Below are 58,247 nucleotides of genomic sequence, written 5' to 3' on the forward strand. Positions count from 1 at the left end.
AGGGGGCGCCCAGGTGGAGAGCAGGAGGGCAAGGGAACCCAGGAGGACTGCTCTGCCACCTGGCTTGCAGTCTCGGGTTTTACGGTGCTGTGAATAATTTCCGGGTTGTTCCTGGCCAATCACTCCGACTCAGGTTTCTTCCTGGTGGTGCAGGCGTGGCTCAGCCAAGATGGATTCCAGCGAGAAGGATTCTGGGAGGTGGTAGGACACATGGCGTCTCTTTCTGACTTTTCCCGAATTCTTCCAGTTGGTGGTAGCTTGTTAGTTCCGTGTTCCTTACTGTGTTCCTCCTGTCATAAAATAACTCATGAAAATGGTTAGGATGGTGCCTGGCAAGAGTGGGCAGTTTCAGTCACTGTTTCCTTGAACGAAAGGGGCGGTGAGGGGTGTGTCTCTCTGCTGGTTTCCCTGGTAACTAGTGAACTCTCCTGACCTCAATTCCCCTACAACTGGCAATCTCCCCTCCCTCTCAGGAGCAAAGACTGTCGCCACGTCCTGCCCGCCGTCCACTGCACGTGGGATGTTGCTCTAGGACCTTGCTTCAGACATGTAAGTTCCCTCATCCATTAAACCATGGATGTCTCTGTTGCTGACTCTGGGCTCTTGAAACTGGGGAAGCATGGGCCTTATTGGCCTGTGGAGAACAGTCCCAACAGGTGGCCATTTCCAGAACTTTCCAGAACCACAGAAAAGTGAGGGAAAGGGTGTGGAGAGGGATCCACTTATCTTCCTCTGCTTTCTCCCAGTCACAGCCTAGTGATGCAAAAGGTTAACTTGACTTTGAAGCAGAAAGTGCTCACCTTTACCATGTAGAATTGACATTTCACACAGAGAAAGCATGAGTTTTCCACAGTGTTCAGTCATGTTTCAGGGTTTGATGCTAATCTGTCAAATCTCAAGAGAAGCCACACAAACTCAGTGGTGTGGCTAGCGATTCCATCTCGCCAGCAGTACTCAGAGCTGACACTCTTATATAATTATAATTATAATAATTTATAATTATTTAAATATTGTACCTAAAGCTAGTCCATCTGGTTTTTGAAATATTCAGTGCTAAGACTGGTTTGAGACAGGGAATGTGAGACTGGGGTTCGTCTTTGGGGAGCACACACATATATACACACACATACTCCTTGCCTCGCCCTGAGAACTGACTGCACTTGAAAATTCTTTTGTTTTTAAGATTTTTTTGATGTGAAAGTGAAAGTGACTCACTCAGTCATGTCCTCTTTGTGACCCCATGGACTGTAGGCCACCAGGCTCCTCTGTCCATGGGATTCTCCAGGCAAGAATACTGGAGTGGATTGCCATTTCCTTCTCTGGGGATCTTCCCAACCCAAGGATCGAACCTAGGTTTCCCACATTGCAGGCAGACTACCGACTGAAGCACCAGGGAAATCATTTTTTGATGTGGACCATTTTAAAAGTCTTTATTGAATTTATTAAAACTCTGCTTATGTTTTCTGAGTTTGGGGCCACAAGGTACGTGGGGTCTTAGTTCCGTGACCAGGGATCAAAATCGCACCTCCTGCATTGGAAGGTGAAGCCTTAACCACTGGACAACCAGGGAAGTCCTGAGAATTCTTTGTCATTAGCCATCTACCTACAAGCTGAAAAGGTTTCTTTCTTTCATTTTAGCTGTGGCCACTCATGAGGGTATGTTTTTGCTCCAGGAAGAGACACATGAACATGGTTACCATTAGTCTTGCAGTTCTTGCTCCTGGTTGGATAAAATCAATACCTTTGCCTTGCTTTTTCAGAACCTTCCTTGGGGGTCTTTGGGCAGCAGATGATAAAAATCTTGCTGCCAAAACTAGAAATGGCTTTAAGAGGGCATTTACTATCTTGCATAACCTGAAGTTCAGATATTGAGTTCCCAGAACTTGCCAATGATGTAATTGAGCCCAGGTTCTTTCCATCTTTCCACTCAGCCATCCTTTACTGTGCTGGTTTGGCCTTGGCTTATCACCTCACAAAAGGGCTCAGCTACTCCAAACATTACATCCTTAGGCAAGAATTTCCAAAGTTCCTTTTTTTTTTTTTAATTGAGGTAAAATTTGCATGACTTAAAATCAACATGTTAAAATTGAGCAACTCAAAGATAAATGTCATATACTAATGCATGTATATGGGATCTAGAAAGATGGTACTGAAGAATTTATTTGCAGGGCAGCAATGGAGAAACAGACATAGAGAACAGACTTATGGACATGGGAGAGGGGAGGAGAGGGTGAGATGCTTGGAGAGAGTAACAGGGAAACTTACATTACCATATGTAAAATAAATAGCCAACGGGAATTTGCCCTATGTCTCAGGGAAGTCAAACAGGGGCTCTCTATCAGCCAAGAGAGGTGGGATGGGGAGGGAGGTTAAAGAAGGAGGGGAAATATGTATACCATGGCTGATTCATGCTGAGGTTTGACAGAAAACAACAAAATTCTGCAAAGCAATTATCCTTCAATTAAAAATAAGTAAATTTTTGAAAGAAAAATTAAGTGAGCAACTCAGTGGCATTTAATCCCTTCACAATGTTTGCAAGCTATCATCTCTATTGAGTTCCAAAATATTTGCATTACCCCCAAAATACTCACTAAACAGGGACTGACTACTTATTCCCTTCTCTCCAATTCCTGGGAAACTATTAATATTTCTGCCTCTAAGGATTTGCCTATTCTGGACATTTCACATAATTGGAATCATATAATATAGGGCCTTTTGTGTGGCTTTTTCCACTTAGTCTGGTGTGTTTGAGATCCATCCACACTGGAGCATGCATTAGCACTTCATTCCTTTTTCTGATAGTCCATTGCTTGAATATTCCATATTTTGTTTGTCCATTCAGCTGCTGGTGGCTATTTGGGTTGTTTCTGTCTTTTGGCAATTGTGAATAGTGCTGCCGTGAACATGCCTGTATGTGTATTTATTTGGGTAACTGAGCTTCAGTTCTTTGGGAAATATACCTAGGAATGGAGTTACTAGGAGATTTTCTTTTTTTGGGGGGGAGAGGGGGCACTGTGCGTAGCAAGTGGAATCTTAGTTCCCTGACCAGGGACGATGTCCCTGCACTGTGGAAGTGCATGGACTACCAGGGAAGTCCCTACAAGGAAATTTTCTGAAAACATCCCTAGACTTCCCCTCACATCCTAGAGATCAGAGCTGTGTTACATCTCCATGCCTACAGCAATGTCTTGGCAAGGAGAGTGAGACCACCACGACTGTCCAAAACTAACTGAGACTGACACCATGTAGCTGGGGTGGAACCCAGTCACCTCTGAAGGACAACATCACTTGGAAGAGGGCCATTTTCAGAAGGTGGTGATCTTGAGCATGAACACTGTGACACAGGTATGCAAATCCTCTGTCAGCCATCCCTCCCCATATTGTTAGAGCAATTTGCTTTGTGTTCAAGGGTGTGAACTTGACTTTTCTACCTGGCAAGCAGCCTTTCCTTTGGGGATTGTTCATCCTGCAAACATCTGCCTTAAGGAAGAAGTGTGGCAACTAGGGTCTTGATAAACCGTGTGTCAGACGATGAAACCTAGGTGAAATGGGAGCTCTTAGAAAACACTAGAGGAAGGACCCTGGTGGATGCAGGGTGTGCTTGCTTTGTAGAGACACTGGGAATGTGTTTCAAAGAACTTCCATTAATTATTTAATTTGTTTTTTTAATTGGAGTGTAATTGCTTTACAATGTTGTATTAGTGACTGTTGTACAACAATGGGAATCACCATAGGTAGATATATATCTCCTTCTTCTTGTGCCTCCCTCCCACCACCCCTACCCGCCCCTCTTCAGAGAACGCCCATGAATTTAATGTCATCGAGATTCTTCTTTATGTACCCAGATTTGCCTTTCCCTCCACTACCAAGCCATATGGAGTTCATTTTTCATCTATTCCACAAATATTCTTTGTGCATCTGCTAATGTGTCAGGCACTGGGAAAGACAGTGGAAAGAGTATGGTAAGGCAGAGAGCTTAGCTCCTGTCCTCATGGAGCTGTTAATAACAGTGTGGTAGAGGAGGCTGAGGTTAAATAAATAATTCTGCAGAATATTTTAAAAATCATTTGCCTGTCAGTAATTATTTTTTTTTAATTGAAGTATATTTGCTGTAAGTTACTAAAGGACGAAACAGACAGAGCTGGACTCCATCTCAGGCCAGGCTGCGAACCTTAGGCTACACGCATGGTCACCCTCCCAGTAGACTCTGAACTTTGTGCCCGGTGTCTATAGAAATGGCATACCAATGGGAAACCAGACCCCCCAGATAAGAGAGCCTCAGGACTTGTACTTGGACTCTCCATCGCCTAAAAGAATATGCTCATTATCTCTGTAACAGAACAAAGTGGTAGATTCCATTATGTTTATCGTGATATGACCACAGTCCTATTGATAAATGTCCACTATTTATCTAGTCTTGTGACACATGAATCATGGGTTAACTTTGATCATATCTCTCTTTCACCTTGTCCAGACTAGTTTCAAGGAATTTGGGGAAGTGGGTTTGAGCAAGTACACTTAGGGTATATAAGGTGTTCACGAACACTGGTTGGGGTCCTTGGCTAAGAGGAGACTCTGCCTTGGGCCCGCTGGTGTAAATAAACTGCACTCCATTATCTGCATTGTCCTTCTGAGTGAGTTTGTTTCCCAGAACGCGTGGCTACAACATTACAAGTGTACAGTATAGTGATTCACAATTTTTAAAGGTTATACTCCTTTTATAGTTATTATCAAATGTTGGCAATATTCCCTGTGATGTACAGTATATCCTTGTAGCTTATTTTATACCTAATGCATGTGTGCTCGGTTGCTTCAGTCATGTCCGACCCTTTGCAACCCTACGGACTGTAGCCCACCAGGCTCCTCTGTCCATGGGATTCTCCACGCAAGAATACTGGAGTGAGTTGCCACGCCCTCCTCCAGGAGATCTTCCCAACCCAGGAACTGAGCCGATGTCTCTGCGGCTCCTGCACTGCAGGCAGATTCTGTCCTGCTGAGCCACCGGGAAGCCCTTATACCTAATAGCTTGTATCTTCTGCTACCCTACCCCATATTTCCCCTCCCCCAGGTAACCTCTACTTTGTTCTCTGTATCTGTGGGTCTGCATTATTTTTGTTATATTCACGACTTTGTTGTATTTCTTAGATTTCACATTTAAGTGATATCATACAGTATTTTTCTCTGTCTGACTTATTTCACCTAGAGTAGTGCTGTTTAAGTCCATCCATGTGGCTGCAAATGGCAAAATATTGTTCTCTTTATGGCTGAGTAGTATTATACTGTATCTATTATATATATGTATATATATAAATATATTACATATGCATATATAAATATACAGTGTACAGACCATATCTTCTTTATCTATTCATATGTTGATGGTCACTTATGTTGCTTCCCTTTCTTTACAATTGTTAAGTAATGTTGCTATGAGCATTGAGATTATGCAAATTGTTTTAAAACTAATATTGTGATCAATGCGACAAAGAAATAAAAACACAGGGCACAGTGAAAGTGTGGAAGAGAGGAAGTGTTCTGATTAGACCCTCCCTGACAACAGACACAAGGGACGATTGCAGACTTCCTGTAATGAGTGGTTAAGGGAAAGCGGTGACTCCAGCCAATGTCACTGAGGTCCCTCAATTAGCCAGCAAGGCCAAGTGCAGGCTCCAGGGACACTACTTAGAGTACAATGGGGACTCATTTGTTTCCAACAGAATGTTCATGGGAAAAATAACACTAGGTTTGAAAATGAAGGATTGTTTAGACCCATAAAGGCCAGGCTGGGGATGTCTTCAAAACCGAAATGCAATTCCCGTGTCCCTCTGTGCTGTGCTGTGAGAGGAGCCGTGTCGTGTCACCATCCGGGCTTCAGTTGACTAGACCAGCCCGGAGGAGTCATCCATTGGGTGACTGACAGCTGTAACCTGGCCTGGTACATAAGCTTTGCTCAAAAAGGCACTCTTATACTGCATGTTAGTTTCTTGGGGCTGCTGTAACAAATTACCACCACACTTGGAGCTTTAAAACCATAGAAATTTATTCTCTGACAGAAATTACATCTCTGACAGATGTCTGACCAGACATCTAAAGTCAAGGTGTTGACAGGGCCACCTTCCCCATGAAGGCTCAAGGGAGGAACCTTTCTTGTGACTTGCAACTATGGGGGTCCCCAGTGTTCCTTGACCTGCGGCCACCTCACTCCATTCTCTTCTGTCTTCACATGGTTTTCTCCTCTCTGTGTGTCTCTTATAAGGAGACACACTTGTCACTGGATTTAGAGCTTATCCAGATAATCCAGGATGATCTTATGTTGGGATCCTAAATTTAATTATATCTGCGAAAGCCTTTTTCCATATAAGGTAACATTCACAAGTTAAGGTTCTGGGATTAAGCCATGGACATTGAATAGGTTGAGGATCACCATTCAACTCTCTCCCATAGGATAGTGACTGTTTAGACACAATCATATAGGGTAAGACGCTGGACAGTGACAGTCCAGATAGGTCCTCTCTTTATGGAAGTCTGAACATAAAATACGCAAGAAACAGACGCTTTTGTTGGAGTTGGGCACAAGACAAGAGACCCCAAAAGAGGACAGTCAGAAGTCAGAACAATGACCTACTGAGGCCACATCATAAGAATAGAGGTAATTCTAGAGCTTCTTTCTTCTGTCATACCATTTTCATTGATATAAGCTAAAATGTAGGGCTTCCCTGGTGGCTCAGTGGTAATGAACCCGCCTGCCAGTGCAGGAGACGTGGGTTCGATTTCTGGGTCAGGAAGATCCCCTGGAGAAGGAAGTGGCAACCCACTCCAGTGTTCTTGTCTGGGAAATCCTATGGACAGAGGAGCCTGGAGGGCAATAGTCCATGGCTTCACAAAAGAGCTGGGCACAACTTAGCAACTAAATAACAAGATAACAAGCTAAAATGTATCTTTTGTTTTTCTTCACATTTTGACCTCTTGGGATGTGCCTAACAATAGCTGGCATTGTTTCTATTTTGGCTACACCTGATCCCTGACCCCTGCTCAGTGATCGAACTTGCACCCCCTGCAATGGAAGGTGTAGTCTTAACCACTGGTGTCTTAGCTGTTGTGTTTGTGGAGGCAGCAGTCCTGAAGTGGTGGACATTGCCTGCCTGCAGGAAGGTGCGCACCAAGAGCAGGGGGATTGAAAGGCCCAAGAAGTGTGTCAATGCCTCTGGGAAACAGTGCAGCACTCTTCTCACTTCTGAGAGCCCAGGTGTTGGAGGAGGGGTGAGGCAAGAAGAGGATCAGACATGTTTAGCAACATTCCCATTGGAAGATTCAGAAGGAGGCTCCCTGCATGATCCCTAAGTTGGCAGTAGAGCCCAGTGCCAACTGTGGTTCAGTCTTTTAAGAAATGCTGCATCATCAGCATTCTTGAGTCATGGAGGATGATGCTCAGTGAAAAACACAGACCTCAGTGTGACTGTGTTGAAGAGTGATCAGAAGAGTCAGATTCTAAGTAGAAAGGCATTGTAGAAGTACCATAACCAGTTTATTTCCATTTTCCTTTTTATATATGCTCAAGAGTGACATAGGAAATTTAAAAACTGGGCATTAAAATAATATAAAAAAATCCAAGACTAAAAATATCAGTCGAACGTTTTCAAAATGATAACATTTTCAAAATTATTTTGCCACAGTGGGTGTACATTCATTTCCTGTCTTCATGGCACGTAATGATGTGTCTTCTATCAGATGGTATTTGGATGTAAGCTAAGACAGTATTATCTAGGGACTTCCCTGGCGGTCCAGAGGTTAAGACTTCACTTTCCAGTGCAGGGTGTGCCAGTTTGATCCATGGTCAGGGAGCTAAGATCCCGCGTGCCTCATGGCCAAAAACCCAAAGCATGAAACAAGAAACATTGTAACACATTCCATAAGGAGTTTGAAAATGGTCCACATCGAAAAAATAATCTTAAAAAAAAAAAAAAAAAGACAGTGTGGTCCCAGACCTCCACAAGACTTGACAGTTTCCCTAGCAAGCTCATTTCAGTTGCTTATATAACATTCATTACCTCAGGTAACCCAGAAGTTCCCAAGGAACACAGAGTCAGACAAAAGTTGAACAAGGAACGGTGGTTAAACTCAAAGCCTTGTGGGCTATTAAAGAACACACCCCAAATCCTGGATTAGAAAGAGAAAAGGAGGCTGGCTTACCTCAAGGATTTACAAGATCCCTCACTGTTTTATTTATTTATTTGGTTGTGCCAAGCAGCTTGTGGGATCTTAACTTCCTGTCCAGGGACTGAACCTGGGCTACAGTGTGAAAGTTTGGAGTCCTAACCACTGGACTGCAAGGGAGGCCCCTCTCACTGTTTTTTTTTGTGTGTTTTTTTTTTAAGGTGAATTGTTTAGGTTTTCCTTGAGGCTGATGATCTTTACTATGCTGAAGCACAGACTAGTCTCTATTTATTTATTTGGCTGTGCTGGGTCTTAGCTGTGGCATGCCAACTCTCAGTTGTGGCTGTGGGAGCTAGTTCCCTGACCAGGGATCAAACCCAAGCGCCCACATTGGGAGCGCAGAGTCTTAGCCACAGGACCACCAGGGAAGTTCCCATAGACTAGTCTTTATTCCAGTATTTCTCAACCCCTTTTCCTTTATTGCCCCTTCCCTGGTTACCTTTTCAGAGTTTTAAAAAATTTTTTACTAATAGTCCCTCTCTGTGAATTTTTTCTTATTGTGATAAAATATATGTATAACGTGTATGCAAGCTAAGTTGCTTCAGTTGTGTCCTATTCTTTGTGATCCTATGAACTGTAGCCTGCCAGGCTCCTTTGGCCATGGAATTCTCCAGGCAGGAATACTGGAGTGGGTGGCCATGCCCTTCTCCAGGGGATCTTCTCGACCCAGGGATCGAACCCATGTCTCTTATGTCTCCTGCATAGACAGGCAGGTTCTTTGCCACTAGCGCCACCTGGGAAGCCCATTTTAACTATCTTAAAATTGCATTAACTGCATTCACAATGTTGTTCAACCAATACCACGATCTCATTCCAGAATTTTTGCATTACCCCAAACAAAAACCCTAAACCCATTATTAAGCAGGCCTGTTTATTGGAAAAGACCCTGATGCTGGGAAAGATTGAAGGCAGGAGGAGAAGGGGACAACAGAGGATGAGATGGTTGGATGGCATCACTGGCTTGATGAACTTGAATTTGAGCAAGCTCTGGGAGTTGGTGATGGACAAGGAAGCCTGACCTGCTGCAGTCCGTGGGGTCACAAAGAGTCAGACATGACTGAGCGACTAAACTGAACTGATTCTCCCACAACTCCCTCCCCTACCCCCCAGGTCCCGGACACTACTAATCTACTTTCTGTCTCTATGGATTTGCCTTGAAATAAGTGGTCTTTTATGTCTGGCCTCTACCACTCATCATAATGTTTTCACTCATCATAACCTTTTAAAAAAATATTTTACCCATTTATTTTTGGCCATACTGGGTCTTGGCTGCTGGGTGTAGACTTCCTCTAGTTGTAGGGAGACGAGGCTACTCTCTAGTTGTGGTGCATGGGCTTCTCTTGTTTCAGAGCACAGGCTCTAGGGTGTGAGAGCTTCAGTAGTTGTGGTGTACCAGTTGCCCCACGGAAGGTGGGATCTTCCTGGACCAGGGATAGAACCTGTGTCCTCTGCAGTGGAAACAGAATCTTAACAACAGGACTGCCAGGGAAGTCCCACTTTATTCCTTTTTATGGCTGAAAAATATTTTATTGTATGTTCAGATGGATGGGACCACATTTGTTTATCCATTCATCTGCTGATGGACTTTTGAGTTGTTTTCACATTTTAGATACTGTGAATAGTGTTGCTACGACTATTTGTGTTCAAGTGTTTGTCTGAACACCCATTCAGTTCTTTTGGATATAGTCATAGGAGTGGAATTGCTGGGTTCCTATAGTAACTCTACATTTAACTTATCAAAGACCCACCAAACTGTTCTCCACAGTGGTAGCACCATTTTACATTCATACCAGAAATATATGAGGGCTCCAATTTCTCCACATCCTCACCAATACCTCCACCCTGGCTTCCCCCCTTAAAAGGGTAATACCTCACATATACCACATATTTGTGTACTGTGGCCCTTTCAAGGACAGACTTTGTGTCTAGTGAAAACATTTGCAAGGGGTCCTAGACTCAGAAGCCTGCAGGAATTTATAAAAACATTGCTGGCTCACCAAAAATACATCTGCCAAGCCTCGGGGCCTACAGGCTGCCAGGTTGCAGACACCGATCAATTTTATTACAATATATATAGGGTGAGTATAGCATCATTTATTCCATCATTTCCCTTTTCCTTTTGATGGACATTCATTTTGTGGCCAGTTTCCTACCACACACACAAACACACACACAAAAAAAAACAAAACAATGCTCTAATAAACATCCTTGTCCCTAAGTTTTGGTATTTTTATTTCTTTGGGATGGATTCCCATGAGTGGGATTAATGGGCCAAAGGGTTTAGTTTCCATTTTAACAGATGTTGCCAGATTGCTTTCCCAAATGGTCACAAAACTTTACATGTACCCTTTTCTCCATATTCCTGCCAGCACTTGAGAGCATTGCTGGTTTTAGTTACATCAATCAGTCTGATGGATGCACTGTTTCATTGCTTCTTTAATTTCCGTTCTTCTGACCACTGTGCAATTTAAAGAGCTTTATATTCATTTGTTGACCATTTGGTTTTGCTCCTCTATAAGTAATCTGTTCATAATCTAAAGTCCATTTCCATCTTTGTTTGTCTTGTTCAGGTCAATTTGTAAAAGCTCTTTTGAAAAAAATTAATCAATTTAATTTTTAGAGAATTGGCTTGCTTTCTTTTTGTGAGATGATGTATCAATGCAGGGGGTATGGATTTGATCCCCGGTCAGGGAAATAAGATCCCACACGCCTTTCCATCAAAAAACAAAACATAAAACAGAAGCAATATTGTAACAAATTCAATAAAGACTTAAAAAATGACCCATATTAAAAAAAAAAAAATCTCTGGAAAAAAAAAAAAAGATGATATGTCTAATAGGAGAAAGCAATGGGTATTTATTTATTTGGCTGCCCCAGGTCTTAGCTGAAGCACATGGGATCCTCTGTCTTTGTTGCAGCATGCGGGATGTTTAGTTGTGTCGTACAGGATCTAGTTTCCTGACCAGGGATCCAACCTCGGCCCCCTGCAGTGGAAGCCCAGATTCTTAACCACTGAACTACCAAGGAAGTCCCCATAAAAGCTTTTTAGACAGTATCCATTTGGCCTTTGGCTTCATTGCAGAGAAGTGATTAAGACCATCCTTCTCTGGGGCAGGCTGCCAAGGGTCACATCAGAACTTAGCCCCTGACTGGCTATGTGACCTCTGCAAGTCATTCAACCTTGTTACACCCCAGTTTTCTCATCTATAAAGTAGTGATCATCATCAATATTATAATTCCTACCTCCTACTGTTGTTCTACACACAAAGGAGTTAATACAGGTCAATAAGATGGTGCGTGGCACCCAGTAAGTTAGGCAACCATGGTTGGTGACTATTATTTGTATTACAAATATTTTTCCAGCTCCATCATTTGCACTGGCTTTATTTTTGGTATCCCTTGTCACATAAAACATTTTAATGTTTACATAGTCAAATACCCTTCTTTTCTTTCTTAGCTTCTGAGTTCCCAAGCTTGGTTAAGGAGAACTCCTCATTTCCTTCATGTGAATTTCCTTGATCTGATCATCAGAGGCATATAACTCACCATGTCCCACAATGAGGGAGGGGCATGGTCCTCCCAGCTCCTAAATCTGTTTTCTCTTCTCAGCCCTCCAGGATAAGACCTGTAGACCACTTCACTTCCTCTCTTTCCTTCTCTCCTTCCCCATGTTCCCCACTGAGACCCATGAAACACTTTTCCTCCCCACCCACCCCTATTCACCAATCTCTGAAATTTGGTTGAGATAATTTAGTATTTCTTAGAACTCCCTTGGGCTTCTGTGGTGGCTCAGTGGTAAAGAATCTGCCTGCCAACGTAGGAGCCACAGGAGATATGAGTTTGAATCCTGGATCAGGAAGATCCCCTAGAGAAGGAAATGGCAATCCACTCCAGGATTTTTGCCTGGGAAATCCCATGGACAAAGGAGCCTGGCAGGCTACAGTCCATGGGATTGAGAAGAGTTGGACATGACTTAGCAACTAAACAGAACCCATAAGGGATGTCCATTTGCTTTCAAGAGTCCTTTTCTGTTACACAAATCCCTCTCTGGATCCCCTTAAGCTTTTAAGTTTTTTTTTCTTTTTTTAACGTGGACCATTTTTTTTTTTTTTTTAATCTATAGAATTTGTTACAATATTGCTTCTGTTTTATGTTTATTTGTTTTTTTGGCTATGAAGCATATTGGATCTTAGCTCCCTGACCAAGGATCAATCCTTTACCCCCTGCATTAGAAGGTGAAGACTTTACCACTGGACCACCAGGGAAGTCCCTGGATCCACTTAGATGTAAGATATCTCATGCCTACATTCTTAATATTGTTTTCTCTCTCTTTTTTTTTTTCAATTTTCCTTTCAGGTTCAGTTGTAGTTTTGTTAGTCTTTTCTCAAGTTGTTTCCACAGACAGAGTCCTGGGAATTAGTCTCTGAATCCTTGACTATTCTCCTTTTGCCACATGGATGGAAAGTATTTTGGAAACTGGATAGAGGATTCTTGGGTTGACGTCCTTTCTCTCTCTTCTCTGTAGATACTGTCCCACTGTCATCCTTCCATAGCTTAGATGAAAATCCAATTTCAATCTGATTTTTTTCCTTCATGAATATCTTCTGCTTTCCACTTGACACTTATAAGATGTTTATCTTCAAGGTTTGGGAATTTTACCAGAATATGACCACATTGGACTTTTATCTCATCATACCAGTCCGGAACTCAGTGAACCCTTTTATAATTACTTTATTTATTATTTACTTATTTTGGCCATGCCATGCAGCGTATGGGATCTTAGTTCCTGCACCAGGGATCAAACCCAAGCCCCCTGAAGTGGATGGGCGGAGTGGTGGTGTTTGCACAAGTTTGTGAATATTCCAAAAAATGGCTGAACTATACTTTAACAGAATGAATTTATCATTTTGTGGCCTCTTGGCTAAGATCGAGTGCCAAAGTCTGTTTTTAGTTGACGTCCCTGGTTGAACTGTGGTTGAGGGCTGGAGGGCAGAGACCTCAGGGAGTTGCGTGTGTCTTGGTTGGGTGGCTGGGAATCCAGTCTGTGTCAGGAGCCAGCCTATGACCCAGGACACCATGGTCACCGCTGCCAGCATGCAGCCACTGCCGCGGCTGCCAGAATCAGCTGCAGACAGTCTCTCTTAGAAGTTTCTCAGGCTTCCCTCCACCAGCTGGTTGTTTCTCCTAAATTCCATTTTATTTCACTCTATCAGTAATAAAGGACTGATCACTACGCAGCTGAGGTAGGGGGGAAGTGCTGGCTTATTCCTCAATGGGAAAGATAGGTGAAGGGTCTGGACAGGAGCTTGAATCATGTGTTCTGGTTGTCCTGTCATTCTCGGGCCTTTTAGGTATGTATCTGAAAGAAAGTCTCTTGAATGTAAGAATATAAGAAAGTACACAAGCTACTCCACAAAATATTGGTGGTGGTTTAGTCACTCAGTCATGTCTCACTCTTGTGACCCTAAAAACTAACCTGCCAGGCTCCTCTGTCCATGAGATTTCCCAGGCAAGAACAGTGGAATGAATTGCCATTTCCTTAAATGACCTTAAAAAAGAAAAGATGAATTTTATAGCATGAGAAGTATATCTCAGTATAAAATATATCCGTATCTGTATGGGTCCTAGGCCCAGGACTTCTTTCATCCTCTCTGCATCCCTAACACCTAGCCAATGAGTGGGAAAGCTGGAATGTCAACCCAGGAGCATCTGATTCCAAAGGCTGTTCTCTTTCACCTCCACCTCCAACCTTGTTGTTACCAGGTTGCGTGGCAGCAAAGGCTGTGCTGAGTTGAAACTTTATACTTTTTTTTTTGGCTGTGCCAGGTCTTAGTTGTGGCACACAGGATCTTCATTGTGGCATGGGGGGATCTAGTTCCTTAACCGAGGATGGAACCCAGACCCCCTGAATTGAGAGTCTTTAACCACTGGATCACCAGAGAAGCCCCAAACTCTCTTCTTTTGATAACTGAAGATTTTTAAGGTAAGAAAAGAAGGATGATTCAGTTTTTGTTTTAGAAGGATAATTTTTGAGTTTTATGTGAGTACTCTGTTAGAAATAATAACAGTAGGTAAGACTATTCAGCAGTTTTTTTTCTGTGTGGATTATAATTATTTTAGTAGCTTTTTTTTTTTTAACTTTGTTTTTGAAATCATGAATGAAATGTCTGCTTTTATGGGAACCCTAGAGGACAGTGTGATTTTTTTCTCTCATTCATTTTTTAAAAAGCATGCATTTTAATGAATTTTGAGATTGGTTTCCATCATTAAACAAAAGATATGTATTAAGACAAAGCAGTTGGATCATGTTTGCCTATGAAAAGTCAACCTGTCTTTAACGCTATTGTTCTACTTTCTCTATAGTTGAATTTGTCTGCTTTGTAGCACAGTAGGTCTTAGGTGAAATCCTATTCAAATTAATAGGGGATAAGTGGTTTTAAATAATCACCTAAGGCATTCCAGCCAAACTCCAAAACCACTGGCTGACTGAGGCACAGGACAAAGATGATCAGATGCTATGAGTTTGTTTGGGCCACTATAAAACAAAGTTTTAAAAAAAAAATTTAGAAAAGTTTTTTTTTTTTTTTTTTTTTAATTTTTCTCACAGGTCTGATGGCCAGAAGTCCAAGGCATTGACAGGGTTATTTGTCTGAGGCCTCTCCCTAGCTTTGTAGATGACCATCTTTCCCCAGATGCTCACATGGTCTCCCTCTATGCATGTCTGTGTCATAATCTCTCTTTATTTTTTTTCATTTAAAATTTTTCCCCCTACTGGTTATTTATTTTATTTATTTTAAATATAGCAATGTGTGCATGTTAATCCCAAACTCTTTAACTATCCCTTCCCCCCATCCTTCCCGGCTGGTAACCATATGTTCATTCTTTAAGTCTGTGAGTCTGTTTCTGTTTTATAAATAAGTTCATTTGTATCTTTTTAGATTCTACAGAAGAAGTTGTGGTACTATGTATATACAATGGAATATTACTCAGCCATTAAAAAGAATGAAATAATGCCATTTGCAGCAACTTGGGTGGACCTATAGATGATCATACTATGTGAAGTCAGACAGAAAAAGAAATATGTGATATCTCTTAGATGTGGAATCTAAAAAAACAAAAACCTCCTCTTTTTATAAAGACACCAGTCCTGTCTGATTAGGGCCCCACCCCTAAAGATATAACTTTAATTACCACTTTGAAGACCCCTTGTTCAAATGCAGTCACATTATGAGACTAGGACTTCAACATGGGAATTTAAAGGGGACACAAATCAGCTCTTAATAGACATCAGAGTTTATGTGCTGTCTAATTTCCTCTTAAGCTTGCTTTGATTCCAGTGTGGTTCATTGAAGGACCTAAAACAAAACTGGCTGGGCTCTAGAAAGAGGTTGGGATAAGAACAGGTGGGAGACAGGAACTCCCCAGCCAGAGAAACCAGGATTCCCCAGAGATCAAGTTAGAAGCTGCTTGGGAGGCAATGGGACCACTGGGCTGTTTCTAGGGTGTGAGAATGTCAGCTCCCATCAGTGACAAAGAAAGATGAGGAAATAAAACATGTCCCCACCAAGCTCTCTGGAAGCCAGAGTCAGAAATTACTCAGTTTTCATTTCAAACACAAAAATGACTCAATTTTTCAAATATTCTTTTATAGTATCTCTGAGATCTTGTAAACAATAACTTCAATGTACAACCATTTTCAGTTTGTGGAAGAGACTTCATTTCAACCTGACAACCACCCCAGATGTTCTTCAAACAGCAGCTGGTGATCTTTCTCCACTGGGTTTTTAGAGTGAAGAAAATGTTTATATGAGAACTGCCCAGGCTACAGATGATAAGAAATCACAATGGATGCTGGCTCAGACCTAGTGTGTGTGTGTGTGTGTGTGTTAGCCACTCAGTCGTGTCCTATTCTTTGCAACCCCATGGACTGTAGTTCACCAGGCTCCTCTGTCCGTGGATTCTCCAGGCAAGAATACTGGAGTGAGTTGACATGCCCTTCTCCGGGGGATCTTCCTGACCCAGAGATCGAACCTGGGCCTCCCGCATTGCAGGCACACTCTACCATCTGAATCACCAGGGTTGCCCCTCAGACCTAGTATCCCACCCTAATTCCATTCTCAGACCACTGCCTCTGGAGTAGGGATCTTGCCTGACCCAGAAGAGGACTGGGGACAGAGAATGAAGGATGGGAGAAAGGGTGAACTAGAGAAAAGGGACAGTTGCTCTACAGATTTGCAGCAGTTCTTCTTCTTTTCTTTAATCACATGAAACTCATATAACATGAAATAAACCACTTTAAAGTGAACAGTTTAGTGGCGTTTAGTACATTTTCAGTGTTATACAACCTACACCTCTCTCTAATTCCCAAACATTTCATTGCCCGAAAAAGAAACTACAGGCTGTTTAGCCATTCCCACTTTGAAGGACATTTGCAGATTGTTCTTCTAAAAAAAAAATGTAAAAGCATTACAGAGACAATTGAGGCCTCCCATCCATCAAATTTCCCTCCTTCCTTCTACAGAGGTCATCTGTATCCTGCAGTTGCTATGCATCCTTCTCATCCATGATTTTTGTTTTATTACATATCAGTGCTTCCAAAATCCGTGTTATTTTGCTCAGCATGTCTTAAACATTTACAACAATGTCATCACATTGCATGAATCTTTTGACAGCTTGCTTTTGGCTCTAGATGTTATGCTCTAGGTTTAGCTCTGTTGATGAAAGTAACTCTTGTCCACTTTTTTCCTTCCCTGCTATGCAGTATTCCGATGGGCGCCTGTACTGGTGTCTATCTATTCCCCTCCTAATCGGCACTTAGGTTGTCTCCTGGTTTCCACTATTACAAACACTGTTGCACTGAACATCCTTGACCTGCCTCCTTGTGAGATGGTAGCTTTATTAGAAAGACAAGAAGAATCTTCAACAAGGAAGAAAGAATTCAATGACCCATTAGCTTTGGAAGAAGGGAAACTATCATTTATTGATCCCTTTAGTGCCTGGTACTGTGCCTGAAAGCTTAAGTACATGAGCTCAGTCTGGACCTGGGAGATCCCTCTTGGTAGGGCAACTTGAAAAGTTTCAGAAATATTGAGCCCTAATGGGTCAAAGTATTCACCCTACTTTTTACAGTTCATATTGTTCATCTCTCACTTTGTGTTTTTTCAGAACTTTTAAAGGCAAAGACTCTGAAGTCCGACTGCCTACATTTGTTCCCTCAAACACTGTGCCCTCACACATGCCTATGTTTGGCTCATCTCTTACAGGTTGTATGACCTTGGGCAAATTATTCAGATTCCCTGGGCCTCAGTTCCTTTATCTGTGAAATGAAATAGCACCTACCCTATGAAGTTATTGAAAGAATGAAATGAGATCATCCATGGAAAATAGAGTAGTGTCTGGCAGACAGCATGGAACAAATCTTAGATGTAGTAATTTATGGTGATCGAATGATGGTGAGTGGGGGATTTACTTGGTGGTCCAGTGGTAAAGGCTTCATGCTGCCAATGCAAGAGCTGTGGGTTTGATCCCTGGTCAGGGAACTAAAACCCCTCTCTGACTGAGTCTATCTTTGCCTTGTGTTCTTTGACTGAAATAAAAAATTGAATCAATACCATTTTCTTGACCGAAGCATTGTATTCCAAAGAAGGGATGTTCTGTAAGCTTGCTAAAAAGAAACCCTCTGTTTTTCAGTCTGTTAACATCGGTTCAGTTCAGTTCAGTTCAGTCGCTCAGTTATGTCTGACTGTTTGCCACCCCATGGACTGCAGCATGCCAGGCCTCCCTGTCCATCACCAACTCCCGGAGCTTGCTCAAACTCATGTCCATTGAGTCGGTGATGCCATCCAACCACCTCATCCTCTGTCGTCCCCTTCTCCTCCCGCCTTCAATCTTTCCCAGCATCAGGGTCTTTTCCAGTGAGTCACTTCTTCACACAGGTGGCCAAAGTATTGGAGTTCCAGCTTCAGCATCAGTCCTCCCAATGAATATTCAGGACTGATTTCCTTTAAGATGGACTGGTTGGATCTCCGTGCAGTCCAAGGGACTCTCAAGAGTCTTCTCCAACCATAGTTCAAAAGCATCAGTTCTTTGGCACTCAGCTTTCTTTATAGTCCAACTCTCACATCCAGACATGACTACTGGAAAAACCATAGCTTTGACTAGATGGACCTTTGTTGGCAAAGTAATGTCTCTGCTTTTTAATATGCTCTCTAGGTTGGTCATAACTTTTCTTCCAAGGAGCAAGCGTCTTTTAATTTCATGACTGTACTCACCATCTGCAGTGATTTTGGAACCTCCAAAAATAAAGTCTGTCAGTGTTTCCATTGTTTCCCCATCTATTTGCCATGAAGTAATGGGACCAGATGCCATGATCTTCATTTTCTGAAAGTTGAGCTTTAAGCCAACATTTTCACTCTCCTCTTTCACTTTCATCAAGAGGCTCTTTAGTTCTTCGCTTCCTGCCATAAGGGTAGTGTCATCTGCGTATCTGAGGTTATTGATATTTCTCCTGGCAATCTTGATTCCAGCTTGTGCTTAATCCAGCCCAGAGCTTCTCATGATGTTAACATTAGTAGGCAATTGTTTTCTCTTCTTTGCAGTTGCATTGGGAATGTCATGTACTGTTCCCAATTCACTCATGCCTATGAATCCCTCTCAGGGTGTGGCCAGAGCACCCAGTATATCAATATTTGTTAAGAACCTAGAAGTGCTTGCCTTTCATAGGACAGGGCCGTGAGATTGTGATCAGGCCTGATGTTTGCAATGCCACATGCAAACCTCTTCTCACTGAAGAGACAGAGAGTGACCAAGTCTTAAATTTGTGCCCCAAGAGAATCCAGCACTGGCTGCACAATAGCCACATTTCAGCTGTCATGGAAGATGCAAAACAGTAAACAGAGTGTCATGGCCAGGTATTCACCATAGCTAAGCCTGCCAAAGAATATTTCTTGAACTTGAGTTTATTAAGTAACATATAACGTTACAAAGATTTTAAAATCTCTGGGAAGGCCTTAGAGAGGCTCTAGAACTCATCTGGAGATCCACATCTGTTTGGGTTTGGGACAATGAGAACTGTTGTTTCTTCCTCAAGGCTGGCTAATTACCTCTGTATTCCCCAGAGTTTTGTAATGTGGCAGAAATTTTGGAAGCAAGAGAACCGAGATCAACTTTGCTGAAGGCACAAACATGCTTTTTAAATGAGTGACCTAGATGGTAGTCTGAAATGTTATTGCAGGAACAGTTGCCAAAAAGCATGTCTTAACATAAACAGTAGTTTTAAAATACCCCTTTGGGACTTCCCAGGTGGTCCATGCTCCCAAAGCAGGGGTCCTGGGTCCCATCCCTGGTCAAGGAACTAGGTCCTATATGTTTTATCTAAAAGTTCACACGCCACAACTAAAGATCCTGTGTGCTGCAGCTGGAACCTGGCGCAGCCAAATAAATAAATAAGAATATTTTTCAGAAATAATAGTAAATAAAAATACCCATTAGTGGTTACTAGAGGTAGGGGTGGGGATGGGGAAATTGGATGAAGATAGTCAAATGGTACAAACATCCAGTTATAAGATAAATAACTCCTAGGATGTGATGTACAACACCATAGGTATAATTAACACTGCTCTATGTTACAGATGAAAGTTGTTAAGGGGATAAATCCTAAGAGTTCTAATCACAGGAAACATTTTTTCCTATTTCTTTAGTTTTGTATCTATATGAGATGATGGATGTTCACTAAACTTATTGTGGTCATCATTTCATGATGTATGTAAGTCAGACCATTATGCTGTACACCTAAACTTCTGCAGTGCTGTGTGTCAATTATATCTGTGTAAAACTAGAAGAAGAAAAAAGTGACTCTACATAGCTGCTGCTGATGGTTGTCCTCCTGACTCTTTTATAAAGTGTGATTTGGGACCAATCAGATTCTCTCGAATGAGAATCTGACCTAAAAGACACAGGTATTGAGGGTTGACTCATGTTTATGGTTCAGAGCTGCAGTGAAGAGCTGTGAACTGGTCTCCTGGGTCTGCCCGTGCCTGATTTAATTCTCTGTTAGTTTCTGTGAGATACATCACTATATTTCTTCTCTTTCTCTTTTTCAAGTTAATATAAGTGTATCTTGGTTACTTCATCCATAAGTACCTGGAGTTAAACAATTACAGTAAGGCATCTTTCTATGCCATGAGAGAGTGGGAAAGGAATTTCCAGTAACACAAACAGCCCAGCTTCAAGCCCTGAAGAATTTCATCAAAAATTTCTTTCCAATTTGAAAAAGTCATCCATTTTAACTAAAAGATGGGGGAGCAGGAGTTGACCCATATCTCTGTTGATTTGTAAATGGTCAATTGCCAGTACTTAGTGGTTCGCCAAGGCAGTGTTAGTCAGCTAAAGACTGATTGCAGAAGCAAGCAGGGGAAGAGAGAAGTGAGCTGGGTCCCCAGCTGCTTGCTGTAAGTTCCAAAGACAATAGTTAGGAAGTGTTTTGAATATTAAACCAAAAGGCATGTTTATACCAGGTGCAGTTTAAATCCCCTCCCTTCATGCAAGGTGCCCTGGGGCAGGCAGGCTAATAAATTTGGAAAGGCAAAGGAGTTCACAAAGTCAGAAACAAACATGATTTTGTACCCCTGATTTTATGGTTCTGGACATAGGGGTAATTAATCTCCTGAAGCTTGGAAGACGTTGTTTGGGGGCAGCTAGCAGGAAGTCCAACAGAGAGTGAAACTCAGGGAACTCATGACCCCAAGAACTGGTATCCTTCAAAATAAAGAGAAATCAGTGAAAAAGAGATGCATAAATGATGATGACTGGCCCTTCCAATACATGTATAGCTACACAGACACACATACCTAGAGTTACACACACACAAACACTGTATCACACACAATTTGAGACTGAACAGACCACATCATTGGTTTAGCCCAGAACGTTATTGCTTGCTCTCATTTTTTTACTTTTAATTTTTTGCCTGAACTGTGCGGCCTGTAGGATCTTATTAATAGTTCTCCAACCAGAAACTGAACCCATGCCCTGGAGTGGAAGGGTAGAGTCTTTAACCACTGTACCACTAGGGAAGTTGTGCTTGCTCTCTGTTGGCATTCTCCTGGACAGGGAAACAGAATTTAATAGACCTCTCTCTCTCTCTCTTTTTTCAAATGGAAGTATGGTTGATTTACAATATTGTGTTAGTTTTGGGTATATACAACAAAGTGATTCAGTTATTTATATATATGTATATATATATATACATATTCTTTTCCATTATGGTTTATTACAAGATATTGAATATAGTTCCCTGTGCTATACAGTAGAACCTTGTTGTTTATCTACTTTATATATAGATAAACATAGTAAATAAGTAGTTTGTGTCTGATAATCCCGAATTCCTAATTTATCCCTCCCCCTCATCTGGAGATCCACATCTGTTTGGGTTTGGGACAATGTGAACTGTTGTTTCTTCCTCAAGGCTGGCTAATTACCTCTGTATTCCCCAGAGTTTTGTAATGTGGCAGAAACTTTGGAAGCAAGAGAACCGAGATCAACTTTGCTGAAGGCATTTGGTAACTATACATTTGTTTTCTATGTCTGTGAGTCTGTTTTTGTTTCATAAATAAGTTCATCTGTGTCATATTTCTGATTTCACATATGTTATCCACAGTATCTGTCTTTCTCTGTCTGACTTACTATACTTCATATAATAATCTCTAGGTCCATCCATGTTGCTGCAGATGGCATTAGTTCATTTTTTTATGGCTGAGTAATATTCTGTTGTATATAGCACACTGAATTGTATATTCATCTGTGGGCAGACACTGGATTGCTTCCATGTCTTGGCTATTGTGAATAGTGGTGCTGTGAACATTAGGGTGCATGTGTCTTTTCAAATTTGAGTTTCCTCCGATATATGCACAGGAGCGGGATTGCTGTATCACATGGTAACTCTATTTTTAGTTTCTTAAGGAATCCCCATACTGTTTTCCACAGTACCTGCACCTATTTACATTCCCACCAATGGTGTAGAAGGGTTCCCTTTAGGAGACTGCTCTCTTAATAACTATTGTTGATGATCAAGGAAGATGATAGGAAGATGATACTAAGGAAAAGTCAGATGGACAAGCAAAAATCGTCTCTAACCTCATCACCCAGGTAGAATCAAAGTTAAGGCTGCAATTTATGTTTTTCTAATCTGCTGTTCCAGGTATATATACATAGACAGACTTTCAAAGAGAACAAAGATCCTATCTTGTTTTTAACCTCTTTTTCCTTTAATATGGTATGATCTTTTTCTCAAATCTTTTGTTATTTTCACACAACAGGGTTCTTTACCTCACTGGGTAGAAGACTTCACACTCACTGTACCCAGTCATCTGACCTCACCTCTGTTCCTCACTGCAGTGGGTTGACTTGGCCCAAAAGCTATGTCCATCCAAGATCTCAGAATGTGACCTTATTTGGAACAAGGGTCTTTGCAGATGTAATCTTTGCAGATGTAATTAAGGGAAGGATGTCGAGCTGGGATCTTCCTGGGCTAGGGTGGTCCCTCAATCCTGTGGCAAGTGTTTGTATCAGAGACAGAAAAGGAGAAGACACAGAGACAAGGAGAAAAGAAGGCATGTTGAGACAGCTGGGGACCTGGGACCCTTTGCTGCAGTTCTCACACTTAGACAAATGTCTCCTCCAGCAACACAATACAAGAAGCTACAGGGGACTAAAAATAACTGTGTACATGTGCAGTTGGGACAAATTATGAACAAAAAGATACAAAAAGACCAAAACCCAACTGCCACTTATGAAGAGGTGGGATCAAAAGCAGGGTGATGTGCATGCCCCCTGCACACATCACCACGAAAGGGGTTGCAAACCATCTAAGCCACCCCTCTGGAATGACCCCTGAACACACCTTACCTTCACCCCATATAAGGAACAAGTTCACCCCTCTTCAAGGAGCAAGCCAGCAAGAGAACCTGTTACTTGCTCTCACTCCCCACCTTGCTGGCACAAGGGTCCTAATAAAGCCTTGCCTGAATTTCTTTTCTGGCCACTTATCAATTTCTATTGATTAAGGAGGCCAAGAATCCTGGTCCATAACAATGCGAAGATGGAGGCAGAGACTGGAGTGATGTGTCTGCAGGCCCAGGAATGTGATAACCCACAGAAGCTTGGAGTGAGGCATGAGGTGGATTCTCCTCAGAGCATCCAGAAGTAATCGATCCTGCTGACCCCCTGATTTGGACTCCCAGGCTCCAGAATTGTCTGAGAATACTATTTTGCCTTTTTTCCCCAAGTATTTATCTATTTTCATTTTCAGCTGTGTCAGATCTTGGTTGTGGTGCACGGACTTCTCTCTAGTTGCAAAGTGTGGGCTTAGTTGCCCTGTGGCACATGGGATCTTACTTTCCCAACCAGGAATTGAATCCTTCATGTCCCCTGAATTGGACGGCGGATTTTTAGCCACTGGACCACCAGGGAAATCCCAAATTTTTGTTTTTTTTAAGCCACCAACTTTGTGTTACTTTGTTATGACAGTCCTGGGAGATTAGCAGACTCACACGCCCGAGGGCCTCTGCATTTACCATCCCCTCTGCCTAGAATGCCCTTCCTCCAGATTCTCGCATTGTCTGCTCCATCTCGTCATTCATGGCTCAGCTCTCGGTCACATCCTAGTCAGCCCAGCACCACGCCTTTTTTAGCCTGTCATCCTGCTTTGTTGGCTTCATGGCCCTCACAGTCATCCCAGGCTTCCTTTCCGTTTATTTGTTTACCTCTTGTCTGGCCACCTCCCCAGTGTGAATGTAAGTTGTAGGAGAAGAGGGTCCCCGGGAACTTGTTCCTTGCTCTGTTTCCACCAACCACTCAGAATGCCACAGCACTGTTGGTGCTTAATACATAAAAACTTGATGCCAAGCAGGGCCCTGTGGGGCTCCTGGGCACAAAGACTTTCTGTGTCCCCCATTTCCTTGATTATAAAAAACAGCTTTCATTCAGCCTCCACAAACTTCCCTGAGTTCCGATGGGCAGACTCAAGCAGTTGTCAATTAGAGAAGGAAGGAGATGCGACACCAGGCAGAAACAGTCAAGAGCAGCCTTGGGGCAAGGTCCTGTTTCCCCATCGGGGAAACATACGACAATATCTTTGAGCCATTTTGCTGATACTGAAACCCCCTCCAGGTCAGAGAAGTTAACAATTAATGATGTTATGGTCCCCACCAGCATGTAGACACCATACGTGAAGGCTGATGGTGCTGACTCCCACTTACTTCACCATCAACCCATCAGAAGAATGTCCACAAGCTGATCATGCCTTCCTCTTTGAACAGTTACTGTAAAACTTCTATCTTCCCCAAGTGGGGACACACGGTTTTGAAATCATTAGCCTGCTTTTAGCCCCCTTTGCCCAGCAAAACAATAAAGCTATTCTTTTCTACTTCACCCAAATCTCTGTCTCCCAGTTTTGATTCGGCACTGGTGTACAGAGAAACTGAGCTTTCAGCATCAAGCTGATGGGATGAATGAACAAAAGGACAAATGTGAGTTGTTCAGTTGTTCTGAACAAATCAGAGTTTCACAAACGGGTTCCCTGCTGACTCATGCATCTGAGTCTAGGGGAATCCCTACTCTCCTCTGAGCTCTTCTCTCCTCATCTCTTCCTCTTTAAGAAAGATGATCTCAGCTTTTAACTTTCAGTCTCTAGGAGTTAATTGAAAAATCAGACAAGCAAACTGCTCAGAAAACACTTCAGAACCTCAAAATATCCATCTTTCTTCCTTTTCCTTGGCCAGGAGTCCAAGTATCTGCCTTCCTTATCAGCATCCAAGTCACTATGTCAAAGCAAGCCTCATCTTGCTAAAGAACAATGAGTGGAAATGAGCATGTAACAGAAACTTGGACTGATCACCACCTCAAACCAGTACATCTCCTTTCCTTCTCAGCATTCAGAACTGAAACCATTCTGTAGGAAGTTTTCTCTTCCCCCTCCTATGCAAAAATCCCAGCCTGGCCAGATTCCTTTTTTTGATACACAAATACTAATAGCAGCATTCACCATACTATTAGCTGCATTCACCACCCCCTAAACAAAAGCAAAGTGCTCTTGCAATCCTGTCTGTACTGCCCTTCCAGATTAAATCACTTTTCTTTATTCCCAACTCTTTCCCATCCTTGTTCTAACGCATATGTAATTTTTGACTTAACTACCTCATGTTGCGGCTCAGATTCCACATCCTTTTCTTACACTTTACAGTATGTGGTATTTTTTTTTTTTCTACCAGGGCACAGTTAACAACCCATAAAGGTCTTCGCTTAAGTAAGAAGTCCATGTCTGTGAACCATCACCCAGACACATGCAACACCAGACTGTGTGTCTCATGTCAAAGTTTATTGAAGCGGTAGATTTCTTATAAGAACAGAAACACAAGCAAATGAACCAGGAGGAAATCTTTCCTCCCTCTAACCATAGGGCAGCATTTCCCTTTGAGTGATAAAAGCAAACAGAGGAGGGAAGCTGCTTTCTCCCTGGAGCCTTTTTAACTGCTCAACCTTCAAATTAGTGTAAACAGAAGAGGAATGGATTGGCTGCAGGTTGTAACATAAATGCCATTTCCTTTTGCTTAGTAACACTGTTCTGCTCAATCCCTCCTGGGGTGAAGCCCCTTCTTACCACCACTGGAAACTCAGATACTAACCGAAGTTCATGAATGTCTCTGGTCCGTTTCTGCCAAATCATGGCTGAAAGAAGGATCGGCTCCACCGAACCCAGATGACCTCCTGGCTTGTTTCATGATGTCTGGGCTCCCTTCAGATGCAATAATTCCCCTCCAGTCACAGCTTTCCTTATCCCAGTGGGAGCCCACAAGAAGCTAGACATTGCCCCAGGAGCTGAGAACCAAACAAGTCTTAGGCAGGTGACAGGAAGAGGCCAGTTGAGCACCAGGTGCCAGTGGGCCTCTCTGTGGCTTCAACACTCCAGCAGCAGAAATGTGGACAGTTTTGCCATCTTCAGTTCTGCAAGTGTCCAAGATGGAACAGAAGTCTCGACACCTGGAGCTTCACCCTCCATTCCCCAAGCTTCCTGTGGAGACACTCTATAGGCAAGCAGCCCACGCTGCCACACCAATGCCCTAAATCTGCTTCTCTGAATCTGGAAGTTCTGGGAAACCACAGACCAAGGCTCTGTTACTCCGTGCACCAGCCAAACTGCTTCTCCAGAGATCCTGGTCCTTGATGATCATCTCCCTTCTTGGCTTGACTTTTTTAACTGGAGACTGGATTCAGATAAGAGGGGCTCTGAGGCTCGCTGGGATTGGCCATCAAAGCCTCGGGAACATTCTTGGTAGTGCTCAGATCCCCTGTGAGCTCGACGCTGGTGCTGCGGTTGTTATCCGACTCATCTGGCCCTTTCCTCTGCAGGCAGCGGTTGATCAAGGTGGAGAAGAAGTTGGGGAAAGATGGGCTGGAGAAGTAGTACACCAAAGGGTCCAGCATGCTGTTCATGTAGGTGAAGCTGAGGGTGATGTAAAACGCCAGGTCCACTGAACGATAGATGTCACAGTTTTCCGTGCCAGCCTTGCGCAGAAGCCAGAAAATATGTATGCGCACGGCCACGCTGGGCAGGAAGCAGATGATGAAGACAATGGCCACCACCATGATGAAGTTGATAGCCCGCTTGATCTTGGCATGTCTGTTCATTTGCCGCTGCCGCAGGCTCCAGATGATTCTGACCGAGCAGAACAGGATGATGCCCAGGGGCACGAAGAACTCCAGGAGGAACATGGCATCGTGCCAGCGGAAGGCATCACAGATGCTGAAACTGCTGCACAGTTTCGAACCCTGATTCTCGATCAACCTCGTTCTGTTCAGGAGGTGGACCGTCAGGCCGATGGTGATGCCCCACAAGAAGCAGGAGATGATGCCCGCCGTCCGATTGGAGATCTTGTTCAGGGCGTGGTGGGGATGGACCACCCGGAAGTACCTATCCACGGCCACCACGGTGAGGAAAATGATGCTGCCCTGGCGGTTCATGGCCAACATGAAGAGCATGAGCCGGCAAGGGATCTCCCCAAACTTCCAGTCCCACCTCCGCACGTAGTTGTCCGCCAGGAATGGCAGGCAGATGATCAGGAGAAAGTCAGCCACGGCCAAGTTGAACAGGAAAACCCGGCTGGCTTTCCAGGACTTGAGGTGGAAGCAGAAAATCCACAGGGCAAGGCCATTGCCCAGGAGCCCGAACACGAACTCCAGCCCCACGACCGGCGGCAGCACTTTGGCAATGAAGTCATCGCGGAACACACAGCAGTTCTTCTCCCCTATTTTCAGAAAATGATTCTGCAGGTGGGAAGGGTTCATGAGTGAATCGCGTTGGCGCCAGGGAGCAGCTCACCTAGCCAAGGCTCAGGGAACGAGGTGTGGGTCTGAGTGGCGAACCTATGGTTCAGCGCTCGCCTTTATGTCATGTCAGAGTGTTGAAACAGATGACTGAATGGTTACCAGGAAACTACGAAATCGCTTTAAGAAAAAAAAAAGAAGCCAGCAAGGCTCTTATGCAATCTGCTGTTTGCATAAACAAGTAATAAAAAAAAAATCCCCCGGGGAGACAGGAACCCACAAAATTTTCTAAATGTAAAGAATATGTTTGGGCAAGCCGACTGTCATTGTGAATTACTGAAATGTGTAAGCCTGCGTGCATGTATACTGAATACTTAGCACCGGAGAATCAATTCACAGTGATGTGGTTGTCTTGCATAATGAACAAAACAACAACAGCAATATTAATTTACTGTGCTCAACAGAAACATGACGAATTTGCATGGAATATCTGCAGACATGTGTTTTAAGAAACGGTAATGTGTGTGTGATTTTTTTGAGCAGGGATGGAAGGCCAAGAGGATAGTAATTGTCCAGTATTTTATGAGGACAGATGTGTTGCATTTGATGTTTCCAGGCCATCTTCTCTGTACAAGCATGGATTGCCTTTCTACACCAGAATGCTGCAATTAATTCCCAGCTAAGGGGGGGGGTGGGGGGAAGCTATTTGAGAACAGCATGCCATTTCATAAGATACTTGAAAACTTGAACCCAGTTTGGGTTGCCAGTGGTATGTTACAATAAGTTGGGTTTTTCCTTTGTTTGTGTTAGATTTTGAGATGCCTCCATGCTCAAGTAAGTAATTTATTGTTAAGGATGTGATTTATTAAAATTAATAAGCTTTATTTTTTAGAGCAGTTTTAAATTCCCAGCAAAACTGAGCAGAAAGTACAGTGAGTTCCTGTTTACCAGCTGTCCCCATATACAACCTCCCTCACAATGTGCATAATATTTTTGATTTTTAAAAATTTTATTTATTTATTTATAAATTTATTTTTAAACAAATTTTACTTAATTTTAGTTGTGCTGGGTCTTCATTGCTGCTCTGGCTTTTGAGTGAGGACCACTCTCTAGTTGTGGTGCGCAGGTTTCTTCTTGCCTTGGCTTCTCTTGTTGCAGAACACAGGCTTTAGGGCACCAGGTTTCAGTATTTGTGGCCCTTGGGTTCAGTAGTTGCAGTTCCCAGGCTCTAGTGCACCGGCTCAGTAGTTGTGGCCCATGGGCTTAGTTGCTCTATGGCAAATGGGATCTTTCCTGATCAGAGATCAAATCCATGTCTCCTTCATTGGCAGGCAGATTCTTTACCACTGAGCTACCAATGAAGCCCAATGTGCGTGATATTTTAAAAACCTCTGTTTTTACAAAATTAACCTTGAGGACCTAAGAAGACTTTGAACTGTGCCTTGCAGGAGGTCACCATTTCACACATCATTTTCTTGCTTTTCAGTATAATTGGGGATATAAATCCTTACAAAACATTTCTACCCTGGAATATTTGGGTTTGATGAATTCTTGCTGTGCAAGAGGTTCTCAGCTGCGTTGCTTCTACTCTGAGTAAGAACTAAGACATTTGTTTATTTTTATCTTTGAAAATTTGGTCACTTCATGCGGCATGAGGGATCTTAGTTCCTGGACCAGGGATCGAACCTGCTCCCTCTGCAGTGGAAGTGTAGAGTCTTAATCACTGGACTGCCAGGGAAGTCCCAGACATTTTTTTTTTTTCCAGACATTTATTTCTTTAGTTTTACACCCAGGTTCTGCCATAGGGCTTTGTAGACTCCTCCCAGTAAACGGGAGTCAAGATGATCTAATGTTAGGCTCACGTAGGAAGCAGTGGCACTTGACGAAGACGATGATGAAGATGATGTTGGCAGTCACGTTAGGGAGAGCTTCCTGCATGTTGGGTGGCATGCTCAGTGCTTTAAATACATTCATTTATTTTCTCCTGACTGCAGCCCATGACGTAGGGACTACTACTGATTTCTATTTCGAAATGAGGAAAGTGAAGCTCAGAGAAGTTGGCCGTATATATAGTCAATGCTACACAGATCATAAGATTTGAATCTGGCACTGGCTTCAGAGCCTGAATCCCTAACCAAAACACTACACTGCCTCTTATTATATTATTGCCCCATCTGTAAGGCTGAACCAGATTGAGGTCACATTGTGTGGGTGTAGTAAGACTCAAGTGAAATGACTGGTATTTGTTTCTGATCCTTGATGCTTGTCAATATCCTGCTCCCTTCTCAGATGAATGTGGACTTGTCAGTGACATTCAGAAAGTAACCCTAAGGGCCTTTATTGGCTAAGAGTCAGAAAATCCAACTATTCACAGTAGTTATTTCCGGGAGCTGGAATTTGCAAGGGATCTTCCCTTTGTAAGATTTTCTTTCTGTTTTGTTTTTAATTTTTATTGGAATATAGTTACTTTACAATGTTGTGTTATTTTCTACTGCACAGCAAAGCGAATCAGCTATCAGGACACATATATGCCCTCTGTTTAAGATTTCCTTCGTATTTAGATCACCATAGAGCACTGAGTAGAGTTCTCTGCCGTACAGTGGGTTCTCATCAGTTACCTATTTTATGCATAGTGTGTATGTCAATTCCAATCCCCTAATCCCCTCATAGACTGTTATTTATCTGTTTATTTTTATTTATTACTTTAAAAAATTTTTAATTGGAGGTTGATTGCTTTACAATGCTGTGCTAGTTTCTGCTGTAAGCAATGTGAATCAGCTCTAAGTATAAATATACTTATGTCCCCTCCCTCTCGAGTCGCCCTCCCGCCCCTCTAGGTCATCACAGAGCACTGAGCTTTACACTTGGTAGTGTATACATGTTAATGCTACTCTCCCAATTTGTCCCACCCTTCCCTTCCCGCGCTCTGTCCACCTTTGAAAGTTTTATAATTTCATAATATTTGGATAAAATTAGGAAAGAACAAGAATGGATATTGCTTCATTTGAAAAAAAAAAGAGAGAGAGAGAGAGAAGTTGGAGGCCCTGGATGCTTTTCTCTGGCTCCATCATTACCCATGAAACCTCTTAACCCCTGAACTTCCCATGTGTAATGTGGAAGATGGGACCATCTTCCAGATCCCTTCCAGCTCTCACACCCTAGGATTCTAAACCCAAGTTCACAACTGCTCAGAAAGAGTGTCGATCCTGGCCTCCCTGGATCCTGGCCCTGCTGTGGAATTCCCAGTCTTACTACTGTGTCATGGGCATGTTTTTTCTTGCTCCTGTCTTCCTTTTATGCATTTATTATTTTTTTTCTTACTAGTGCATGAGCTGTACAGAAACTTGTTTTAGTGATTCATTTCAACATCTCAGGCAGTGATTCCACCAAGTTTGGGGGAACTCCACTTAACATTTATGACTTTCACCATTAACTCAAATCTCCCTTCTTAGTTCTCTTATCGCAACTGGAATGTGCCCCAGAGCAGGATGGAACTACTTTTTAAAATTAAAAATAACAATAGCTTTCATTTATCAACTGCTTGCTTTGTGCCAGACATGCGGCTAAGAGCTGTATATACATGATCTCATTTAATCCTCTCAGAAACCCATGAGGAGTTGCCCTGTTATGGTCACAGATCAGAAACCTGAGGCTTAGAGAGGTTAAGTAATTCATGGTTTGTCTTTTTTTTTTTTTTATTATTGAAGTATAGTTTATTTACAGTGTTGTGTTTGGTGGTAGCGGTTTAGTCCCTCAGTTGTGTCCGACCCTTTGTGACCCCTCTGTCCATGGGATTCTCCAGGCAGGAGTACTGGAGCCGGTTGCCATTTCCTTCTCCAGGGGATTTTCCTGACCCAGAGATCGAACCCGGGTCTCCTGCATTGGTAGGCAGATTCTTTACCAACTGAGCTATAAGGGAAACCCAATGTTATGTTTAATTTTTGCTGTATAGCAAAATGACTCAGCTATACATATATATATATATATGTATATATATATATACGTATATAGTCTTCATATTCTTTCCCACTCTGATTTATCACAAGATATTGAGTATATCTCCCTATACTGTGCAGTAGAGCTTTGTTGTTTATTCATCTGTCTCTGGTGGTCTAGTGGTTAGAATTCGGCACTCTCGCTGTTTGTCGTTGAATGTAGCTGTTTCTGTTTCAGTGATCTATTACTATTTCAAAAACCACCACAGATTTTAGTGGCTTAAAACAGTCACTGTTAAAAAAAAAAAAAGAGTCACCATTGTGTTATCATGGCTTGACTGAACTTAGCTAGTCAGTCTATATTTGGGGTCTCTTAGATGGCAGGGAGGCTCACGCATGCCACTTGGGGTGCCTGGACATCTCTTCCTCTTCATATGGTCTGTGTCTCTATGGCATCTGTACACAGCCTTTTCACATATTCTTTCCACTGAGTATGCTGGACTTCTTACAAGGCTACTCAACATTTCCAAAAGCACACAAGCAGACTCTCTTTCTTTATCTCTCCCTCTCTCCCTTCCTTCTTTCCTTCCTTCCATGGCACCGGGTTTTAGTTACAGTATGCAAACACTCAGCTGTGGCATGTGGGATCTTGTTCCCTGACCAGGGATCGAACCTGGGCCCCTGGCATTGGGAGCACAGAGATGCAGACCTTCTTAATGCCATGGCTCGGAGATCCCAGAACATCACCTGCACCACATTCTACTGGCCAAGGCGAGTCACCAAGTCAGTCCATATTTCACAGGGAAGGGCCACATAAGGATGGGGGTTCAGGAAGCACAGTTCACTGGTGTTATTTGGGGGGACCTGGACTCTGTAGGTAGTAAATGACTTTGAGTTGGTACATTTGGGAAATGAGAGACCTTTGGACCTCTTGAGAAGAGGATAAAGTAGGAGAAATCGAAAGCTAGTGGGCAGAGGAAGCTGGCAATACTGACTAGCAGAGACAGTAAAAGAAAGGAGAAGGGGATTTCAGAGTTTTGAAACACTGTTAAATTTAACATAGAAAGTCTGAGGGCAAACCAGAATAACCAAATAATTTTGAAAAAGACAAAGTTGGAGGACTCACATTTTGCAATTCAAAACTTAACTGCAAATCTATAATAATCAAGACAGTGTGATTCTGGCATAAGAATAGATGTATATATATAAAACAAAAAGAATAGATGTATAGACCAATAGAGTGGGATTATTGAGAGTTCAAAAATAAACTCTTGCATTTATGGTCGGATGATTTTCTTCATCTTTTTAGTATCTATTTATTTATTTGGCTGTGCTGAACCTTAGTTGTGGTGCTTGGAATTTTAGATCTTCATTGTGGCATGTGGAAACCTTAGTTGTGACGTGTGAACTCTTGGTTGCTGCATGTGGGATCTAGTGCCCTGACCAGGAATTGAACCCAGGCCCTCTGCATTAGCCACTGGACCACCAAGGAAGTCCTATGGTCAGCTGATTTTCAACAAGGGTGCTAAGACAAATCCGTGGGAGAAAGAATCATCTGTTCAATAAGTGCTACTGGATGACTAAACAGGCAAATGAATGAAATTGGGTCCTTTCCTTGAACTGGACACAGAAATGAACTCAAAATGGATTACAAACCTAAACATAAGACATAAAACTCTCAGAAGAAATCCTAAGAGTAATTCGGCATGACCGTGGCTTAGGCAGAGCCTTTCTAGGTACAACATCAAACACACACACAAACAAAACTGATAAGCCAGACTTCATCACTTTAAAGAAGTGAAAGTTTTTGCTTGGTTTTTACAAAAAGAAAGATGAAAAAAATGCTTGTTAAACAAACCAACTAAACAAGGGCCCATTGGTGAGAGTGTGGAAGAAGGCTTTTTCATACACTACTGGGGGAGTCTAAGCTGGTTCAGCCTTTTGTTGAGAAATTTGGTGGTATCTATCAAGGTTTTACAGAGAAGGCAATGGCACCCCGCTCCAGGACTCTTGCCTGGAAAATCCTACGGATGTAGGAGCCTGGTAGGCTGCAGTCCATGGGGTCGTGAAGAGTCGTGACTGAGCAACTTCACTTTCACTTTTCGCTTTCATGCATTGGAGAAGACAATGGCAACCCACTCCAGTGTTCTTGCCTGGAGAATCCCAGGGATGGCAGAGCCTGGTGGGCTGCTGTCTGTGGGGTCGCACAGAGTTGGACATGACTGAAGCAACTTAGCAGCAGCAGTAGCAGCATCAAGGTTTTAATAAGAGCTAATACAATATAATAATAAGGGTTAATAGAAGTAGAGATACTCCAGGGACCTCCCTGGTGGTCTAGCAGTTAGGATTCCACAGTTCTAATGCAGGGGGCATGAGATTGATCCCTGGTCAGGGCACTACTATATAGCATGGTCCAAAAGTAAAATAATAATAATAATTAAAAAAAAGAAATAGAGCTACTCCATGTTGGTTGCTCCACCCATCAACAGAGAATTGGATTAAAGATTTACTGAGCATGGCCCCGCCCATCAGAACAAGACCCAGTTTCCTCCTCAGTCAGTCTCTCCCATCAGGAAGCTTCCATAAGCCTCTATCCTTCTCCATCAGAGGGCAGACAGACTGAAAACCACAATCACAGAAAACCAACCAATCTGATCACATGGACCACAGCCCTGTCTAACTCAGTGAAACTATCAGCCATGCCATGTACGGCCATCTAAGACTGATGGGTCATGGTGGAGAGTTCTGAAAAAATGTGGTCCACTGGATAAGGGAATGGCAAACCACTTCAGTATTCTTGCCTTGAGAACCCCATGACACTATGAAAAGGCGAAAAGATAGGACACTGCAAGATGAACTCCCCAGGTTGGTAGGTAGGTGCCCAATATGCTGCTGGAGATTAGTGGAGAAATAACTCCAGAAAGAATGAAGAGACAGAGGCAAAGCAAAGGCAACACCCAGTTGTAGATGTGACTGGTGATAGAAGTAAAGTTTGATGCTGTAAAGAGCAATATTGTGTAGGAACCAAGAGTATTAGGCCCATGAATTAAGGCAAATTGACAGTGGTCAAACAGGAGATGGCAAGAGTGAACGTTAACATTTTAGGAATCAGCAAACTAAAATGGACTGGAATGGGTGAATTTAACTCAGATGACCATTATATCTACTACTGTGGGCAAGAATCCCTTAGAAGAAATGGGGTAGCCATCATGGTCAACAAAAGAGTCTGAGATGCAGTAGTTGGATGCAATCTCAAAAATGACAGAATGATCTCTATTCATTTCCAAGGCAAACCATTCAATATCACAGTAACCCAAGTCTATGCCCCAACCAGTAAGGCTGAAGAGCTGAATGGTTCTATGAAGACCTACAAGACCTTCTAGAACTAACACCCAAAAAAAGATGTCCTTTTCATTATAGGGGATTGGAATGCAAAAGTAGGAAGTCAAGAAACACCTGGAGCAACAGGCCAATTTGGCTTTGGAGTACAGAATGAAGCAGGGCAAAGGCTAATAGAATTTTGCCAAGAGAACACACTGGTCATAGCAAACACCCTCTTCCAACAACACAAGAGAAGACACTACACATGGACATCACCAGATGGTCAATACCGAAATCAGATTGATTCTATTCTTTGTAGCCAAAGATGGAGAAGCTCTATTCAGTCAGCAAAAACAAGACCAAGAGCTGGCTGTGCTCAGGTCATGGATTCCTTATTGCCAAATTCAGACTTAAATTGAAGAAAGTAGGGAAAACCACTAGACCATTCAGGTATGACCTAAATCAAATCCCTTATGATTATACAGTGGAAGTGACAAATAGATTCAAGGGATTAGATCTGATAGACAGAGTGCCTGAGGAACTATGGACAGAGGTTCGTGATATTGTACAGGAGCCAGAAATCAAGACCATCCCCAAGAAAAAGAAATGCAAAAAGGCAAAATGGTTGTCTGAGGAGGCCTTACAAATAGCTGAGTAAAGAAGAGAAGCAAAAAGCAAAGGAGAAAAGGAAAGATATATCCATTTGAATGCAGAGTTCCAAAGAATAACAGGGAGAGATAAGAAACCCTTCCTCAGTGATCAGTGCAAAGAAAGAGAGGAAAACAATAGAATGGGAAAGACTAGAGATCTCTTCAAGAAAATTAGAGATACAAAGAGAACATTTCATGGAAAGGTGGGTACAATAAAGGACAGAAATGTTATGTACCTAACAGAAGCAGAAGATATATTAAGAAGAGGTGGCAAGAATACACAGAAGAACTAAACAAAGAAGATCTTCACCACCCAGATAATCAGGATGGTGTGATCACTCACCTAGAGCCAGACATCCTGGAATGCAAAGTCAAGTGGGCCTTAGGAAGCATCACTACAAACAAAGCTAGTGGAGGTGATGGAATTCCAGCTGAACTATTTCAAATCTGAAAAGATGATGCTGTGAAAGTGCTGCACTCAATATGCCAGCGAATTTGGAAAACTCAGCAGTGGCCACAGGATTGGAAATGGTCAGTTTTCATTCCAATCCCAAAGAAAAGCAATGCCAAAGAATGCTCAAACTACCACACAATAACACTCATCTCACACGCTAGTAAAGTAATGCTCAAAATTCTTCAAGCCAGGCTTCAACAGTATGTGAACTGGGAAATTCCAGATGTTCAAGCTGGATTTAGAAAAGGCAGAAGACCCAGAGATCAAATTGCCAACATCCGTGGGATCATCAAAAAGCAAGAGAGTCCCAGAAAAACATCTACTTCTGCTTTATTGACTATGCCAAAGCCTTTGACTGTGTGGATCACAACAAACTGTGGAAAATTCTTCAAGAGATGGGAATACCAGACCACCTGACCCACCTCTTGAGAAATCCATATGCAGGTCAGGAAGCAACAGTTAGAACTGGACACGGAATGACAAACTGGTTCCAAATCAGGAAAGGAGTATGTGAAGGCTGTATATTGTCACCCTGCTTATTTAACTTATATGTAGAGTACATCATGAGAAATGTTGGGCTGAAAGAAGCATAAGCTGGAATCAAGATTGCCAGGAGAAATATCAATACTCAGATATGCAGATGACACCACCCTTATGGCAGAAAGTGAAGAACTGAAGAGCTTCTTGATGAAAGTGAAAGAGGAGAGTGAAAAAGTTGGCTTAAAACTCGACATTCAGAAAACGAAGATCATAGAATCTGGTCTCATCACTTCATGGCAAATAGATGGAGAAACAGTAGAAACAGTGACAGACTATTTTGGGGGGCTCCAAAATCACTGCTGATGGTGACTGCAGCCATGAAATTAAAAGATGCTTGCTCCTTGGAAGGAAAGTTATGACCAACCTAGATAGCATATTAAAAAGCAGAGACATTATTTTGCTGACAAAGGACCATCTAGTTAAAGCTATGGTTTTTCCAGTAAACATGTATGGAAGTGAAAGTTGGACTGTAAAGAAAGCTGAGAGCCAAAGAATTGATGCTTTTGAACTGTGGTGTTGGAAAAGACTCTTGAGAGTCCCTTGGACTGCACGGAGATCCAACCAGTCCATCCTAAAGGAAATCAGCCCCGACTATTCATTGGAAGGAATGATGTTGAAGCTGAAACTCCAATACTTTGGCCACCTGATGTGAAGAACTGACTCATTGGAAAAGACCCTGATGCTGGGAAAGATTGAAGGTGGGAGGAGAAGGGGACGAGAGAGGATGAGATGGTTGGATGGCATCACCGACTCAATGGACAGAGATTGAGCAAGCTCTGGGAGCTAGTGATGGACAGGGAGGCCTGGCGTGCTGTAGTCCATGGGGTCACAAAGAGTCGGACACGACTGAGCGACTGGATGTTGGTCACTGAACTGAACTGGATGTTGGTCACAATTGTAGGGGCTTTATACAGCTAAACTCATTTAGTGCTCAGAACATCTTTAAGAGATAGGTAGTATACATAGGTACTATTCTTTCACAGACAAGAAAAATAAAGCAGTGAGAGGTTAAGTAATTTTCTCAAGGGCACACAGCTAGTAAAAAAAGGAGATAGGATTGGAATGCCCAAGATGTAACTCCAAGGGTTCTCTCAGCCACTGTGCACGTGACCTCACCCAGTGTGCCTTTGACTTAGCAATTCCATGTCTAAGAATCTATCTTCCAAAGTTTTGACACAACCCAAAGATATATCATTCAGTATGTTCACCATAGCATAGAGGCAATAGAGAAAAACTAGAAATAAATGTCTGTTAGTTGAATAAACTACATGTGGCTCATTTACACAATGAGATATAATTTCAAAAAGGAAATTGATATCTATTCTGACTTAGGAAGGGCTTCCCAGGTGGCTCAGTGGTAAAGAACCTGCCTGCCAATGCAGAAGATGCAGGAAACCTGGGTTCGATCCCTGAGTCAGGAAGATTCCCTGGAGAAGGGCATGGCACCCTAGGTTGGGAGGATCCCCTGGAAAAGGGCATGGCAACCCATTCCCTTATTCTGGCCTGGGAAATCCCATGGACAGAGGAACCTGGCAGGCTTCAGTCCATAGGGTCACAGAGTCAGGCACGACTGAGCATTCACACACTGACGTAGGAAACTGTTCATGATAAAATACCTTGCAAAACTCTATCTTTCTATCTTGCTTTAACAAGACGAAAGATTCATTACCTTTATGCAAGTATGTATGTATTCCAAATGTTAAAAGTCACCACCTCTAGAAATTGGATTAAGAGGAAATAAAGGAAGACTTTTATTTCTTACTTTACATATCTGTGTGTTCCTTGATTTCTGAATGAAAACATAACGTGCTTCTGTAATGAAATACATTGAATTCTTGTCTAAAAAGAAAGGGATCTGCAAGTCTATTCATGAATCTTCTGTCAGGAAAGACTGTGAGCATAACCTTCTCACCCAGGGAGATCTCACAGCTTCCCCTCTTACCAGGTTGTTGTGGCCCAGCCTAGACTTTCCATTCCAGTCCCATTGACCTTCCTGCAGTTCCCTCAACCAGGATTAAGGGCCCCTGGCTTCTCTGTAGAACCCCAAGTTTACCATTTTCACTGCAGTTACCCTGAACGGTAAATTTAGTTTTTCTTTGGTTTCTACATTGGAACCCACTGGGTGAGGGCTATGTTTTTCGCTTGGGTTGCCACTGTGCCTGGTACAGAGCTGGTACCTAATGAATGTGCCTTGAATGTGCCTTGAAAGAGGGAATGAATAAAACTGTATCATCACTGGAAGCTGAATATAGAGTAAGCCCATCTCTGAGCCCATCTGTTTATGCTGTTCCATCACAAACTCTGTCTATATAAAATGTAGGGCCCCAGACTTCCCTTGGAGAAGGAAATGGCAACCCACTCCAGTATTATTGCCTGGAGAACCCCAGGGACAGAGGAGCCTGGTGGGCTGCCGTCTATGAGGTCATACATGACTGAAGCAACTTAGGAGCAGCAGCAGACTTCCCTGGTGGTCCAGTGGTTAAAAATCCACCTGCCAATGCAGGGGACATGGATTCGATCCCCAGTCCGGGAAGATCCCAGCCATGTCAACTAAGCCTGTGTGCCAACTACTAAGCCAGTACACTGCCAAAAATCAATCAATCAATCAATCAATTAGTTTTAAAAATGTAGGGCTCCAGCTTCATGGATGAGTTCAGAAGGGTACTGTGTTTAGTTTATGCCCTGCTGTCACTATCTTGAAATGCTTTATGCTTTTTGAATGAGGGACCTCGCATTTTCTCTTTGCACTGGCGTTTCAAATTAGATAGCCAATCCTGAAGCCATTTATGGACTCACTGAGATGGTGGGGTCTTGCATCATATTGGAAATCTGTGAATTAGAAGGCCCAGAAGGCAGCAAGCTGAGAGTGTGCATCACAATGTGTCCACCTCCCCACCTTGCTATGGAACATTTAGTCATCGACTTAACCCCTTGTGCCCAGAGTTCTAATCCCACCCCAGCAGCCCCTGCACTCTAGTGACTTCAGACACCATCTTAACCATGTCAGTTGTAGGAAAGGGTAAGGAAACCCATTCTGAGAGTAGTCCAGAATCTAAATTTTCACAGTCAGCACCAATAAAAAGTACCTCTTATTTTTTTCCATAGAATTTGTGAACAATAATGGTCTACTATCCCTTCTCACTTTTATGTGACTTTTCCTGAAAGACCCTGAGTCAGAGGAGACAACATTTTCTTCTACATCGATGACATTTCCCTATTCCAGGTAGTTGAAACAAAGTTTCATCAACAAAGCTATACATCACTTCCTTACAATTTCTGAAGAAGGCTTCTTGATAATATTTATGTTTTATCACATTCTATGAATTTGGAAGAAGCAAATCAGAATCAAGACTGTGGTTGGGGTCTGGATCTTTCTTTCAGTTTGTTCTTGCTATTTTTTAATGAGAACCTCAGCCTACCAGGGCTTCCCTGGTGGCTCAGACGGGAAAGAATCTGCCTGCAATGAAGGAGACCCAGGTTCTATCCCTGGGTCAGGAAGATCCCCTGGAGAAGGGAAGGGCTACCCACTCCTGTATTCTTGCCTGGAAAATCTCACGGACAGAGAAGCCTGGTGGGCTACAGTCCACAGGGTCTGAAAGAGTTGGACAAACACAACTGAGCGACTAACACTTTCAGCCTACCATGAGCTCCTGGATTTTTTGGACTTTTTTTCTCTTGGAGGGTAAAGTCTCATGACTCTTTTGACATAGGATGACACACAGGATACGGGCTTTCTTTTGGAATCTGTTTTTATTAAGATGGAGCAACAAGGGGGCAGCCCAGGAAAGAGTGAACTAAGAATAGAGCTTAAAGCAGAAGTGCAGGTTTTTCACAGATTTCTATCTGGAGTTCTTTGAAGCTGATAGAATCGTTGCTTTCACTTCTCCCCTGGAATCTGGGGAGCAGGGGAACTAACAGTGACAGCAGAGGAGCTCCTTACGGGCGCTGAACACCAGGGGAAATGGCTTCTGGGCCTCAGGGTCTTTATGTGTAAAACGTGTTAACATAATACATCAGAACACTGAGCATTACTGCCAGGCAATGCACTTAATGCTTCACATACACTTATTCATTCATTCAAATATTTACTGAGCGCCTACTGTGTGCACTCACACTTGTAGACTCTAAGGATTGAAGAGGAAGCAAAGTACCTGTGCTTCAGGATCTTCCATTCAGTGAATCCACCCAACGACCTTCCTTTTTTCTTTTTTAATCACTTTTTATTTGTCTGCGCTGGGTCTTCGTTGCTTTGCGTGGGGTTTGTCTAGTTGCAGCGAGCAGAGGCTACCCTTCCCTGTGGTGCACAGGCTTCTCATTGCAGTGGTTTCTTTTGTTGTGAAGCACAGGCTCTAGGCACACAGGCCTCAGTAGTTGCAGCGCTTGGGCTCAGCAGTTGTGATGTGCGAGCTTAGTTGCTCCATGTCACGTGGGATCTTCCCAGATCAGGGATCAAACCCGTATGCCCTGCATTGGCAGGCCGATTCTTTACCAGTACCGCTAAGCCACCAATGGAGTCCCCCAAAGACCTTCTGATGCCAATGTTATTGTTACCCCTGTTTGACAGATGAGGAAATTCAAGCTAAACATGGTTAAATAAAACCCGCCCCCAGATCACACATCTAGTAAGTGGCTAAGCTGGCATTTGAACTTAGATTCATCTACTTTGTACAACCCATGTTTTCCATCCCTGGGCTGTGCAGTGCCCCTTAAAACTGAGTTAATAGGAACAATATATATACATATGTGCATACTCAGTTGTGTCCAACTCTTTGTGACCCCATGGGCTGTGGCCCGCTGGGCTTCTGTCCATGGGATTTCCCAAGCAACAATACTGGAGTGGGTTGCCATTTCCTTCTCCAGGGTCTTCATGACCCAGGGATGGAATCTGGGTCTCATGCATTGCAGGCAGATTCTTTACCACTGCGCTACCTGGGAAGGCCAGGGACAGCCTAGATGAGTGTTTTGAGGCCAAAGAATGCAACACTGGTATTAGTTGCAGATTAAGGGTCTTAATGGGCTTCCCCAGCGGGAAAGAATCTGCCTGCAATGCACAAGCCACAGGAGGTACAGGTTCGATCCCTGGGTCAGGAAGATCTCCTGGAGGAGGGCATGGTAGCCCACTCCAGTATTCTTGCCTAGAGAATCCCCATGGACAGAGAAGCCAGGTGAGTTACAGTCCACAGGGTCACAAAGAGTCGGACATGACTGGAGCGACTTAGCACGCATGCAAGGGTCTTAATTGCAGAGAATCCCCTGGGAATTTGAGAACGTGTAAAGAGAGGAGCCAAGAACACTTTCACTGCTTTGTGACTTGAGAACGGAGCTAAGATCGGTTTGGCATCTCTCCCCCTAATCCAGGGCAGAAGCAGCATGTCATTTCACACAATCATCTCATTCTGAGGACCCCATGGGCATATTTGAAAATTCATGTACACAAGGCCTACTGCCTTTTCCACTCTTTGGTGTTTGTACAGAATCCTACAATAAAAGGAAAACACCAGTGTCTGTAGAGAACAGGTCTAGAAACTATAGTCATCATAATGGTGAAGGTCATTAACTTCTCTGTTTGCCCCCTCCCCAGCCAAACACACAAGTTAACTAAGGACCCTCCGGGTCAAAGGGACACTAGCAAAGTACCTGGCACAGAACATTAATTCAGTAAATACGTAGAAAACAAATGTTTGAATAATTTAAACTCATAGTCACATTACAAGCAATTTTGCTGGACTTAGCACTTGCCAAAGGTTAATAGGACTTTTTCAAGTGCTCAGCTTCCACTGGAAAAATCAGGACAAATAAACATATCCTTGAGTACCTTCTTTGAAATGCAAATACTTGCAGAAAAACGTGGAGCTCCGAAAAGGTGGCAGCATATTGTTTTTGCTGTCATTCTTCTTGGGCTCCTGAGTAGTCAGAAAAGTAGAGAGGGGCCCTGGGAATATGAAAATCTTTGGGGTCAAGACATCCCACTCTAAAGAGCCTCCCTCTGCCTGAAATAAAAATATTGACTTACCCCAGTTTCTATTTTCCAAGAAAAGTAAGGATATAAGATCAGAGGATGGGTCATTAAATTCGCTGACTCCCCCAGGGAGAGAACATGACAGAATGACAGATTTAAACATTAGTACATATTACCTGAGCCATTTAAAATTACTCAGGGGCCAAGCTCTTCCCAACACACACACATACACACACACACACACACACACACACACACACCCCTCTGTCATTAGAATCACATTATATAAATGCAACTGACTCACTTCTCAAGTGGAACCTTCCAAAAAGGCATAGTGATCCGAATTTTGTATCCAACAGAGTGAGGAGGGTACAGTTAAGAAAGAATGGCATTTTCAAGGCTCCCCACCCCTCAGCATGGAGTATTTCTAAGTCACCAATCCAGCCTCCTTGATTTTGTGTGTCTGTCTGTCCTGGTGCCATCTGTCACATTTGAAGATCTCACTGCACCTCAGACTGGCTTTGGAAGCTATTTGCCACACTGATGCAACTGTTGCAACAAAGGTTGGAAGTGGGCATCCCCTCTGGCCTCTTGAAGCATCCTGGACACCTAGGTCTCAAAGTGCAGATTTTGAGTTTGGTGTAGAATTTGGGGTATGAGGGACTTGAAAAATAATACACCAGGGGATCCAGCATGCTGTTTATGTAGGTGAAGCTGAGGGTGACGTGGAGGGCCACATGGACGGATGGATTGCAGGCGCTGGAAGGCACTGTCCAGAGGAAATACAGTCTGGCCAACGCACTGGGCAGGTAGCAGGCAATAAACACCACCGCCACCATCATGATGAAACGAATAGGCTTCTTCATCCGACTCTGCCTGGCCAGATGCTGCCTCTGCTTGAGGCTCCAAATGATCTTGAAGGAGCAGAACAAGATGATGCCAAGGGGCAGAAAGAACTCCAGCTGGAACATGACATCATGCCAGCCGTTAGCCGACACCATGATGAAGCTCTCACAAGCTATGACCTTCTCTTGCACACACAGATGATTCTCCATCAGAAGATACAGAGTCCCCAGGATGACCAGGGTCCAAAGGGCACAGACGATGCCAACTGCAGTCCAGTTGGAGATGGTGTTTATCATATGGTGGGGGTGGACCACTTTAAAATACCGGTCCACAGCCACCACTGTGAGGAAGACAATGCTTCCGGCCCTGTTCATGGCCAGCATGAAGAGCGCCACTCGACAAGCAATATCCTCAAACGCCCATTGCCTCTGTCTGAGGTAGTAGTCTGTCCGAAAGGGCAGGCAGATCATCAGAAGGAAGTCGGCCATGGCCAAGTTGAACAGGTAAATGGTGCTCGGCTTCCAGGTCTTCATGTGAAAGCAGAAACCACAGAGGGCGACGCCGTTGCCCAGGATGCCAAGCACAAAGGCGAGGATTAGCAGTGGCGGCATCACCTCGGGCATATGGTACCCCTGGATGAGGCAGCACGACCTGTTGGCCATGGTGAACAGAGGACCAGTGCTCCGTGTGCCGGGCCGTGCCGTTTCCAACGTCTTCACCGTGGGAGGCAGGTACAGCACGTGTACATGGATGCAGGCACCCCACGGAGAATAGAAACTTCAGCCAGGAAATGCAACACTGCAGTGGAGGCTGGATCACAAGCGGTCCATCTCCAATCCACACCCCCAACCTCCTGGCTCAAGTGCCGAAGCCTGTCGCACCCCAGGGCCTGGAAACACAGGTGACTTCACCAAGTTGTCATTTCTGGGAAGCTGCTGGCTGATCCGAGGAAATTTGCGCCGGAGAGGAGTTGTTGGGACCTGCCCCAGAGTGGATTTTTCTTTCCAGCCTCTCTTTCTTTTCGGATTCTCTCCAAGCTGGAGCATTAAGCGAAGCTACTCAGAAGGCACGAAAAAAAAAAAAAAAGCTTGTTTGTCCTCCCTCCCCGGTGGAGAAACACAAACATTTCCTGGAGCTGTTCTGGGTCTCTCCTCCCTAACCCTTGCCTGACTGCCCCAACCTCACCCTCATCCCATGGGGGCTCTCCCAGGCGGTGCCAGAGAGGGGAGGCTTAGCTCTGCCGCTCCTCAGGGCCACTTCCTGCGCCCAGACCCAAAAATACAGCACTTCAAAATCAGAAGGATCTACGGAAGGGGAAAAAAAAAATCCCTAAAATAGCACTTGTTTGGCTGTTCAAAAAATTCTCTGAAGTGAGTCGCCCTCCCTCTCCTTCACTGGCACCTCCCCTGGGCATCCTTCCTTGGACCCAGTTACCGGCTGCACCACCACCGAGACCGTGAAATGAATCTGAAGCCACTTCTCATGTCCGTCTTCATGAAACAGCCTTTCTGGGAGCCGGGTTCTCTGCTGTTAGCAAAAGAGGATTTGGCTCCAAGTTTCCCAAATCTGCCTGCTCAAGAGTGGAGCGCCACAATCTGTATGTTTTTCATTTTAATTATGTGCTCAGCCCAGGGGCGGCGGAGTTTATCTCCAAAACGGTCATGGGTAAAATTAGTCTGCTCCCAAGACCTGTGTGTGCTAAGTCGCTTCAGTCATGTCCTACTATTTGCAACCCCATGAACTGTAGCCCACCAGGCTCCTCTGTCTGTGGGATTTCTCCAGGCAAGAATACTGGAGTAGGTTGCCATGCCCTCCTCTAGGGGATCTTCCCAACCCAGGGATTGAACCTGGGTCTCCTGCTTTGGCAGGTGGGTTCGTAAAGTTTCCTGTCCTTTGGCTTTAGAGATCATCTGTCCACACGTCAGCTTTCAGTTTAGGGAAGGGTGAGGGGAGAGAGTGTATAGGAAGGATACATGTGGGGCCCTCCTGGGTGGTCTAGTGGTTAAGACTCCAAACTTCCACTGCAAGGGGCCCAGGTTCGATCCCTGGTCAGTGAACTAAAATCCCACATGCCATAAGGTGTGGCCAAACACACACACACACACACACACACACACACACACACACACACACCCCTGGATTTTCAGCCTCTCTAGGAAACTGGAAGATCTGTCCACGCTGGGCCAACCATCCCACCTGATAACAATATGCTGGATGTGAGAATAGCTTTGCCCTTAAGACACGGCAGGAATGCTCCATTTTGCCTCTGCTCCCACATACCTGGTCAGCTTCACTCATCGACATGCCTGGTCTCTGTGGGATTTTGAGTTTGTCACTTCTGCTCTAGGTTTGTCAGTTCTGTCCTTCCCAGGTGGTGCAGTGGTAAAGAATCCGCCTCCCAATACAGGAGATGCAGGATCGATCCCTGGGTCGGGAAGATTCCCTGGAGGAGGAAATGGCAAGCCACTCCAATATTCCTGCCTGGAGGATCCTATGGACAAATGAGCCTGGAGGGCTACAGTCCATGGAGTCGTAAAGAGTCAGACACGACTGAAGTGACTTAGCACGCATGCACACTCCAGGTTAGAAGTCACATTCCCTGGATTGGTCTACAAGGCCCTTCACAGATGATTCCCAAACCAGCTTTCCAAGATCATTCTCCTCTCACTTTCCTCCCCACACCCTACTTGTTAGTCTCCGAACTTCTAGTAAATAAATGTATCCACCAAACAGCTACACTTAACTCCCTCACTAACCTCACTAACAAACAGGTCCTTGAACGTAAAGTCCATGTTCTTGGCAGGAAGGGCCTACAAGAAGGATCTGATGATTAGCTCCTACTTTTCATGAGAGCACATATCTGCCAGTTTCACTCTGTGGATCTTTATGATTCTTTTATTTTTTAACCACGCCTCATGGCAAGTGGGATCTTAGTTCCCCGACCAGAGATTGAACCCAGGCTCCCTGCATTAGAACACGTGGAGTCTTAATCACTGGACCACCAGGCAAGTTCCTACTTTGTGATTCTATAAGAAGCTAACTGGCAGGGGGAATCTATGAAGGCTGGAATGCCCCAGGGTGAGCCCTGGGTGGGTGAACCTGAGCACCTTGATATAGTCAGGCTGGATTTTTCAAACAAATGGAAAAGACTCTTCCTTCTGTATTAGCAGAGATCATCGAGATCCTCATAAGTACGAAGACGACTGTTTCCCTTTTCCCAAATGACTAATACTTGCCTTCCTTTTTTAAAAAATAATTTTATTGATTTATCTGGTTTTTGGCTATGCTGGGCCTTTGTGGCTGCGCACAGGTTTTCTCTCATTGTGGTGGCTTCTCCTGTTGAGGAGCTCTAGTAGTTGTAGCTTGTGGGCTCAGAAGTGGCAGTTCCCAGGCTCTAGAGCACAGACTCAGTGTTGTGGGCTTGTGTGTGACACATGTGTGATTCATGGGCTTAGTCGCTCCAAGGCTTGTGAGAAACTTCCTGTATCCGGGATCAAACCCGTGTCTCCCGTATTGGCAGGCAGATTCTTTACCACTGAGCCACCAGGAAAGCCCTAACATTTATCCTTTTCCACATCCTTTCAGTTCAGCTAAGTCGTGTCCGACTCTTTGCAACCCCGTGGACTGCAGCACGCCAGGCCTCCCTGTCTGTCACCAACTCCTGGAGTTTACTCAAACTCATATCCATTGAGTTGGGGATGCCATCCAACCATCTCATCCTCTCTCGTCCCCTTCTCCTCCCACCTTCAATCTTTCCCAGCATCAGAATCTTCCAATGAGTCATTTCTTCCCATCACGTGGCCAAAATATTGGAATTTCAGCTTCAGCATCAGTCCTCCAAATGAATATTCAGGACTGATTTCCTTTAGGATGGACTGGTTGGATCTCCTTGCAGTCCAAGGGACTCTCAAGAGTCTTCTCCAATACCACAGTTCAAAAGCTTCAATTCTTTGGCCCTCAGCTTTCTTTATAGTCCAGTTCTCACATCCATACATGACCACTGGAGAAACCACAGCTTTGACTAGATGGACCTTTGTTGGCAAAGTAATGTCTCTGCTTTTTACTATGCTGTCTAGGTTGGTCATAACTTTCCTTCCAAGGAACAAGTGTCTTTTGATTTCATGGCTGCAATCACCATCTGCAGTGATTTTGAAGCCCCCCCCAAAATAAAGTCTGTCACTGTTTCCATTGTTTCTCCATCTATTTGACATGAAGTGATGGGACCAAATGCCATGATCTTCATTTTCTGAATGTTGAGTTTTAAGCCAACTTTTTCACTCTTCTCTTTCACTTTCGTCAAGAGGCTCTTTAGTTCTTCTTCACTTTCTGCCATAAGGGTGGTGTTATCTGCATATCTGAGGTTACTGATATTTCTCCTGGCAATCTTGATTCCAGCTTGTGCTTCATCCAGCCCAGCATTTCTCATGATGTACTCTACATATAAGTTAAATAAGCAGGGTGACAATATACAGCCTTCATGTACTCCTTTCCTGATTTGGAACCAGTTTGTCATTCCGTGTCCAGTTCTAACTGTTGCTTCCTGACCTGCATATGAATTTCTCAAGAGGTGGGTCAGGTGGTCTGGTATTCCCATCTCTTGAACAATTTTCCACAGTTTGTTGTGATCCACACAGTCAAAGGCTTTGGCATAGTCAAGAAAGCAGAAGTAGATGTTTTTCTGGGACTCTCTTGCTTTTTCCATGATCCCACGGATGTTGGCAATTTGATCTCTGGTTTCTCTGCCTTTTCTAAATCCAGCTTGAACATCTTGAAGTTCCCGGTTCACGTACTGTTGAAGCCTGGCTTGGAGAATTTTGAGCATTACTTTGCTAGTGTGTGAGATGAGTGCAATTGTGTGGTAGTTTGAGCATTCTTTGGCATTGCTTTTCTTTGGGATTGGAATGAAATGGCCACAGTCCTGTGACCACTGCTGAGTTTTCCAAATTTCCAAATATTCGCTGGCATATTGAGTGCAGCACTTTCACAGCATCATCTTTTCAGATTTGAAATAGTTCAGCTGGAATTCCATCACCTCCACTAGCTTTGTTTGTAGTGATGCTTCCTAAGGCCCACTTGACTTCACATTCCAGGATGTCTGGCTCTAGGTGAGTGGTCACACCATCGTGATTATCTGGGTGGTGAAGATCTTTTTTGTATAGTTCTTCTGTGTATTCTTGCCACCTCTTCTTAATATCTTCTGCATCTGTTAGGCCCATACCATTTCTGTCCTTTATTGTGCCCACCTTTCCATGAAATGTTCTCTTTGTATCTCTAATTTTCTTGAAGAGATCTCTAGTCTTTTCCATTCTATTGTTTCCTCTATTTCTTTGCATTGATCACTGAGGAAGGCTTTCTTATCTCTCCTGGCTATTCTTTGGAACTCTTCATTCAGTTGGGTATACCTTTCCTTTACTCCTTTGCTTTTTGCTTATCTTTTCACAGCTATTTTATCCACATTTTTTCTGTCTTGTCAAATCACCTTCCGTTCCCTCTCTCTTGCTCCCTCTAGATTTAACAGAGGATTAAGGAAGAAAAGATAGGCTTCTAGTCTTCTGAAAGTCTATTGCTGATAATAGGGGTGGCTGTGTACATGTGAGGAGCGGAAGTTTGTAGGGAATGTCCGTTTCTTCCCCTCAACTTTCCTGTGAACTTAAAACTGCTCTTTAAAAAGTCTTAAATTTTTAATTTATTCTTTAAATTGGAGTATAATTACTTTACAATGTTGTGTCAGCTCCTGCTGTGCAGCAACGTTGAGTCAGCGTTCAGTTCAGTTCAGTTCAGCTCAGTCGCTCAGTCGTGTCTGACTCTTTGTGACCCCATGGACTACAGCACGCCAGGCTTCCCTGTCCTTCACCAATGCCCAGAGCTTGCTCAAACTCATGTCCATTGAGTCGGTGATACCATCCAACCATCTCATCCTCTGTTGTCCCCTTCTCCTCCTGCCCTCAATCTTTCCCAGTATCAGGGTCTTTTCAAATGAGTCAGTTCTTCGCATCATGTGGCCAAAGTGTTGGAGTTTCAGCTTCAGCATCAGTCCTTTCAATGCATATTCAGGACTGATTTCCTTTAGGATGGACTGGTTGGATCTCCTTGCAGTCCAAGGAACTCTCAAGAATCTTCAACACCACAGTTCAAAAGCATCAATTCTTCAGCTCTCAGCTTTCTTTATGGTCCAGCTCTCACATCCATACATGACCACTGGAAAAACCATAGCTTTGACTAGACAAACTTTTGTCAGCAAAGTAATGTCTCTGCTTTTTAATATGCTGCCTAGGTTTATCATAGCATTTCTTCCAAGGAACAAGCATCTTTTAATTTCATGGCTTCAGTCACAATCTTCAGTGATTCTGGAGCCCAAGAAAATAGAGTTTGTCACTGTTTCCCCATCTATTTGCCATAAAGTGATGGGACCAAATGCCATGATCTTAGTTTTTTGAATATTAAGTTTTAAGCCCCTTTTTTTTACTCTCTCACTTTGCATATACATATATCCCTTCCCTCTTGAGCCTCCCTTCACATCCCCTTGAAAATATTTTAAGCCAAATTTCATTACTGATTTTATTTTTACTTCTAGCTAGTAATTTCCCAATGGCTCAGCAGGTAAAGAATCCGCCTGCAATGCAGGAGACACGGGTTCAATCCCTGGCTAAGATCCCCTGGAAGAGGGCATGACAACCCACTCCAGTATTCTTGCCTGGAGAGTCCCCATGGACAGAGGAGCCTGGCGGGCTACAGTCCTTGGGGTCACAAAGAGTCACACAGGACTGAGTATCTAAGCACACACTACTTACAGAGTCTGATATAAAATAGAGGCTTTGTTTTATTTTTTTATTTTGGGTGAAGTAGAAAAGAATAGCTTTATTGCTTTGCCAGGCAAAGTGGGCCACAGTGGGGTAGTGCCCTCAAAACTGTGTGTTCCAACCCAGAGTTGGGGGACAAGGGGACCTGTGAGGAGTCTTATAGCCTAGGGCCCAGGTTGCTGATTAAGATCAGGGTGCCTGCAGGGACCAAATTGCTTCAGTCCAGAGATCATCTGGCATCAGGAGGTGATGGCTGAACTGTGACCTCCTCTGTAATGAAGAATTCTGGTGTCTGGACTTACTGAGGCTCAGGTTCTTTGTGTCTCAGTGCAGAAGGAATTCAGTGAGAAACGAAGTGATAGGTAAGAAGGGGATTTATTTAGAGAGAAACACACTCCACAGAATGTGGGCCATCTCAAAAAGCAAGAGTGGCCTAGAGGATTTATTGATTTAAAAAAGTGTTTATGGGAATTCCCTGGTGGTCCAGTGGTTAAGACTCCGCACTTGCACTTCAGGGGGTGTGGATTTGACCCCTGGCTGGGGAACTAAGGTCCCACATGCCTCGTTGCAGCACAGCCAAAAAACAAAAAAGGAAAAACTGTTTACTCAATGAGCTTCTGGACTTCTGGGATACTTTATCTAGATGTTCCCGGATCCCCCAAGTGAGGAAGATAGTATCTGCTGTCTGGAGCCGAGAGTTTACTAGGAGAAATAAGACAAGTGCATAAATAACAATAAAAATAAAGGAAAAGCAAATTGAATAAGCATTTTAAGGCAGTATTTTCTAAAATGTGGTAGACATGCCACAGGCATATGTGAGATGATTTTAGATGATGGAGAGTAAGATCCACATGGACTTTATAGCTATGACTTTATTTTAATATGTGTTCCAAAAATATAGCTGGTTTATTGGAGTTTTGTGAGTCAGGGAGAATGAGGGAGAGTTGTTAAAATTTCTAGAGGTGGAAACAGAAGGAACAAAATGAGAGACATCGAGAAATAATTGAAGAATATGGAATTTGGAGTCTATGTTGCAGAATTATAAAGAATAAAACAGGTCATGATGAGTGGGGCTGTTTTGGAGAGAACCTTGACATCAGTGACAAAGGGAACTTTTTTTTTCTATTTTTTAGCCATGAAGCGCAGCTTGTGGGATCTTAGTTCCTCGACCAGGGACTGAACCTGTGCCTTCTGCACTGGAAACTCAGATTCTTAACCATTGAACCACCAGGGAGTCCAGGGAGAACCATTTTTGAGTGAGTGGTGCTGTTAAGGATTGGAAAGGAGGAGTTGAAAAAACAAGAGGCTTTAAACGAAAAAGTGCTTTTCTTTATTTTTGGCTGTGCTAGGTCTTCGTTGCTGAGAGGGCTCTTCTCTAGTTGCCATGAGTGGAGGCTATTCTTTCTTACAGCGCACAGGGGCTTCCCTGCTGGCTCAGCTGGTAAAGAATGTGCCTGCATTGCGGGAGACCTGGGTTCAATCCCTGGGTTGGGAAGATCCCCTGGAGAAGGGAATGGCTACCCACTGCAGTATTCTGGCCTGGAGAATTCCATGGACTGTATAATCCATGGGGTTGCAAAGAATCGGACAAGACTGAGTGACTTTCACTTCCACAGCCGCTAGGGCAGCAGGCTTCAGTAGTTGCAGCACATGGGCTCAGTAGTTGTGGCTCCCAGGCTCCAGAGCACAGGCTCAATAGTTGTGCTGCACAGGCTTTGTTGCTCCATAGCATGTCGCATCTTCTCAGGCTGGGGATCAAACCTATGTCTCCTGCATTATCAGATGGATTCTTTGCCATTGAGTCACCAAGGGAGCTGGGCAACAGGGCTTCCCTGCCCTGGAGCTACAATACTGCCCACTGCTCTCAGCTGGGTATTCTCCAGGATCAAAGCCCTGATTTCTCCTTCTAGAGTGTTCTATGGTGAACCATAGTGGGGATGTTATGGAGAATTGAGGTGTCCCAGGTTACTGAGTCACTCGAGTACAAACACTTCGAGTTCACACCAGTAAAGTATGTCTCTCCCCTGGTTAACACTACCTTTGAATTCCTATCCATAAACATTTGGTCATGTCATCAACACTTTTATTCTTGATAGTTTTGTATTTGGTCATGTTAATCAGCCAGTTCAATATTTTAAGACTTATATGATTCAAAATAAACTAAAACCTTTTAAAGGGCTATTCTGAAGTTCTGAGGCTTCTCTGGCTATAAGCCCTTCTCTACACAGTCCCCCCCCCCCATCCCCTTGTCCCCAGAAATCTACCTCTGATCATTTCCGTCCTTTGTTCTTTGACTGTAAGTTTCTCATGACTGATAAACCTTTGCTTCAGTTGCCTCTTCTCTCTCATTGTTAATAAAACAAAGGGAGTGGGGGATTTTTTTATCCATGGATTTATTTTTATCCATGCTGGTTAAAAAAAAAAAAAGGTTCACATCAGACAAATGGACTTGTTAGCAGGCATGTGTGAACAGTCATTCAGTCCTGTCTGGCTTTTTGGGATCCCATGGATTGTAGCCCCTTCAGGCTACACTGTCCATGGATTTTTCCAGGCAAGAATACTGGAGTGGAGTGTCATTTCCTCCTCCAAGGGATCTTCCCAACCCAGGGATCAAACTCCTGCATTGCAGGAGGATTCTTTACCATCTGAGCCACCAGGGAAGCCCCTCAGATCTAGTATCCCACCCTAAATTTATTCTCCGACCACTGCCAGAAACTGAACCAGCGTCTCTTTCATCTCCTGCATTGTCAGGTGGATTCTCTACCGCTGTGCCGCCTGGGAAGCTCACCAAGTAACTCATAAGTTTGGTTCCCTCTCCCTTGCTTGCACAACCCCCATCTACTGATCATTTGCCCTAGATCTCTCTCCACCCACACTGCTACCACTTTGGCTGGCCCAGTTTCTAGAGGAATGCAGCCACCGCATGATTGGGCCTGCTCTCATGCTCCTCCTCCAGTCCATTCCCCCAAAACTCAAATCTGGTGTCACCCATCACCCACCCAGTTGAATGCTCCAGTAGTTCCCTGTTGTCCTTAGCAGGGAATTCAAGATGCCATAGGAATAAAAAAAAAAGACGCCATAGGAGCTGGCCTCGATGCCTTCAACAGGGACCATAGTAGTGTTTCCTGTCCAAAGGCTGTCTTATACGGACTGCTGAGGACACCATTGCTTCCCTCCTGGCTGTCGATAACATCTTTTTAGCATCTTCCACTAGAACTTTCCACAGAGATGGAAATCTTCTGTAATATGCATGTAACTCCTGAGCACTTGAAATTGGGGCTAGTGGGCACTGAATTTTCAATGTTATTTGATTTTAATTAACTTCCATTCTGAAAGCCACATAGCGACATGTGGTTTGTGGCTACCATACAGGCAGCCCAGGGGATACCTCTTCCTTCAACCCCCAAGCCTCCAGTGCTTCTCCCACACTAGCCTGGGTTAAACCCTCTTCTCTGCCCATATCCGCCATGCCCACACTGACCACACAGTATTGTCATGATTTACCTGTGTGTCTTCCCCTAGTCCCTTGTCTCTGTGAAGCCTAGCGCTGGCTCTGATTCAGCAATGCATGCCCAGACTATAGCCTGGCACCAAGGGAACACTCAGGAAGTATATCTTGGATAAATGAATGAACTCGTGGACGAATGACTCCAGATCGCTGTAGTTTACTTTTTCCCCTGGCTGCGAGGAGACACAGGAAGAGCAGGGCTTTTTTGTTTATTTGTTTTGGGGTTTGTTTATTTTTTTATGAAAAAATATTGATTTATTTGGCTGTGTAAGGCCTCAGTTGTGGCACGCCGGATCTTTGTTGCATGACGTGGGAGCTTTCATTACAGTGCACAGGTTCTCTAGTTGTGGCTCACAGGCTTAGTTGCTCCACGGCATGTGGGATCTTAGTTCACCAATCAGGGATCGAACCCACGTCCCTGCATTGCAAGGCAGATTCTTAACCATTGGACCACCAGGAAAAAACTTGTTTTTCTTTTCTTTTTTTTAAAATGTATATTTATTTATTTGGCTATGCTAGGTCTTAGTTTCAACTTGGAGAATCTTTAGTTGTGGCATGTGGGATCCAGTTCCCTGACCAGAGAACAAACCCAGGCCCCCTGTGTTGGAAGCTCAGAGTCTTAGCCCCTGGATCACTGAGAAGTCCTAGAAAGGGCAGACTGAAAAGACTCGCAGTCATATCTGCCAGGCTGATCTGGTCTGAGCTTGGAGCTCTTAGGCCCCACAATACTACTTTCCCTGATGCTTTGAGAGAACACGTCATTTTATACGTGACGGGGCAGGCAGTAGACATTCGGCGCAGGAGGGGGGACTGTCCCCCTGGCAGTGTATTGGGAAGGTACTCTCCTCCTGGCAAGTCTTCACTCCTGCACCTCCACCACACTCACAACACTTCCAATGCCGAGCATGTGGGATTTTCCCCCCTGCACACCACACAGTTCTCTGTGACACCGATTGGGTGTCCTACAATTTGATTCAATTCTGACACTAACCAGAGTTGGCACAGACGCGTTCCACCCCCCGTTCCCCTGTAGCAGGTTAAAGGCTCAGTTCCATGAGACTACCTCCCACTTTGGATGCTAATTGTGGATTCCCTGGATATCTACAACTTCATGTCTGACGAGGCTGCAGTTTGAGGTGCCCTTAACACCCCTCCTCAGATTTGAGCATGTGCTAGAACAGCTCACAGAGCTCAGGAAAACAGTTATGTTTTTGTTATTCATTTGTTAAGTCATGTCTGACTCTTTTTGACCCCATGGACTATAATATACCAGGTTCCATGGGATTCTTCAAGCAATAAAACTGAAGTGGGTTGCCATTTCCTTCTCCAAGGAGTCTTTCTGGACCAGGGAATCAAACCTGCATCTCCTGCATTGGCAGGTGGATTCTTTACCACTGAGCCACCAGGGAAGCCCTAGTTATGTTTACCAGTTTATTCTATAATGAAGGATGTGATAAAGGATAGAGAAAAGCAGCCAGATAAAAGGTATGTAGGACAAGGTCTGGAAGGGTGCATGGGGTTGGGGACCCATGGGGTCTTCATGGGGTTGGGGACCTCCTGATTTATGAAAGTGATCACCAACCCAGAAGCTCCCCAAACCACATAGCATTGGGATTTTTGTGGAGAGTTCATCACGTAAGCACAATCGCTCATTAACTCCATTTCCAGCCCCTCTCCCTTCTCTGAAGGATAGGAGATTGGGGCTGAAAATTCCAAGCTTCTAATCATGGCTTGGCCTTTGTGGTAACCAGTCCCCATCCAGCAGTCCATTAAGAGTTGACGTCCTTAGAATACAAGACAGAGACTTCCCTAGTGATTTAGGGCCTAAGACTCTGACCTCCCAATGCAGGGGGCCCGGGTTCCATTCCTAGTTAGGGTACTAGATCCTGTGTGCTGCAACTCAGAGTTTGCACGCTGCAACTAAAGATCATACATGCTGCAACAAAGATCAAAGATCCTGCGTGCCAAAACTAAGACCTGTTGCAGCTCAATAATATATATTTTTTAAAAATTCTTTATTTTTAATTGAAGGATAATTGCTTTACAGAATTTTGTTTTCTGTCAAACCTCAATATGAACGAGCCATTGGTATACATATGTCCCCTCCCTTTTGAACCTCCCTCCCATCTCCCTCCCCATCCCACCCCTCTAGGTTGACACAGAGCCCCAGTTGGGGTTCCTGAGCCATACAGCAAATTCCCACTAGCTATCTATTTTACATATGGTAATATAAGTACAGATATGCAGATGACACCACCCTTATGGCAGAAAGTGAAGAAGAGTTAAAGAGCCTCTTGATGAAAGTGAAAGAGGAGAGTGAAAAAGTTGGCTTAAAGCTCAACATTCAAAAAACTAAGATCATGGCATCTGGTCCCATCACTTCATGGCAAATAGATGGGGAAACAGAGGAGACAGTGGCTGACTTTATTTTTGGGGGCCTCCAAAATCACTGCAGATGGTGATTGCAGCCATGAAATTAAAAGACTCTTACTCCTTGGAAGGAAGTTATGAGCAACCTAGACAGCATATTAAAAAGCAGAGACATTTCTTTGCCAACAAAGGTCCATCTAGTCAAGGCTATGGTTTTTCCAGTAGTCATGTATGGATGGGAGAGTTGGACTATAAAGAAAGCTGAGCATCGAAGAAGTGATGCTTTTGAACTGTGGTGCTGGAGAAGACTCTTGAGAGTCCCTTGGACTGCACGGAGATCCAACCAGTCCATCCTAAAGGAGATCAGTCCTGGGTGTTCATTGGAAGGACTGATGTTGAAGCTGAAACTCCAATACTTTGGCCACCTGATACGAAGAGCTGACTCATTGGAAAAGACCCTGATGCTGGGAAAGATTGAGGGCAGGAGGAGAAGGGGACAACAGAGGATGAGATGGTTGGATGGCATCATTGACTAGGTGGACATGGGTTTGGGTGGACTCCAGGTTGGTGATGGACAGGGAGGCCTGGCATGCTGCGGTTCATGGGGTCACAAAGAGTTGGACATGACTGAGCGACTGAACTGAACTGAATTGAATGTAAGTTTCCATGTTACTCTCTCCATACATCTCACCCTCTCCTCCCCTCTCCCCATGTCCATAAATCTGTTCTCTATGTCTGTTTATATGTCTATGAAAAAAAGAAAAAGAAAACAAAAACCAAAAAAAGAACACAAGACAATCTATCACCCTGGAAATCCAAGGGATTTAGGAATTCTGTGTCAGGAACCAGGGGCAGAGACCAACATCTATATTTCTTATTATGTCACAGATAGAAAGCCAGGGCTCTCCTTCTCCAAATTGCCTTTCCCAGCCAGGGACCTGAAGATGTGACTGTATTAGCTTCCTGTGGCTGCTGGAACAAATTACCGCCACCGTGGTGGCTTAAAACAATTGGAATGTGTTCTCTGAGAGTTCTGAAAACTGGAACTCTGAGGTGAAGGTGTCAGGAGGGCTGTGCTCCCACCAGAGGCCCTAGGGAAGAGTTTGTTCCCCACATCTCCCAGCTCCTGGGAACTGTTGGCAGTCCTTGGCTTATAGCCACATCAGTTTCTGTCTCCTTGGTCACTTAGGCTTCTCCTCTGTGTGCCTCTAGTATGCACACTTGTCATTGGATTTAGGGCCCAGATAATCCAGAATGATCTCAGGATCACTAACTTAATTACTGCAAAGACTCTTTTTCCAAATAGGATCATGTTTAATAGTTTTGGGGGCTGATGATATGAACATATCTTCTTTTTGGAAGGGGGGGTGTAACCACTCCGCCCATTACAGTGAGCTTTTTTATTAAAGAGTCCTTTGTTTTCCTTTTTTTCTTAACTTTTTATTTTATATTGGAGTTTAGCCAATAAACAATGTTGTGATAGTTTCAGGTGGGCAGCAAAGGGACTCAGCCATGCATATACATGTATCCAATCTCCCCCAAACTCTGCCCCCATCCAGGCTGCCAAATAACATTGAGCAGAGTTCCCTGTGCTATACAGTAGGTCCTTGTGGTTGTCCATTTTAAATATAGCAGTGTGTGCATGTCCATCCCAAACTCCCTAACTATCCCTTCCCCCCATCCTTCCTCCTGGCAACCATAAGTTCATTTTCTGAATCTATGAGTCTGTTTCTGTTTTGCAAATAAGTTTGTTTGTATCATTTAAAAAGTCCTTTATTTTGGCCACACAGTGCAGCTTGCGGGATCTTAGTTCCCCAACCAGGGATTGAACCTGGGCCCTTGGCAGTTAAAGCAGAGTCCCAACCACTGGGCTGCCAGGGGAGTCCCCACAGTGACAATTTCAATGTCAGTATTTGAGTCCGGAGTTCCTTTCTCTACCAAACTGTTTCAAAACACCTTCTCTGGAAGGGCAGAGGAATTACTGACCGAACTTAAGGTATCAGTGATCTATCCTGTGTTTGATTTTGTTTCCTGCTACAGCCCAGGAGAGAGCTGGGGGCCAAAAGTTCAAGGGGAGGTTGGAGGATTGCTTCACAGGGTCACCTGGAGGGAGGTTACCCTGACCTCACACAAAATAACAAGGAAGTTCTCCGGCATTTCAACATGAGTCTTAAAAATCGGAAGCAATGTGGGTTTTTTCCCATGTATAAAGTATAAGAAAAATTAAAAAGGGAGGGAAACTATACATTTAAAGAAATTTAAGAGATATATTCACCAATTGTTTGTACTCTGACAATTCCAGCTATTAAAAAGTACCAGACAGGGACTTC

The 58,247-nt window shown here is 43.7% G+C and overlaps 2 protein-coding genes across 3 annotated transcripts; both read right to left on the bottom strand.

Annotated features, from left to right (window-relative positions):
- Positions 1–254: 254 nt before the first annotated feature.
- Positions 255–44,754, bottom strand: HCAR1 (hydroxycarboxylic acid receptor 1). Of its 2 annotated transcripts, XR_009692697.1 has the most exons (3): positions 44,674–44,754; positions 42,698–44,294; positions 255–290 (listed from the first exon to the last, which is right to left on the bottom strand). XR_009692697.1 is itself a non-coding variant. In XM_061140855.1 (2 exons), exon 2 carries the CDS (start codon positions 43,899–43,901, stop codon positions 42,894–42,896), a length of 1,008 nt encoding a protein of 335 aa, XP_060996838.1. In that variant the 5' UTR covers positions 43,902–44,294; positions 44,674–44,754; the 3' UTR covers positions 41,398–42,893. The 2 variants fall into 2 exon arrangements, 1 of the variants encoding a protein (XP_060996838.1); XM_061140855.1 differs by lacking the exon at positions 255–290 and having other exon boundaries at positions 41,398–44,294.
- LOC133056581 (hydroxycarboxylic acid receptor 2-like) lies at positions 25,574–27,674 on the bottom strand. The gene has a single exon (XM_061142001.1). The coding sequence runs from the start codon at positions 27,553–27,555 to the stop codon at positions 26,464–26,466; it is 1,092 nt and encodes a 363-aa protein (XP_060997984.1). The 5' UTR covers positions 27,556–27,674; the 3' UTR covers positions 25,574–26,463.
- Positions 44,755–58,247: the final 13,493 nt, after the last annotated feature.

This window comes from Dama dama, chromosome 5 (assembly GCF_033118175.1).
Source record: "Dama dama isolate Ldn47 chromosome 5, ASM3311817v1, whole genome shotgun sequence".
Classification (NCBI taxonomy): Eukaryota; Metazoa; Chordata; class Mammalia; order Artiodactyla; family Cervidae; genus Dama; species Dama dama.

Bases quoted from the DNA above. Each gene is read 5' to 3' on its own strand.
- LOC133056581 (XM_061142001.1), bottom strand. From the start codon at position 27,555: ATGAACCCTTCCCACCTGCAGAATCATTTTCTGAAAATAGGGGAGAAG.
- HCAR1 (XM_061140855.1), bottom strand. From the start codon at position 43,901: ATGGCCAACAGGTCGTGCTGCCTCATCCAGGGGTACCATATGCCCGAG.